Here is a 62,707-nt window from a genome sequence, read left to right as displayed (position 1 = left end):
GGGAAAATCTCTCTGAATGCTGGGTATGCCTCCAAGGGCCATAATCATCTGGAACTAAGGACATGCTAATTGTACCTGTAACTGATTTCTCCTTGGTCCCCAGTGCTACAGTAGATTTTAAACGCCCAGCCCTTAAAACTGCCTACAGAGCAAAACTATTTGATCGAGCATCTCCACCCAGTTTTTGGTTGACACTTCCACAAAAAACCTTCCTAAAACCTTATTCCTCTGCCATTCCAACTGCCCAGACTCTCAAGCTTTTTTCTTCTCCTCTGACATTAAGTGAATGCCTGACCAAAATTTGTAAGAAATGTAGTCTCACCTATCTATGTAAAGCCTTTTTTCACAACAGGGTCAGATGGTTATTAGCTGGCGCCTCAAGGGGATATAGTGGCCACACGTCTCCTTGGCTAGAACCTATCCAGAAACTCATATCTGCCAATGAGGACATAAGTAATCTCACTCTTGGCGGCACATGATGTGCCCCTTCTGGATACACACCTTTGTGTGTGACTACGACAGGGATCCATGGGGTTATGAATGTCTAGACAGCTGGCATTTGACAGGATAACATCTTTTAGGATACCATAGTATTCCATTTCAAGTTCTTGTTAAAGAAAAAACCCAATCACAATCTCCTAGGTATGGGAGAATCTTGCCAACCTCCTTTTTACACCCCATCTACTCTCCATTGATCACCATTGCCAAAGAATTTGTGTGCCTTGGATTGGTGCAGTCCATTATAACATGTTGATAAAAAATTTATCCCTAACCATAGCTAAACTGGCAAATTCTCCTTCTTGAGCCTTAGTTCAACAACAATGATCCCTGGATACCCTAGCGAGGGTTGTATTAGACAATCAAATAGCATTCGATTATCTCCCTGCAGAACAGGGTGGTGTCTGTGTCATAGCCAACACCTTCTGCTTACTTGGATCAACTCTTCTGGTGAAGTTGAGTGAGAACTCAGAAAAATTAGAAAAATAGTACAGGACTTCCCCGGTCCAATGTCTTTCAGTGACATCCTCTTTTTCCCTATTGATATTTTCTGCTGACTTCCTTCAGGCATAGGTGCTTGGATGAGATCAGGCCTTCAAATAGCATTTACGATTACTATCGGAACTTTGCTACGTATCCTTGTATTTAAACTTCTTATGCTACTATTCACCCAGATGTGCTCCAGAATTTCCACAAATACCAAGATTATGGTCACCCAATGTATTGCATTGATTACTAAGGCTTATGAAACTTCACGTGAGAAACTTCTAGGAACTGCAGAAGATGTTTACCCTTAAAAGAACTCGTCAGTAGAACCTTCCCCTGTGCTGGCACGCTTGCTGCTCAAATGTAGCCTAAGGCTCCTAAGGAAACCACTTTCCCTCCTATGTGGGACATGACATGACAGAAATGAGTCTTCCTGGCTACAAGGGACCAATGATGCTTTGATAGCTGATCAGCAATACTTTTCAGTAGTCGATCAGCAATGCTTTCCAGTGCTTGATCAGCCATGGTTTTGAAGAAACATCTTGATCAAAAGGGGAAAATATGAGGGTCGGCCAGGTGGCATAGCAATTAAGATGGCATGCTCTGCTACAGTGGCCCAGGGTTTGCCAGTTTGGATCCTGGGCATGAACCTACACACTGCTTATCAAGCCATGCTGTGGCAGGTGTCCCACATATAAAATAGAGGAAGATGGGCACGGATGTTAGCTCAGGGCCAATCTTACTGAAAAACAAAACAAGGGGAAAATGTGAAAGATGACATGAGGGGAGCCACATTAAAATAGAGCTGGAGCAGGGGACGGGGCCAAGATGGCAGAGTGAGTGGTCTTCTTTGTCTCTCCCCCATCGAATCTACAGCTAATTGGACATTCAGCAATTAACAAAGGATATCCAGATAGCATCTCAAGACACCTAAGAGACTCGTGCTGCTATACATTGGAAGGCGGACGGACTTCCCCCCAGGAGGAGGTGGAAATAGGTGAAAACTCTCCTACCCCTGACCCCCGGACAGCCGAGTACCTCCAAGAGGCTCTCTTCCAGTGGACTATCCCATAGCATCGCCACACACCAAGGGCGGGAGTGTGCACTCACCAGTGGAGCGATGGTGGAAACAGGTGACAATAGCCCTACCTAAGACCCCCGCGATTACACCTAAGCCCAGGGGGAATCTCCAGGGTCCCACACCCACTGGCAGGGAAGGCCTCCGCTCGCCATTAGCAGGGAGGCCCCACCCAGAAACTAGAACAAAAGAAAGCTCCCAGCGAGTGGATTCCCGGGCACGGCACCAGCCCGCCAGCTGCTGCTGGGCCCACGGTCTCCTGCACACGGGCCGGTGCAGGGGGCACCCGGACCTTCCGTGGACATGCTTGGGGTCAGGGTTGGAGCTCCAGCACCCAGCTCTGCAGCCCAGGGGGAAGCACCAGGGTCATGCACCCCCCTGGCAGGGAAATCCTCTGCTCGCCATTAGCAGGGAGGCCCCGCCCAGAAACTAGAACAAAGGGAAGCTCCCGGTGAGCAGTTTCCCTGACACGGCACCCGCCAGCCAGCTGCTCCTGGGCCCACGGTCTCCGGCTGTGCAAGGGTCGGTGCAGGGGGCACCCGGACTTCCCGTGGACATGCCTCGGGACAGGGTTGGAGCACCAGTGCCCGGCTCTGTGGCCCAGGGGGAGGCTCCAGGGTCCCACACCCCCCAGGCAGGGAGGGCCTCTGCTCACCATTGGCAGGGAGGCCCTGCCCAGCATTTGGAAAACCAGGAAGCTCCCTAGAGCAGAATTCCCTGCAAGGCAGCAGCTTACCAGCCACCACCAGGCCCACAGACTCTGGCCATGTCCCAGACGAGGCAAGGGGCTCCCAGAGATCCCGTGAGAGTGGTGTGGGGCAGAGTGGAGCTCCGGTGAAAGAGCTATGTGGCCCAGGGGGGTAACTCCAGGTTCCTACAGCAGCCTCAGCGAAAGCCTCTGCACAGCACTAGTGGAGAGGTCCAGACTGGCAATCACAAGGCGGGAAGGCCATGGGGCAAAAGTAACACAGCTAGGTGAGCTAACGGCAGAATGTAGAAGATATCCATAGCTCTGCTGGGACCTATAGTGGACAAGTGTGATCTTGTGGGCTCTGTTAGTGACAAAGCTGCAATTATAGGTGATCCTGCTCCTGGCTGCTGGGAAAGCCCATAACATCACTGCAGATCACAAGGAGGGAGCGTGTCTAAGTGGGCTGCAACAGTAGGCACCAGCAGCCTGAGGCCCCCTTGCGATTGCCCCCACAACCGACAAGGGACCCCACAGAACCACTGTGACTACGAGGAGGGGTCCAGGTCCAGTCAGTAACAGTTGACAGGGTTCCTGGTTGATGCAGTCTAAACAGCTGCCCCCCCCCCACACCAGTTGCAACAAGTGGAATCAGTGACTAAACTCTATCTCTATGTGGAGGCACAAATGCACCCCATCAATCAGTACGAAAAAATATATTAAATCTCCAGAACAGAAGGAAAATGATAAGCATCCAGAAAACAATCCCAAAGACAATGAAATCTATAACCTAAATGACGGTGATTTCAAAACTGCCATTATTAAAAAACTCAATGAGTTAAAAGAGAATTCAGATAGACAACTCAATGAGTTCAGGAGCTATGTTACAAAAGAGCTTGACACTATAAAGAATAACCAATTAGAAATACTGGAGATGAAGAACACAATGGAGGAGATTAAGAAAAATCTGGACTCTCTGAACAGTAGGGTTGATAATATGGAGGACAGAATTAGCAATTTGGAGGATAGGAATATAGAAATGCTGCAGACAGAGGAGGAGACAGAACTAAGACTAAAAAGAAATGAAGAAACTCTCCGAGAATTATCAGACACAATTAGGAGATGCAACGTAAGGATTATAGGTATGCCAGAGGGAGAAGAGAAGGAGAAGGGGGCAGAAGGCCTGTTCAAAGAAATAATAGCTGAGAACTTTCCAAACTCGGGAAGAGGGATGGAACTTCATGTGACAGAAGCCAATAGATCTCCAAACTTTATTAATGCAAGAAGACCAAGCCCAAGGCATATAGTAGTGAAACTAGCAAAAGTCAACCACAAAGAGAAAGTACTAAGGGGAGCCAGGCAGGAGAAAATAACTTACAAAGGAAACCCCATAAGGCTATCAGCAGATTTCTCAGCAGAAACTTTACAGGCTAGAAGAGATGGGAATGAAATATTCAAAACTCTGAAGGACAAAAACCCGCAGCCAAGAATACTCTACCCAGCGAAAATATCCTTCAAATACGATCGAGAAATAAAAACTTTCCCAGATAAACAAAAGTTAAGGGAGTTAGTTCATCGCCACAAAGCCTCCTCTTCAAGAAATGCTCAGGAAGAACCTCATTCCTGAAAAATCAAAAAAAGGAAAGGGGTTACAAAATCCAGAACAAAGGAGATAAGCAGAAGGACAATAACACAAAGTAACAGCTCTCCATCAGGACAAAATGCAAAAGAACCAGAAAACAAGTGATAAAATGGTCACAGTAGGCCCCCACGTTTCAATAATCACTCTAAATGTGACTGGATTGAACTCTCCAATCAAAAAGCCCAGAGTGGCAGGATGGATCAAAGAACAAGATCCAACAATATGCTGCCTCCAGGAAACACACCTCAGCCCCAAAGACAAACACAGACTCAAAGTGAAGGGATGGAAGACAATACTCCAAGCTAATAATGAACAAAAGAAAGCAGGTGTTGCCATACTTATATCAGACAAGGTAGACTTCAAAGCAAAACAGATAAAGAAAGACAAAGAGGGGCAATATATAATGATAAAAGGGATGCTCCACCAAGATGACATAACACTTATAAATATATATGCACCTAACACAGGAGCACCAAAATTTGTAAAGAGACTATTGACAAAACTAAAAGGAAACATCAAGAGCAATACAATAATAGTAGGGGACCTCAGCACCCCATTAACACCAATGGACAGATCATCCAGACAGAAAGTCAACAAGGAAATTATAGACGCAAATGAAAAATTAGATCAGATGGACCTAATAGATATATATAGGACACTTGATCCAAAAACAGCAGGTTACACATTCTTCTCAAGTGCGCATGGAACATTCTCAAGGATAGACCATATCTTGGGAAACAAAGCAGGCATCAATAAGTTCAAGAGGGTTGAAATAATATCAAGCATCTTTTCTGATCATAATGCTATGAAACTAGAAATCAACTACAAGAATAAAGCTGGGAAAGGGCCAAAAATGTGGAGACTGAACAACATGCTACTGAACAAACAATGGATTATTGAAGAAATTAAAGAAGAAATCAAATATTATCTGGAGACAAATGAAAATGAAAACAGATCGTACCAAATTATTTGGGACTCAGCAAAGGCAGTCCTAAGAGGGAAACTCATTGCAATACAGGCTCACCTCAATAAGCAAGAACAATCATAGATAAACAACGTCAAACGACACCTAACGGAATTAGGAAAAGAAGAACAAACAAAGCCCAAAGTCAGTAGAAGGAGGGAAAAAATAAAAATTAGAGCAGAAATAAATGATATTGAAACGAAAAAGACAGTAGAAAGGATCAATGAAACAAAGAGTTGGTTCTTCGAAAAAATTAACAAAATTGACAAACCCTTAGACAGACTCACTAAAAAAAAAGAGAGAAGTCTCAAATAAATAAAATTAGAAATGAGAGAGGAGAAATCACAACAGATACCGAAGAAATACAAAGGGTGAAAAATTATATGCCAAAAAATTGAACAACCTAGAAGAAATGGATAAATTCCTAGACTCATACAACCTCCCCAAACTGAATCAGGAAAAAATAGAGAATCTGAATAGACCAATCACAAGTGAAGAAATAGAAACAGTAATCAAAAACCTCCCCCAAAATAAGAGTCCAGGACCAGACGGCTTCTCTGGAGAATTCTACCAAACATTCCAAGAAGATTTAATACCTATCCTCCTCAAACTATTCCAGAAAATAGAGGAAGATGGAGCACTCCCTAATACATTCTATGAAGCCAACATCACCCTGATCCCCAAACCTGACAAGGACAACACAAAGAAGGAAAACTACAGGCCAATATCACTGATGAACATAGATGCAAAAATCCTCAACAAAATTTTGGCAAACCGAATACAGCAATACATCAAAAAGATTATACACCATGATCAAGTGGGATTTATACCAGGGACACAGGGATGGTTCAACATCCGCAAGTCAATCAACGTGATTCACTACATTAACAAAACGAGAAACAAAAACCACATGATTATCTCAATAGATGCAGAGAAAGCATTCGACAAGATCCAACATCCATTTATGATAAAAACCCTCAATAAAATAGGTATAGAAGGAAAGTACCTCAACATAATAAAGGCCATATATGACAAACCCACAGCCAGCATCATGCTCAACGGACAAAAACTGAAAGCCATCCCTCTGAGAACAGGAACAAGACAAGGGTGCCCACTTTCACCACTCTTATTCAACATAGTACTGGAGGTTTTGGCCAGAGCAATTCGGCAGGAAAAAGAAATAAAAGGAATCCAAATAGGTAACGAAGAAGTAAAACTCTCGCTGTTTGCAGGCGACATGATCTTATATATAGAAAACCGCAAAGAATCCATAGAAAAACTATTAGAAACAATCAACAGCTACAGCAAAGTTGCAGGGTATAAAATAAACGTACATAAATCAGTAGCATTTCTATATGCTAACAATGAACTAACAGAAAAAGATCTCAAGAACTCAATGCCATTCACGATAGCAACAAAAAGAATAAAATACCTTGGGATAAATTTAACCAAGGAAGTGAAAGATCTATACAATGAAAACTACTAGACCGTCTTGAAAGAAATAGATGATGACGTAAAGAGATGGAAAGACATTCCAGGCACAGGGATTGGAAGAATAAACATAGTTAAAATGTCCATACTACCTAAAGCAATCTACAGATTCAACGCTATCCCAATCAGAATTCCTATGTCATTCTTTACAGAAATTGAACAAAGAATCCTAAAATTCATAGGGGGCAACAAAAGACCCCAAATTGCTAAAGCAACCCTGAGAAAGAAGAACAAAGCCGGAGGCATCACAATCCCTGACTTCAAAACATGCTACAAAGCTACAGTGATCAAAACAGCATGGTACTGGTACAAAAACAGATGCACAGATCAATGGAACAGAACTGAAAGCCCAGAAATAAAACCACACATCTATGGACAGCTAATCTTTGACAAAGGTGCTGAGGGCCTACAATGGAGGAAAGAAAGTCTCTTCAACAAATGGTGCTGGGAAAACTGGACAGCCACATGTAAAAGAATGAAAATCAACCATTCTTTTTCACCATTTACTAAAATAAACTCAAAATGGATCAAAGACCTAAAGATTAGGCCTGAAACAATAAGTCTTCTAGAAGAGAATATCGGCAGTCCACTCTTTGACATCAGCTTCAAAAGAATCTTTTCGGACACCATAACCCCTCACATGAGGGAAACAATAGAAAGAATAAACAAATGGGACTTCATCAGACTAAAGAGCTTCTTCAAGGCAAGGGAAAACAGGATTGAAACAAAAAAACAGCCCACTAATTGGGAAAAAATATTTGCAAGTTATTTATCCGACAGAGGGTTAATCTCCATAATATACAAAGAACTCACACAACTCAACAATAAAAAAACAAACAACCCAATTACAAAATGGGCAGGGGACGTGAGCAGACATTTCTCCAAAGAAGATATATGGATGGCCAATAGACACATGAAAAGCTGCTCATCATCACTTGCCGGGGTCCGGCCCCGGCGGAGTCCAGGTTCCTGAGGGATGGACGGCGTCGGCGCAATGAGGGGAAAATAAAGGGGACGTGAGACCTTGGGTTGGTGTTAGCAAGTCCGACTTTACTGTGCACAAGTGTCGTTTATATATTTTTCAGGATTAGTACAGAAACAGTTCTACAAATATTTTCAGAGAGATAAAGAAGTAAAGAACGAGCACGAGAATATTTATTAGCATTCTATTCCATAGAGCAGAAGGTTAATGGTAGTCTTCTCCCCAATTAGCTAGTGTTTGTTGTCTCTAAGCTAAAGGAGATAGGTACCTAGGCGTCTGTTGTGATTCATGGTAAAGTTAAATCAAAGAGAGAAGGTCCAGGCCTCCGGACAGGACAGCAGTCCGTCTGGTTACATCCTGGTGGAGCCATCCCTGCCTCCCTCAATCATTTACGCCATTAGTGTAGACGGTTAATGGGAACAAAAGGCGACTCCAGGGTGTCTTATCCCCAGGGCTATCTGCATTCTCAGCGGGCAGTTAAACATCTTTACATTTTTGCGCCCTTTAGGGGGTGAAAGCATTCCTTTGTCTTTTAGATTGTGCAGCTAACAGTCCCTTAAGCACACTGCCGGAGAAAGTATCATTTTGTTAGTAAAGTAAAGGGCTGAAAAGCTAAGCTAAACTGTATATCTTCAAGAAAAAAACCAGAAATAAGTATAGACATAACCTTGCTAGAAAGCATGCATATAATTCAGAAAATATCAGGGGTGTCGGCTGGCCATTCTTCACCGAGGGGCATCCTTGCACCCCTCGGCCCTTCTACTCATCAGTTATTTATTATTTATTGCTTTTAGGAGAAAACCTCTATAACATTTTAACAGAAAGCAGAAGGTCAAGAATAATATATAGATACTTCTTGATCATCCAATTAACCAGCAAACTTAGAAGGACGATGCATATATATTTAGACAAAGAACTGGAGGGAGAAGGAAACATTAACCAGACAGAGGCCATAAACCTAATTCGACATCTTATCTGGGCGGGATTCCTTTGTGATTGTCTCAAATGGGACTGTGTGCTCCTCCAATAATTAACTGAAAAATATCTTGAAAGTTACCTGCAGGTGGTCACATTCTCTTACTATATCTAATTTTCCCAGGAGGTAGTGCCTCCCAAGCAGCCACCCAAAGGAGTGAAAACTGGAGGTTAAGAAAGGAAAAGGAATGAAGGGCAATTAGAAGCAGCACAGGTTTCAGAACTATGTGAGGAGCCGGCCGGTTATTCTTCACCAAGGGGTGACCCTGCACCCCTCGGCGTTAATCGGCTGGACCCTGTCAAACAGCCGATCAAATGATGTAGCCACGGCTCCCAGCATCTCCCCCTTTTTTACTTTTTAAGGCCAACAGATGTAATTCTGCTGAAACCCGACTTATAGAGTTGAATATTAATTTGAGAAAGATTGGAAAAAGGCAAAGACAAATCATTAGAGCACTAATGGTGACAGCAATATTAACAATAAAGGAGCTCCAATTCTTCTCCCCTACAAAAGAGGTCAGAGAGGTGAAAAAGTTGGTGGCTACTTCGGAACCAGAAAAGGATTCTTCAGCCTGATTAATATTATTAATTTGTCTATGTAAGTCACTAATGTCTAGACTAAAGTCTGAGTGGTTCCATATTCCCTGGATATGATTTTTAATTTTTTCCCAAGTGTGTAGAGATTGATTTACCTTAAGAGGAGTCCCACAGATCCATAATCTTCAAATTTGTAAGTTCTTGTCCTATCTGTAATATTGCCTCTTCCAGAACGTTTGCCTTTGTCTCCAGTTTTCTGTCTATTATTTCTTCAGTGGTTAGGGCAAGGTAACATTTTTTGAGAGCTCATCTACATATATAGCAGTATGTATTTCTTTAGCCAAAACTACAGCTGATATGGTAAATGGGGCTGCGAGAGTGATTAGAGCTGAAATACTCAAGATCAATGTAGTAATAAACCTATGAGGCCTGTTCAACAGGTCAGTGGCCTGCTTAGGCGATAGCAAGCTGGCATCATCATACCAAGGCTCAGACAGGTGAACAGGCAGCATGAGGCAGGGGCGTTGTTGTAATATTGATGCGGGGTCGGTGAGCCGAGGAGTCGAAAGAAAGATTTCTTAGACTCTCAAGATCTGGCAGTAGAGCTCTTTTATTTAGAGAATAGTGTGGAATAGCATGGGGACAGGACCCATGGGCAGGCAGAGCTGGTGCATGGCAACAGGACCCACGGGCGGTCAGAGCTCCTGCTGCTGCCCTGAGTTGAGGGTTAGGGCTAATTTTATAAGACATGGGTAGGTGACTTATTTTTACTGGAATAAAGAAAAGATGATGTAAAAAGTCATTAAATGATTTCAGTGCAGATGCGGTCTGGTTATTGTGCGGTCATGTAACTTTAGATACGAATCTGGCCATATAGATCGGCATGTAGGTGAGGATGCCCTGGGCTTCTCTCCCTGGGGCGGTCCTAATTCATACCATACAAAAAAAGTCCACTGGGTCGTATAGTTTGGCATGTAGGCCAGGTCACCTTGGGCTTCTCTAGCTGGGGCAGCCTTAATCCACATCATAAACCCCCCCGAACCCATTTGGCCCCGAAATCTTTTGGGGATATGGACGACGGTCAGTCTTCTGTAACTACTTCCGGCTGTACAAGGTCGTAGAGCTGTCCCTAAATGGGGCCATAGGTATAGGTAGGACGTTCAGTGGACCGGAAGGCTGCACCCGTGGAGTCCAAGCCTGACAAGGTGTACAGATCCTCTGGAGACGAGAGAATCATTTGACGAGAGGTGGTCCAGGAGGTGAAACTTTGTTGACATGCGGAAGACAAACAATGAAACAGACAACAAATTATAATAGGAAATACTATTTAGCAATATGAGTAACCCAATGAATAAGGTTTTGATAGTAGTCTAGAAACCTGGTCCTGACCAGGAGTTAAACCAATCGTTTAGAGATAGGGTAGGGTCAGACATGAACTTAATTTGGTGGTTCATATCACATAGGAAGCCAGAGATATTTTGATGGTAGTCAGGAATATAAACACAACATTCAGTTTTTATAATGGCATGAGTGCCCCTCTGTGCTGCTGTCAAGACATCCAGTGCCATTCGGTTTTGGAGGACTGCCTTACGCATTTGGGACACTTCTAAATCAAGCAGCAAAAGGCTATGTTGTGTATCATTTTAATGCTTTCATAGTAAATTTGCTTAGAGCTTCCATGGGCCAGATGACACTTTCGATTCCTAACTGGGGAAGGAAAATTGAGGCAACGTGGTCATACCAGTGGAAGACAAGGCAGGTCCAGCACTGTTGCAGGTTGGGTAGGTTAGCAGGAGGAGATATAGTAAATGTAGTTCTACCTTGCATCCAGACAAAGCCTAGAGTGCATCGTCCAATCCATCCAGGTGGCAGCCAAGGCCATAATTTGGAGCCACATAGCCACTGAGTGCCATTAGGGGCTAACCAACGCGTGCTGGGCCGTCTATCCCAGTCAGTCTCAAACCAATCAGTATTTTTTAAGGTTATGATATGAGAACACATATGACAGGGAATTTTCCCATAGGTCGGGTGCTATTAGGCCATGTATCACAGGTGTGATTGGTTTGTTCCCAACATATAGTGGCCTTTTGACTGAGTTGACCATTAGTAGGAGTGCATGATCCACTTGTGACAAGGCAAATCTAGTTAGTGTTTGGGCAGTAGTATTGAAGGAAAAGGTTTGATTGTGGCCTGGGAGCTCCCACGTATCAGAGACAGATGGCCACAAGGAGACATTATGATTAGTGATAGATGAATCTTGTAGAAGAGAAGAGCTAGAAATGTATTGTGTAGTGAAGAGAAGCATTGCATGCCAATCAGTACTCTGGAGGGGTGAGACCCACCAGGGGAGGCCAGAAGTACCAGACAGAGGCAAGAGTCCACAAACCCAACACGTGGTTTGGTTACGGAGCTCAGCATAATGTTGAGCCCATTTTAAAAAAAAATTGTCTGTCATTACAAAAGGTGATAAGAAGAAAATAATCAAGATAGGGTTCATTTTGTTCTAAAAAGCAGTTTTAAATCACCGGTTTGTTCACAAGAGTAGTCCGGTTGAACAGCAGGATCTGGATCAGCTTTGTCCTGAAAAGAAGTCATAAGTTTTACTAGGGAAATATGAGTCCAAGAAGTATGATCTTTTAATTTTACAGCTGTGGGGGTACTTAGAATGACTTGATAAGGTCCTTTCCATTTTGGGCTTAACCCGTCGGAATGTGTTTTCAAATCTTTTAAATATACCATATCTCCAGGATTTACCTGGCAAGGTATATCGGCAGACAATGGTTCCTGCTGAGGTAAATGATTATTAACATAGTCATTTAGTTCCTTTCGTATCAGACCAACCTCAGTGGAATATTGACATAATTGGTGGTAATCAGAGTCAAATACTATATTGGTGGATAGAAAGGGCCTTCCATACAGGATTTCATAAGGGCTTAACCCTAAACTACTCTTAGGGCCCGTTCTCATCCGTAGGAGGCCAATAGGTAATAGTGTAATCCAAGTTTCCTGAGTCTCGAGACTTAACTTAGAGAGATGTCGTTTTAGAGTATGGTTTGCCTTCTCCACTTTCCCAGAGGATTGTGGATGCCACGCCGAATGCAAATAGTATTTGATTTGCAAAGCTGAAGAGACCTGTTGTGTTATTTGAGCTATGAAAGAGGGACCATTATCACTCTGTAAGGTCTTGGGCAAGCCAAAGCGTGGGATAATCTTCCTTAAAAGGGCCTTTGTTACTTCGATTGCCTGTTCGCTTCGACAAGGGAAGGCCTCAATCCAGCCTGTAAAGGTATCGACAAATACCAAAAGATATTTGTAGCCATGGCATGGAGGCATTTGGGTAAAATCCAGTTGCCAATCTTCCCCAGGATAGGTGCCCCGTCGTTGTATAGGCCGTAACAGAGGAGGTGGTCTAGCTGCCCCCTCTGGATTGACTTGAGCACAAGTGGCACAAGAGCGGCAGACCTGTTTAATGGTGGCATGGAAAGTATGGCCATCGAAGGATTTAGAAAGTAGCTGAGTCAATGATTGTTTGCCAAAATGGGTAGCCTGATGAATTCCATTAACTAATGTCCATTGAAGGCTTTTAGGTATGAAAATTTTTCCCTGGTCATTAATTAGCCAAGACTGTTTTGTTTCCTGGGTATATCCCTTTTCTTGAGCCAGGGTTATTTCTTGAGTTGTATAAGTAGGACTAATAAGGCCCAAAGCAGGGGGAGTGGGAAGTAAGCTTAAAAGGGTACTTTGTTTAGCTGCCCCTTTAGCTTCCCGGTCAGCAAAGTTATTACCCTTGCTCTCAAGGGATAAATCCTTCTGATGTCCCTGGCAATGGACCACAGCCACTTGCTTAGGAAGAAGCACAGAGTTTAAAAGAGCCAAAATCTCTGCTCCGTATTTGATAGGGGAGTTCTTTGTATTGAGTAAACCCCTTTCCTTCCATATGATCCCATGTGCATGTAGGACCAAGAAGGCATATTTTGAGTCAGTGTAAATATTAATAACCATATCCTTCGCCAGGTGAAGGGCTCGGGTAAGACCGATGAGTTCAGCCTTTTGGGCAGACGTATTGGCTGGAAGGGCTTGTGCTTCAATGACGTGCAAGGCGTTTACTATGGCATAGCCTGCCTTGCGTATGCCCTGTTCTATGAAGCTACTGCCATCTATAAACCAAGTGTCCTCTGCATTATCTATGGGGGAATCCAGCAGTCAGGCCTGCCAGAGTACACTTGTTCTATGACTTCAGAGCATGTATGCTCCAAATCCTGGACCGGGTAGTCAGGACCGGGCATAAGTTCTGCTGGATTAATTGTCTGACAAACCTTAAGGATGATATCAGGTGTGTCTAGGAGGATGGCCTGATATTTAGTTAGACGTCCTCCAGTCATCCATTGATGTCCCTTAGTTTGTAACACGACTTGTACCTGATGAGGAGTCATGACTGTTAAAGGCTGTCCCATAGTTAATTTAGTGGCCTCCTCAACTAACAGAACTGTAGCTGCTACAGCCCTTAAGCATGCTGGCCATCCCAAAGCCACTGAGTCTAGAGTCTTTGAGAAATATCCAACAATTTGGGTCTCTGGGCCTAGTCTTTGGGTGAGGGTACCGAGGGCCTGGCCCTGCTTTTCAGTAACATAAAGAGTAAAAGGCTTGTTGACATTAGGCAGAGCCAGGGCTGGGGCGGAAGACAGCTGCTGTTGAATCGACCGAAAGGCCTTGTCTTCCTTTTGTGTCCACTCCAGAGGTTCTGTATCAGGTCCTCTGGTTGCTTCATATAAAGGCTTTGCTATTACCCCGAACTGAGGAAGCCATAAACGACAGAATCCTGCCATACCCAGGAAAGTGTGAAGTTGTTTTTTTGTCTTTGGTGGTCCAAGTTCGAGGATAGCCTTTTTCCTATTTATAGAAAGTGCCCCGTGTCCTGGGGTTAAATCATAGCCCAAATAGGACACTTGTTGTTGTGAAATTTGTGCCTTTTGTGGGGACACTCGATATCCCCGTTGGGCTAAGAAATTAAGGACAAGGACAGTATTGTGGTCAGAATTCTCCTTTGTGGGACTACAAATAAGAATATCATCAACATATTGTATTACCACCGACAGGGAGTTGGCCATCCCTCAGATCCTTGCCTAGGGCACTTCCAAACAAATGGGGGCTATCCCGAAAACCTTGAGGGAGGACTGTCCACGTCAGCTGGATGGGAAGAGCTTCATTAGGAAACTTCCATTCGAAGGCGAATAATGGTTGGGAAGTTTCATCCAGAGGAATACAAAAGAAAGCATCCTTTAAATCCAGGACTGTAAACCAATTTGAGTTTTCTGGGATCTGGGAAAGTATAGTATATGGGTTAGGCACGATGGGGTGGATGGGAACAGTGGCCTCATTAATTATGCGGAGGTCCTGGACCAAACGATAATCTCCATTTGGCTTCTTTACAGGCAAGATAGGAGTGTTATAGGGAGATTGACATCGTTTAAGGAGGCCATGTCTGAGGAATTTTAATATAAGGGGTTGTAATCCTTCAATTGCCTCTGGCTTTAAAGGGTATTGCCTCTTATGGGGTACAAGAGAAGAGTCCCGCAGAGTAATAGAGACTGGCTGTGCTGTTATAGCTCTTCCTGGAAGAGAGCAGTCCCAAACCTGGGGATCAACTGCTTCCCATATATGGGGTGGAATATTAGAGGGTATCTGGGAAACAACAGAGCTTGGAGACAGAGCGACAAACAAGCCATCCTCCTCACGTGTTAGAATAAATTGGCTTCCTAATTTTTTCATTAAGTCTCGCCCTAATAGTGGAGTAGGGCAAGTAGGTAGGACTAGGAAAGTATGGGAAAACACCTGAGTCCAATATTGGCAACTTAAAGGAAAAGTTTGGTAACAAAACTTAGAGTCACCCTCTATTCCGACAATTTTTTTATGGGACTTACGAGTTGGGCCAGAGTGGCAAACAAGTACAGAGTAAGTGGCTCCCGTATCAATAAGAAAATTGATCTGCTTACCTTCCACATCCAGAGTAACCCGGGGCTCAGTCTGTTCGATGGTAATGGGAGCCGGACTGGCCTCTGGGCCCCTTCAGGCGGAGTCCTCAGGGTCACATCTCCGGGCAGGGAAGTGTGTTCTTGGCCCCTCCTCACTCTGGAGGCGAGGACAATCACGCTTTCAATGTCCCTCTCGCTTGCAGAGAGGACAAGGCCCAGGAGGAAGATGCTTCCTTGGGCACTGTTTGCTCCAGTGTCCAAGTTGACGGCAACGGTAACAAGGGGACTTACCTGGGCCTCCGGCATTGGTAGTCTGAGACTTGGGCCCCTGGTTAGCCTGTTTCTGTGGCATATCCGTAATGGCGGCTGCTAAAATGTGAGCCTGTGCCTTACCCTGTAACTTTGCCCTTCTGTCCTTATCCTGTTTAAGAGTCAAGTCCCGATCATTAAACACCTGAGTAGCAACCTCCAAAAGTCTCTGTACAGGTGTTTGAGGGCCTAAGGCCAGTTTAGTTAGTTTTCTGCGTATGTCTGGGGCAGATTGACTAATGAAGTACATGTTTAGAATAGTAATCCCTTCTGGAGAAGTAGGGTCTAGATTAGTGTATTTTCGAATAGCTTCAGCTAATCTACCCTGAAAAAGGGCAGGGTTTTCATCTGTTCCCTGAGTTATTTCCCGGAGTTTGTCAAAATTGACTGGCTTTGTAAATCCCTTCTTCATTCCCTCTATTAAACAAGTAACCATGTGATTCCGTTGTCCTCGATCTTCTTCATCCCTATAATCCCATTTGGGGTCTGTATCTGGCACCGCAGTGCCTCCTACTGGACATTTATGTCTGTCTCTAGTATGTAATTCATCTGCAAATTCACGTGCTCCTGCCCAAATACGATTTCTTTCATCGGTAGTGCAGCAGTGAGTAAGAATAATATAAATATCCTGCCAAGTCAATTCAAACATCATGACAAGCTGTTGAAAGCCATCAATAAACTGGGAGGGATTTTCTGAATATCTACCCAGTTGTGTCTTAAGTTGAGCCATATCAGACATTGAAAATAGCACATGGACTCGAATGGTCCCCATTTCCCCATTTGCTACCTCACGGAGGGGGAAATGTCCAGTATTATAAGAGGTCCCACTCCTCGTACGACCTGTAGGGCTTATGGGGATTGAGGCCTCAATTTTAGGTTCCCTGTCATAGGGAGGGGGCATTTTGGTCTTTGAGTCCACAGGAGAGGTTAACTCGGCAGGAGCTGCAGGAGCCTTAGGAATAGGTCTAACAAGGCAGTCATCATCTAATATATCAGGGGTAGGTTTTTCTACTTTAGTTGGGGAAGCTAGACACATGCGACAAACCGCTCTGAGTTCAGGATCTTGATATAGGGCCATGAATGCTTGAATATAAGGGATTTCAGACCATTTTCCTAGGCGGCGGCAAAATAAGTCTAGTTGAAGAATAGCATTAAAGCTTAGGGTGCCGTTCGTGGGCCATTTTTCCTCATTCAGATTATATTGAGGCCAGACAGTATTACAGTAAAAGATAAGTCTCTTTTTCTTTAGATCTTGTAAGTCAAATTTTGCCCAGTTATTTAAAAGGCAACCCAAAGGTGAATCCTTAGGTATGGAATTAGAGGCTCCCATGGTCCTAAGAAGCAAAAAGACAAAAGAAGAGAGATGAAAGAGACGGGTCCATTACCTTGAAAATCCCCCCTGAACCTAGGGCAGCGTCCTACCCGTCGTTCCTACTGTGGGGTTCCTATAGCAAGGGGTGATGGGGGCGTCCCCCGGCATTGCATCCCTTGTATACCTTCCCTTATGCCTGGCAGTAACAGGTGCCTGGTGGACATCTTTCCTATTCTGCCTGGCAGCATAGGCCTGGTGAATGGTCCCCGAGAGAAAAGGAGAGAGAAAAGGAGCCATTACCTTAAAAATGCCCCCATTGGGGTTCCTGTAGCAAGGGATGATGGGGGCATCCCTTGAACATCTTCCCTATTCTGCCTGACAGTAATAGGTGCCTGGTGAATGGTCCCCAGGATAAAAGGACAAAGACAGTGAGAAAGAGAAAGACAGTGAGGAATTTTCCGCCAGTCTGGGGGACATTCTACCCAATTGCAGCCTGGAGCCATTCTCCCAAGAAGGGGTTCCCATACTCAACCAAAGGTTAGAGTTTGGTACTTTCCTTGAACTGGAGTCCCGAGTGGGACTTTCCTCGCAGTTCAGAGCGTGGTCAGGTGCCAGAGGGAGGGATCCCCATCCAGCCTTAGGAAAAGAAACCTTCCACGGGAGTCTTGGAGATTGGCCGCCGTCCTAATGACTTAAGTGGCCGACCCGCGCCCACGTAAAATTTGTCTATTAGAGATAGAGTCAGGAAGGAATGGATTAATTCATTCTCCATCACCCTGAGGCTTAAGGTACTGATTCTCTTCAAGCTGAATGCCACAGTTTGCCCCATAGAGTAGCCATGGGCAGCAAACGTGGATTCATACAGCCGTCCAAGAAAGTTCCCGATGGAGAAGTGAATTTAGATCCATCCTTGAAAAAGAGAAAGGCACAGGGAAGAAAAGGGCACTTACCAGAACTCGAACTCACAAGCCGATGAAGCAAGTCCCCGTACGGGCCACCAGAAATGATGCGGGGTTGGTGAGCCGAGGAGTCGAAAGAAAGATTTCTTAGACTCTCAAGATCTGGCAGTAGAGCTCTTTTATTTAGAGAATAGTGTGGAATAGCATGGGGACAGGACCCATGGGCAGTCAGAGCTTCTGCTGCCACCACTTCTGCTGCCCCCGCTGGCATGGGGACAGGGCCCATGGGCAGGCAGAGCAGCTGCTGCTGCCCCCGCTGGCATGCGGACAGGACCCATGGGCAGGCAGAGCTGGTGCATGGCAACAGGACCCACGGGCGGTCAGAGCTCCTGCTGCTGCTGCAGGGGGACAGGACCCATGGGCAGTCAGAGCTCCTGCTGATGCCCTGAGTTGAGGGTTAGGGCTAATTTTATAAGGCATGGGTAGGTGACTTATTTTTACTGGAAAAAAGAAAAGATGATGTAAAAAGTCATTAAATGATTTCAGTGCAGATGCGGTCTGGTTATTGTGCGGTCATGTAACTTTAGATACGAATCTGGCCATATAGATCGGCATGTAGGTGAGGATGCCCTGGGCTTCTCTCCCTGGGGCGGTCCTAATTCATACCATACAAAAAAGTCCACTGGGTCGTATAGTTTGGCATGTAGGCCAGGTCACCTTGGGCTTCTCTAGCTGGGGCAGCCTTAATCCACATCAATATGATTACAGCTTGTACCTCTATATCAGGGCTCAAACAATTAGTTAAAAATACAATCTGGACAGGACATATCATAACGAGAATTATTAAAAGAGATAGACATAGCAAAACTGTGTACAGGAAAGGCCAAGAAAACATAAGGGGCCAGGACACAGGCCTTAACCTTATCCAACTGTGATCCTGTTGGTCTAATCAGTACAACATTCTGTAAAGCGGCTATGGCCTGGCACAAGTGTGGTTGAATTTTGCCAGAGTCAGTAGAAAGAATAGGAGGGCGGAGGCGAGTGCGGACGGGGAGCCAAACGTTTAGAAGGTTTCTCGCGGAGTGAAAGTCGTCTCATCTGGGCTACTGGGGGAGATTCATCATCTATCTTGACTCGGAAGCTGGGGCTCATCTGCCTTGGTGGAGGTGGGGGCAGAGGCTGCTTGCGGTACATGTCGAATCAGACGATCAGGAATCCACCAAGGAGATGAAGCGTCCTGTGGAAATATGCAAGCATATCCTCGACCGATAGTTAAGAGAATATCAGGACCTTTCCACTGTCCTGTAAGCAGGTCCTTCCATTTGACCTGTGGTAAAATTTTTTGTTTATTATCATTCCAATGTCTCATCATAGGTGACTCACCATGAAAGTCTAAATTGAGAAAATTTATCACAAACAGAGCATGACTTAGTAAAAGACGGGGAGAGCTATATTTGAGCTCTCCTCCTTGTAATTTTTCCAATTGTTGTTTTAGGGGGCTCAGATAGGGAGGAAAATACAAATGTTTCAATTTTGTTTACAAATTGCTGTAAGTCATAGTTCTTTTTTAAAACACTTGTTCAAACAATGCGTACTGTGAAATAATGCTCAGGTATCCATTCAAACATCCACTGACAATAGAAACAGTCAAGAAAATCTTAAGAGTGACCTCAGTCATTATTTTAACAAAAAGATTTGTCTTTTAGGTAGAGTTAGAAACCATTTGTTCCCAATAATGATGTTTAGATTACCCACAAAGACTTTGAGACATTAGACAAACAGCTATCATTTAAAGTTATCATGCTGACAAATTTCTAACAGACAATATGAACTTATTTGACTAGGAAACCTAGGCTGCATATTTGCATATGCAGTGCTAACTCTGGAGGACATATCCAAACATTTCAATCAAACCAACAAACTTAAATTTTCATTAACCAAAGATTAATCCATATCATCTTAAAAGACAGTGGGTTAATTTCTATTGTATTTAGAATTTATGTAAGCGCTTACTTTAAGCCAATTAAACAGAGCTCTTAGTTTTGGCCGTATCACCCAGGGGTAAAAATATCACACACATTTAGACACACAGACACAGAGCCTTCACACCTATTGTTTTAAAAATCACTGCCATCAATCAGGTAATGAGTCAATCTCCAAGAGAGGGCACCCCACTTGGTTGCCGGGGTGATCAGGCCCGGAAACGGGGGGGGGGGGGGGGGCTCCCAGAGGTGGAGCCTATGATATTTTAAAGATTTCTTTGTCTCTCAATTGCAAAGCTCAAAAGGAGCCAAAATGGTCACTGTAACTTTAAGAGAGAGGAAAGAAAAGGGTCCATTACCTTGCAAATCTCCTGAGCCGAGGGCAGCGTCCTACTTGTTCTGCCTGTGGGATTCCTATAGCAAGGGGTGATGGAGGCGTCGCCCTGCATGTATCTCTTGTCCCCCTGCATGCATCTCTTGTATACCTTCCCTATTATGCCTGGCAGTCATAAGTGCCTGGTGAATGGTTCCCAGGATAAAAGGATAGAGAAAACAGTGAGGAACTTTCCACCAGTCTGGGGGACATTCTACCCAATTGCAGCCTGGAGCCATTCTCCCAAGAAGGGGTTCCCATACTCAACCAAAGGTTAGAGTTTGGTACTTTCCTTGAACTGGAGTCCCGAGTGGGACTTTCCCGCAGTTCAGAGAGTGGTCAGGTGCCAGAGGGAGGGAAGCCAATCCAGCCTTAGGAAAAGAAACCTGTCATGGGAGTCTTGGAGATTGGCGGCCGTCCTAATGACTTAAGTGGCCGACCCGTGCCCATGTAAAATTTGTCTATTAGAGATAGAGTCAGGAAGGAATGGATTAATTCATTCTCCATCACCCTCAGGCTTAAGGTACTGATTCTCTTCAAGCTGAATGCCACAATTTGCCCCATAGAGTAGCCATGGGCAGCAAAAGTGCATTCATACAGCTGTCTGAGAAGGTTCCCGATGGAGCAGTGAATTTAGATCCATCCTCGAAATAGAGAAAGTCACAAGGAAAAAATAGGGCACTTACCAGAACTTGAGCTCACAAGCCAATGAAGCAAGTCCACCAGAAATGATGCAGGGTTGGTGAGCCGAGGAGTTGAGAGAAAGATTTCCTGGGCTCTCAAGATTTGGTGGCAGTGCTCTTTTATTTAGAGAATAGCGTGGAATAGCATGGGGACAGGACCCATGGGCAGGCAGAGCTGCTGCGTGGTGACAGGACCCACGGCCAGAACTTAACAGGTCTTGCTCTTATAATGTTGCACAAGGAAGTATTCCCAGTTAGACATTTTAAAACATACTTAGGCAAAGTTGATATAACCTCTTTAAAAAGAAAATCAGCTTCTAAGTTGTGTTCCCACTATCATCCAGGTTTCCAAATTAACAGTTTCCTCTTCGGGGAACCAGGGACATTGTTCTTGTAAAAATGTAGGAATGTAGAAATCTGTCCCAAAGAGGCTTTTATGTCTCTTTTTTGCAAGCATACATGTTATTATTTCTATACAGAGCCTTCTTTCTTTAGACTCAGTATGGCCCAAAACTTCTCAAAAGTTCTTAATACTTCCTATTCTTCCTAACCTTATTTCACTCTCCCTTTCCGGAGAGGGGCAAAAAACTTCTCAAAGTTCTTAACACCTACTACCCTTCTGTCCTTTCCTCACTCTCCCTTTGGCAGAGAGGGGCTAAAGGGGGCTCTTCTTTCCAGCCCTGGGTAGGATACTATCCGTCCGGAGAAGTGGGGGGGAACTTACCCTTCAGGTCCCTGTTCGGGCGCCACTTGCCGGGGTCCCGCCCCGGCAGAGTCCAGGTTCCTGAGGGATGGACGGCGTCGGCGCAATGAGGGGAAAATAAAGGGGACGTGAGACTTGGGTTGGTGTTAGCAAGTCCGACTTTACTGTGCACAAGTGTCGTTTATACATTTTTCAGGATTAGTACAGAAACAGTTCTACAAATATTTTCAGAGAGATAAGGAAGTAAAGAACGAGCACGAGAATATTTATTAGCATTCTATTCCATAGAGCAGAAGGTTAATGGTAGTCTTCTCCCCAATTAGCTAGTGTTTGTTGTCTCTAAGCTAAAGGAGATAGGTACCTAGGCGTCTGTTGTGATTCATGGTAAAGTTAAATCAAAGAGAGAAGGTCCAGGCCTCCGGACAGGACAGCAGTCCGTCTGGTTACATCCTGGTGGAGCCATCCCTGCCTCCCTCAATCATTTACGCCATTAGTGTAGACGGTTAATGGGAACAAAAGGCGACTCCAGGGTGTCTTATCCCCAGGGCTATCTGCATTCTCAGCGGGCAGTTAAACATCTTTACATTTTTGCGCCCTTTAGGGGGTGAAAGCATTCCTTTGTCTTTTAGATTGTGCAGCTAACAGTCCCTTAAGCACACTGCCGGAGAAAGTATCATTTTGTTAGTAAAGTAAAGGGCTGAAAAGCTAAGCTAAACTGTATATCTTCAAGAAAAAAACCAGAAATAAGTATAGACATAACCTTGCTAGAAAGCATGCATATAATTCAGAAAATATCAGGGGTGTCGGCTGGCCATTCTTCACCGAGGGGCATCCTTGCACCCCTCGGCCCTTCTACTCATCAGTTATTTATTATTTATTGCTTTTAGGAGAAAACCTCTATAACATTTTAACAGAAAGCAGAAGGTCAAGAATAATATATAGATACTTCTTGATCATCCAATTAACCAGCAAACTTAGAAGGACGATGCATATATATTTAGACAAAGAACTGGAGGGAGAAGGAAACATTAACCAGACAGAGGCCATAAACCTAATTCGACATCTTATCTGGGCGGGATTCCTTTGTGATTGTCTCAAATGGGACTGTGTGCTCCTCCAATAATTAACTGAAAAATATCTTGAAAGTTACCTGCAGGTGGTCACATTCTCTTACTATATCTAATTTTCCCAGGAGGTAGTGCCTCCCAAGCAGCCACCCAAAGGAGTGAAAACTGGAGGTTAAGAAAGGAAAAGGAATGAAGGGCAATTAGAAGCAGCACAGGTTTCAGAACTATGTGAGGAGCCGGCCGGTTATTCTTCACCAAGGGGTGACCCTGCACCCCTCGGCGTTAATCGGCTGGACCCTGTCAAACAGCCGATCAAACGATGTAGCCACGGCTCCCAGCAATCACTAATCATCAGGGAAATGCAAATCAAAACTACACGAAGATATCACCTTACACCTGTTAGAATGGCAAAAATATCCAAAACCAAGCGTGACAAATGTTGGAGAGGCTGCGGAGAAAAAGGAACCCTCATACACTGTTGGTGGGAATGCAAACTGGGGCAGCCACTATGGAAAACAGTATGGAGAGTCCTCAAAAAGTTAAGAATAGAAATACCTTATGACCCAGCCATCCCACTACTGGGTATCTATCCTAAGAACCCGAAATCAGCAATTCCAAAAGTCCCATGCACCCCTATGTTCATCACAGCATTATTCACAGTAACCAAGTCATAGAACCAACCTAAGTGCCCAGCAACTGATGACTGGATAAAGAAGATACAGTATATATATACAATGGAATACTACTCAGCCATGAAAAAGGACAAAGTCACCCCATTCACAACAACATGGATAGAACTTGAGGGTCTTATGTTGAGTGAAATAAGCCAGACAGAGAAAGACGAACTCTGTATGACTCCACTCATAGGTGGTAGTTAACATATGGACAAAGAGATCTGATCGGTGGTCACCAGGGGAAAGGGGGGTGGGGGGAGGGCACTAGGGGTGAAGTGGTGTACCTACAACATGACTAATAATGATGTACAACTGTAATTTCACAAGGTTGTTAACTATCATAACCTTAATTAAAAAAAAAAAAAAGAAAAGGGCCCTAAGGTCTTTGCAAGAAATAGACATGGAGGTCTAGAACAAGTACCAAACAGGGTAGGTTTAAAGTTCGTGAAATATAAGAATGTTAAATTAGGATTGTCAAGAATATGATGCAAGGGGAAAATAAGTCATGTAAAATACTGCATTGCACCAACTGTTTCTTCAAGGCTATGGTGATCATTGGATTTTCTCGTTCATTCTGTTAACGTGATTTGTAATATGATTTAATTCTTTTGAATGTCAAAATAACCTTGCCTTCATGAACTAAACTCTCTAATGGTTTCTGTGTCCATTTGCATTTTCCCAAGAATTTTCATTTCTTTATCTGTAACTGGTGGATTTCTGTCATCCTCTTTCTTTCCTTCCATCTTGCTGGAATTTACCACACATTACAATGCAGACATCAGCATTGCACTTCCTAAAACAGAAGGCTGGGACCACAGAAACAGGCAAACTGGGAGACGGAGGTGGAGGACATCGCATAGCTATTAACAAGACCAGGAACCTCACATTTCATGAAAAGACACAATCTCCTTCATGAACAGAGATGCACAACTTGTAAACGAATCGTAAGCAGAATGTAGCACAGTGAAGATGAGAAGATTTGTGATACTAAAAATGAACACATACATTGTGTTCAGATCCAATGACAACCCACATCATTTGCAGTTCATAAATGAGGAAAAGTAGTAGGATATTTCTTCAAAATGGTACTTTATTATAAGGATGAAGGCTAAAAAATTCTATTTGGTGGCCTATTAATAAATACATGATGATTCTTTTTCGTCTTCCCTTATTTCTCTCATAGTCCTATGTTGCTACGCTAGGCGTATTTGAATGCCCACTATCTACTCGTTGGCTTATCAGAAGGCCATCCTTATGATAGAAGGACAATCAGGTCAAAATTGTGTTGAGCTCTGTGGGGTCAAGAACACAGGGCTGAGAGTCAACGGACTGTGTGACAGGCCTACCTCTGCCACAAACTAGACGTATGACCTTGGGCAAGTAAACATGGCTCAAACCCTCCCTAGGCCTTGTGTGGAAGTGGTGTTCCTGGGCCCACAGAATCTCAACATTCCTCCAAGATGCTTGAACCTGTCCAAAATACTTGTTGCTCTCCAAAAATCTGCTATCCAGGAGAAAAGTCAGACACGTCCATAGATGACTGAGCTATCAAGCAAATGCTAAAAGTGTTTTAATAGAAGTGCAATGAAGTATGTGGAAATATGGACTTTGCAAGTTTCTCTGAAATGCTGTTAAAGGAGGCATTTATGGAATTGGACTTTGAATCACAGTCAAGATGTTACAGAACTGTGGGGAAGGTGCAGAGTGAAAGGAAACCTTGATCTGAACAGGAAAGTAGAGTTGCAATGCTTAGCATCTTCAGAAGCAGTGAGTCCACAGACTGAATTGGTGAGGAGTGACCCACTGGGAATGTGCTGGTAAGAATGCCTGGACAGAATGCAGAGCTATGGGTTGACCCACTGCTCACAGTAATTCCATGTTCAGAGATATCTGCAATGCTCTTTCTTGTATCAGATCCTAGAGATATATATTATTTCTGCCACACTTAAACTATTAGACCATTCAATGGTCTATATTTTAAGTGGAACCATACCTGAACAGTTCATAAGTGCTATATAAGTGTTGTTACATCGAAAGTAAATATAATAACTTCCCAGTAAGCCCACTCCCTTGCTTGATGTGTTCTGTGTGTTTCTTAATTTGTCCCTACATCATTTCATATCAGGAGGCAACAAAGTAGCACACTGGAATTTCCGTCCCAGCTCCAGAAAAAGGTCATTGTTGGACTTAGGAAGAATAAAGTTGTTTTAACTGTTGAGAAAGATATTAAACATCGTTTTGGTGTCTGCTAAGAGCGTTCCTCTGAAGCAAATTCTTCTGTGATCACACATATTCATAAACCAGGGACATATTTATCAGATTAAGTTACAAAGAACAGCTTACACAATACTTCTTTTGGTATAAGTAAGATTACCTTATTACGAAGTAAAAGACTATCTCTCCATAGGTGTGTGCACGTATAGTTGTGTAATAATGATAAAATCGGATATCTAAGCATTACCTGTCCAACTAGTCAGAAAAATGAACATGTTGATGAAAAAGTACAATCCCTAATGAACCCCAAGTTCTCACTGAAAAGAGATGTTCAAGGATGTCACCAGCGAATTCCTCTAGCACTCAAAGGGCCCTCTTTCTACAGGTTCAGGCAAGACTCGAGGCTCCAGGGGCCCGGAGGGGGCAGGAAGGGGAAGGCAAGGCCAACTCTGAGAAAGAGATCGCGTGGAGGGCAAACCAGGGAGACCAGAAAGGGCTGCCTCAGACTGGACTCCAACCCGGGCCACGGACCTGGCCCCAACGTCCGCTCTCAACAGCAGCACTTCAGCTCACTTGAGCTGTTCCAGGCTTTGGGGAGGGCCACATAGCCGTCTAAACTCTGGAAACTGAAGACTGTCTATTTTAGGCAGAATAAGAAGAAACAGGATGAACACAACATAAGAGATTAAAGACAATGGGAATATGCTTAATTCTCTGGTTTGAAAATACTGAATGGGTCTGTGCCAATGTGTCCACGCCTGTGTATGTGTGGGCGTGTGTGTGTGTCTGTGTGTGTGTGTGTGTCCAGCATGTGCCATAAGTCTTGGTGAAGGCTTCAGAAATTACCTTCAGAAATATAAATGCTACTAACATAAAACATATTATTGGGAGGTTTAATTACTTAAATTTTTATTATGCTTATGTTAAATAATAAATGATTACTGAATTTTTGGGTGAGTCGTTCTGAGTGAAGATGGCAAAGGTTGAAGGAAATAATAACAACGTTAATATTCAAAAGTAAATAAGTATAAAATAAAGTGGGACCTCCAGATTCCGGAAACTAAAACCTTATTATGTGGACAAACGGAGTTGAGATTTGCACAACATGGATGAACCTGGAGGGCATTATGCTCGATGAAACAAGCCAGACAGAGAAACACAAATACTGCCTGGGGTCACTTACATGTGAACTCGAAAAACAACAGAAGAAAGGTCAGTTCACAGAAACAGAGAGTAAAGTGGTGGCCAGTGGCTGTGGAGTGGGAGGAACAGGGAGAGGCAGGTAAAAGGGGACAAACTTTCAGCTCTGAGATCAGGAAGGTCTGAGGATCTCATGTCTGACGTGGTGACTAGAGTCGAGAACGCTGCATTCTATAACTGAGATCAGCTAAGAGAGCAGCACTTCAGCGTCCTCGCACACACACAAAGTTAATAAGTGAGGGGAAAACAACAATCAGAGTTGAGGACAGAGGAGAATGAGGGTGTGAATCCCTGGGAACTAGATCAAATTCCTAGGAGAACTGCAGACTTTCAAAGGCCATGAGCTACCTGGCTTCAAACCAAGAATCCAGGAGAGGCAAGAAACCGGGTGACATCTGGCTTCCAGGTGGAAGAAATAGAAAACTAGCTAAGGCCTAGAAGGCCCAGGAGGGTGGGGCGAGGCCGTTGGTGGTGGAGGGGCTGTGGTCCAATCGGCTGCCCTCCTCTCCCATCACCCCCTCAGGAGCCCCCTTGACACGGCCACAGTTCCATGATGAGGGCGTGGGGTTCTAATCTCCAAGTCACTCCCAGTGCTCAGTTGCTTGAGAGGAGAACTATATTTGAGATATGGAAACTCCTATTTTATATCTAAAAAGCATTGCTGCTACCTGCTTGATCTCCAGTTCTGCTTCCTAGGTGATTGGGACCATCCTCCGCATCCTGTATGGACTGGGGCTCTTCCTCGTGTTCTTTCCCTCCCCCAAAAGTAATTTGCCCTTACAACTAACTTACAAAAGGAGAAACATCAGGAAGGTAAGAAATCCTGGACCCAGACCCAACAGAAGAGGATTCTCTCTTCTTTTTACTGTGATTTCCACTTCTCTGGATCAAGTAGAGGGACTCCAGGGATGGGAAAGAATAGAACATCGTCCTTCTAGAGACAAGCCAGGTTGGGTGGGCAGCGGTGAGAGTGGGCACAAGAATTTCGATCCGAAGATCTCCGAGCAGGAGTCCCGGTGTGGTAGAGGGCTCCAGGGAAAGTCCCCAGGCCAGTGACCAGTGGCCATGGACGGGATGCTGAGTGGGATCTGTGGGAAGACAGGCCCTGAGCACTGGTTCCCCAGCCACCTTCCTGGGGCAGGTGTCTCAGGCGGGCCTTTTCTCTGTCCTGGTTGATCTGAGGGAAGAGCTGAGCCGCCGAGAGCCTCTGGGCAGGACCTGGAGTGGGGCTGTAGCCTCAGGAAGCAAAGTCCTCCCTGAGGAAGCTGACAAGATTCTGTCCATCTGAGAATGTGCACGTTTCTTGAGCAGAGGAACAGTGACAGAAGATCCATGCTGGTCCCACATGGGGACCTTCTTATGATCCTCAAAGAAGGAAGACAGCAAATGTCTGTTTTGTGTTCAATTATCCACTTCAAAAGTAAGTAAAAGGGAAGAAACACACCAGAGCCCCAGGAGTTCAGTGTGGACAGTCACCTTGCTCACAAACGCTGTGCGTCTGCAGCTGGTCCAGAGAGTGGAGAGGGAGCCTTGGGTCTCAGCCCCCACAGTTTCTTGTTTTTTCTCTCCTCTCAGCGTCAAGTGGAGCCGAGAGGGAGGAGCAGCAGGAGCAGGAAGAAAAGGGGAGCTTTGAAAGGTAAGCTCCTGCCATTCAGCCCTGTGCCCCAGAGCTGGCCTCCACCTCCTGTCCCTGAGCGACCAGCTCCATGGGCTCAAGGATGCCAGGGAGAGAGCCTGTCCCTCAGGAAACAGAGCCCTCAGCGAGGCTCCCGGCAAGGAGAGGAAAACCTGAGTGCTTGCCAGATGCTGTGCGGGGAACTAAGGCCCAGGCCAGCAGGCGTCCGGAACAGGGTGTTGCCCAGCAGGGGCATGTGGGCTGTGGTGGAGGTTGAAGCACTTGGTCCACGACAAACCTCAACCCATCAGCAGCCTTGCCATCCCCGTCAGGGATCCCGTGGCCTTGGGCACTGGTGCCTGGGCTCCAGAGTCTGACCTCAAACGGTCTCCCCTAAAGGCACACTGCACGCAGCCTCCTGCCAGAGCCCTAGGCCCCCGCCTTCACGGCTGTGACCCAGTGCCCTCATTTCTAGCTTACAGAGCTGGCCGGAAGGACCTGGCAGAAGTGGGGGGCCTGAGGTCCCTTTCGCCAAGGTAAGGAATCTTGCCCTTCTCTCCTGGGCTTCTTCCTCGCAGAGTCTCTGACGTGCCCCAGGGCTACAGGCAGCTTAGGGCTGAGCTGGGAGGGGAGCCATGGGGCAGGGGGTGGCAAGAGGCCTGGCGGGGAGGGACAGCAGGAGAATTCGGTGAAGTGAAGGGAGGGCCAGGGAGGGCCATGACTCTAAAGGGGCCACCCGCACCTGGCCTGGCCTGGCCTGGCCTGGCCTGCCCTGCTGTCCCAGGGCCCTCTGCTCCTGGCTACAGCTTGTGTATCATGTTTCCCGCAGCTCCCCGGGGAGGCTGTCTTCCAAGGGATGCTCCCATCGCTTGTCATCTCAAGACTGCCCTGGGGAGGCGTGCAAGACAGCGTCTGCTAGAGTCCGCCAGCCATGCGGGAAGCCTGTGCAAGGTGCTCCTCTCACCACGGCTCCAGCACTTTCCCTGGCTCTTCTGACCCGGCGCACTCTACCTTTGGCCTCCACTCTGACAGCAGAACCTCCATCGGCCTTGACCAGAACTCCACTCGGCCCTGTCGCCACGAGCTCAGCTCCGGGTCACTCGTGTTGGCCATTTCCCAACTCAGGCCACGGCCGCGTGAGCTGGCGCGTCGAGTTCCTCTCGCAGTGGCACATGATCAAGGTCTTGTTCTTCCCCGGGTCAGCGCACCTCCAGTCCCAGCAAGGGCACCTGTCCTGCCACCGACCAGTGGCCTCATTCCGGGGAGGCCCCACAAATAGGGAGGGAGAGACTGATAGCCCCTCAGTTGCCAACCCTGATGTCCAGAAGCTGCTGCTGGAGACAAACACCAGGGAAAGAATACAAACGAAGGTCTGGGAAAAAGAACAAAATGCAGGCAGTCCTCAGATGCTCGATGCACACACTATCACTTCTGGGCTGAATTTCCGGTGGGGCCTACCCCTCCTGTCCTTGGAGCCTGGAGATCTGAAAGCATGTGAGGCTCAACCTCGGCCCTTCTATGGTCCCCTTTTCCCCCTGCAGCCACCTGTGATTCTGGGGCTCACTCGAAAGCTGACTTTGCACAGTTCATGGGAAAACCTCTTGAGCCTTCTCCAGGTGACAAAGTCTTAACTTTGATAATGAAAGCATCAGTTCGCAGCCTGGCCCATCCCCTTCCTGCTCCCTCACCTGTGTGTGAGGAAAATCAGAAGTCCCCCGGAGGGACCCAACCTGGCGTTGGCAGTGGGCCCTCACAAGCCTCTCTCTTGGGACAGGAGGGCCGGCCGCCTTCTCACAGCTTCGCATTCAGCCTCTCAGAGAGAAAAGGGCAGAGTGGGACCGTCGTAGGGGCTGAGCAAGGCCGTCTAGAGTTGAGTTCAGGGTGTCCAGTGACCAGGAATGAGCCTTGGGAGGAGAGTATGGGTGGGGCCTCACCAGAGCCCTGCCGTGGGGTGGCAACACTGGAGGGCGAGTCAGGGTCCCAGTCTTGGAGCCAGGTCGGAGGAACAGGAGACGCCCTCAGGACCAAACCCCTCCAGGCCCTGCCGGAAAAAGAAGAGGTTTTTCACGTCAGCCCTCTCAGAAAAATGTTGAGACGCCTCCTGCCCTGCCTGAGGCCCAACAAGGAGGAAGCACCAGAGGAGCCCCTTGCAAAGGCAAGCCCGCGTCAGCCACCGCCCAGAGCCAGGCACGGGTCACACGCAGCTCGGCGTCGGATGGCAGGGCTGTTCAGGCGCCATCCACAGTATCATCCTTTGTCTGGGCGCTGGGAGAGAGACTGAGGGTTCGCCAAGCACTTCTGGCTTTTCTCCTGACCTCACCCTCTGTGCTGATGGTGCCTTTGAACCCCAATTTCCCCCAAATACAAGTATATTTCTCCTGAGACCTGGTGGCCTCCATCTCGCCCTGATAGGGGTAGAAGCAGGGTCAGGCTCCGCCCTCCCTGAGTGTCTGCTGTGGCTTCCAGAAGGGGCAGGGCCATGGGGGGAGGCTGACTGCAGCATGGCTCACGCGCCCTGGCCCCAACTCCCTCATTGCATGCGAAGTACCCATCACGCCATCCTTACAAAAACAAACGGAAGCTTTAGGCTATTCCCAGATGAGCAAAGCCTCTAGACCCCAGCCCAGGATGGGCCCCACCCGTCCTCTCCTGCGTTCTCTGGCCCTTGAGCTTCTGGGGCTGTAGGGAGGGGGTTTGCAGAGGCTCCGGGAAGTGTAGAGACAGAGTCACAGGTCACAGGGCGGGGAGGGGAGTGTGGGGCAGTGCTGGCCCTGAGTCCGGAGCGGGAAAGCTTGCCCCGCACCCCGAGCTCTTGGTGGGAATAGGTGACGCTGAACCAGGAGCTTCTTCTGTCGCCGCCGAAGTTGCCGTGGAGATGGGCCTGCGCAACCCTCTCGGCCCAGCGTCGCCCTCCCTCTGTCCTTGTCACAGTCTGGAAGAGCAGCGACGACCACGACTGAACTCCGGCCTCTGAGGGTGGGCAGTTGGGGAGCACAGAGGCTGCTGCGGGCCTGTCCCCTCAGCCCAGAGGAGCACAGGGCCCTGCTCTCCTGCACCTGCCTTCTCCTCCTGGGGAACGGAGCCGGGGGTGAGTGTGTGGCGGCATGATCTGATGGTGGGACACTGTGCACGTAGGCTGACCCGGGAGAAGGAGACAAAGTGCCACCAGAGTTTAACCACTTACCTACTGAAGGACAGTTTTTGGTTTTTATAATGTTGTCCCCTATGCATAAAGCTGCTATGAACTTCTGGGGAAGGTTTTTGTGTGAACCTAAATTTTTCTGCACGGTAAATATCAATGGCAATGAGTAACAAAGGCTTGAAAATGGGCCAGCCTCCAGGAACTTAGAAAGAATGCAACACGCATTAGAGGTTGAAAGGCTGAAACAGGGCAGAGAGACTAACCCTAACACCGTATCTTAGATTGAGCCATTTCCTCAGGAAAAAAATGCCGTTACCTAACGCACGACAGGTGCCGAGGACGTGGGAGGGCCAGGTATCACCACATTGAATAAAACACTGTCAGAACGTATCTGGACAGGAGACCCCTGACCTTCAACCTGTCACAAGCTCTTTGTTCTTCGTCTCCAGAGAACATTAAGTAGACAGAGATCCGCACCTGCGGAGCAGGTCCCCTGAATGAACTGGATTTCCACTTGAATTAAGAAGAAACTAGCTCATGGTTGCTGTGGACTCAAATTATTTGGGAATGAACACACAACTGCAGTTTCTCACTTGAGTACTAGCGCAGAATCGCTAGATTAAATGGTAACGGAATCCAATGAATCCCAACAGAGCAAGAAAATGTCAGTGCGTTCCTGGCCCTCCTATCGCTTCTCTATTGAACGGAAGAGAAAAGGGAACCTTTCTGAAACTCGTCTTAATATCGGAGCAGCAGGCAATTCCTGTACTTCTGTCTTCTGCTATGACAGAGATAGAAATCATCGTGTATGTCAGGGAAACAATCCAATTTCCCTAAATTTGGGGTGGGCGGTCTTTATTTAATACCAGGGGTTCCCCTCTACTATTGACACTGTTCCAGGTGGGTCAGGTTTCCCGGAAGAGCTTTCCGATTGATTTGCATTTTAAAACACATTCGCTCCTCATCCTCTCTCTGAGCTGGCAGGCAGGCCAATTCAGGGAACACGCGGGAGGCCCGAGTCATGTCAGTCCCTGACCTGGGCAGCTGGCTTTGAGGAGGCCCTGAGTCCAGAACTCTTGCGTGCGAGAGCCTGAATGTGGGACTCTGGTCACAGTCATACGCTAGCCAAGCGTCCCAATTAGGAGTCCCAGCTCCAGAAAAAGGTCTTTGTTGGACTTCAGAAGAACAAAGTTGTTTTAACTGTTGAGAAAGACGTTAAAGATCATCTTGGGGCCTGCTAAGAGAGTTACCCTGTTGCAAATTCTGCTGTGATCACACACATTCGTAAATCGGGAACGTATTTATCATGTGAAGCTAGTAAGAACAACGTAGACCTTAACGCTTTTGGTATAAGTAAGATTACCCTATTATCAGTTAAAAGAGTCTCTCTCCGTCGCTGTGTGTATGGATAGCTGTGTAATAAGTATAAACCCGGATATCTAAGCACTACCTGTCCAACGAGTCTGAAAAGTTAACACGTTGACCAAAAAGTACAATCCCTAAGTGAACCCCCAGTTCTCACTGAAAAAGGCATGTCCGATGATGTCACCAGGGAATTCCTCTAGGACTCGAAGGGCCCTCTTTCTACAGGTTCAGGCAAGACTCGAGGCTCCGGGGGCCCGGAGGGGGCAGGAAGGGGAAGGCAAGGCCAACTCTGAGAAAGAGATCGCGTGGCGGGCAAACCGGGGAGACCAGAAAGGGCTGCCTCAGACTGGACTCCAACCCGGGCCACGGACCCGGCCCCAACGTCCGCTCTCAAGAGCAGCACTTCAGCTCACTCGAGCCGTGCCCGGCTTCGGGCTGGGCCACACAGCCGTCTAAACTCTGGAAACGGAAGACGGTCTATTTCGGGCGGAATGAGAAGAAACAGGGTCAAGACGACAGAAAAGCTTAGAGAAAATGAGAATGTGCTGAATTCTCTGGTTGGAAAGGCCTGAATTGGTCTGTGCAAATGTGTCCACGCCTGCGTTATGTATGGGCGCGCGTGTGTGTGTGTCTGTGTGTGTGTGTGTGTGTGTGTGTCCAGCACGTCCCATAAGTCTTGGTGAAGGCTTTCTCACTTCAGAAGTAGAAATGCGACTAACATAAAACACATTACTGGGAGGTTTAGTTACTTAAATTTTGATTATGCTTATGTTCCGTAAGAAATGATTAGTTTCCATTTTTGGGTGAGTCGTCCTGAGTGAAGATGGCAAAGGTTGATCGAAACAATAACAACGTTCATATTCAAAGCCAAACAAGCGTAAAATAAAGTGGGACTTCCAGATTGACGAAACCAAAAGCTTGTTACGTGGACAAATGGAGTGGAGACTGGCACAACATCGATGAACCTGGCGGGCGTTACGCTCAGTGGAACAAGCCAGACAGAGGAAGACAGATACTGCCTGGGGTCGCTTAACACGTGAACTCGAAAAACGACAAAAGAAAGGTCAATTCACAGAAACAGAGAGTACAAAAGTGGTGGCCAGCGGCTGTGGAGTGGGAGGGAGAGGGAGAGGCAGGTCAAAGGGGACCAACTCTCAGCCCTGAGATCAAGGAGCTCTGAGGATCTCATGTCTGACGTGGTGACTAGAGTCGAGAACGCTGCATTCTATAACTGAGATCAGCTAAGAGAGCAGCACTTCAGTGTCCTGGCACGCACACACAGAGTCAATAAGTGAGGTGAAAACAACAGTCGGAGTTGAGGACAGAGGAGAATGAGGGTGTGAGTCCCTGGGAACTAGCTCGAATTCCTGGGAGAACTGCAGACTTTCAAAGGCCCTGAGATAGGTGGCTTCAAACCAAGAATCCAGGAGAGGCAAGGAACCGGGCGACAGCTGGCTTCCAGGTGGAAGAAACAGAAAACCAGCTAAGGTCTAGAAGGCCCAGGAGGGTGGAGGGAGGCAGTTGGAGGCCAGTTGGCGGCGCAGGGGCTGGGGTCCAATCGGCTGCCCTCCTCTCGCCTGCCCCTCCCCCCTCCCCCCTCAGGAGCCCCCGTGACACGGCCACAGTTCCACGATGAGGGCGTGGGGTTCTAATCTCCAAGTCACTCCCAGCGCTCAGTTGCCTGAGAGTAGGACTAGACTTGAGACATGGAAACTCCTATCTTACGTCTACAAAGCATTGTTGCTACCTGCTTGAGCTCCAGTGCCGCCTCCTGGGTGATTGGGACCATCCTCCGCATCCTGTATGGACTGGGGCTCTTCCTCCTGTTCTTCCCCCCCTCCCCCAAGAGGAATTCGCCCTCACAACCAACTGACAAAAGGAGAAACGTCAGGAAGGTAAGAAATCCTGGACCCAGACCCACCAGAAGACGAGTCTCTCTCCTCTTTTACTGTGATTTCCACTTCTCTGAATCAACTAGAGGGACCCCAGGGACGGGAAAGAACAGAACATCATCCTTCTAGAGACCAGCCAGGTTGGGTGGGCAGGGGGGAGAGTGGGCACAGGGATTTCGGTCCGAAGACCTCCGAGCAGGAGTCCCGGTGTGGTAGAGGGCTCCAGGGAAAGGCCCCAGAGGCCAGCGACCAGTGGCCACGGACGGGATGCCGAGTGGGATCTGTGGGAAGACAGGCCCTGAGCACCCGTTCCCCAGCCACCTCCCCGGGGCAGGTGTCTCAGGCGGGCCTTTTCTCTGTCGTGGTTGATCTGAGGGCACAGCTGAGCCCCCGAGAGCCTCTGGGCAGGACCTGGAGTGGGGCTGTAGCCTCAGGAAGCAGAGTCCTCCCTGAGGAAGCTCACACGATCCTGTACCTCTGAGAAGGCGCGCGCTTCTCGAGCAGAGGAACAGTGACAGAAGATGCACGCTGGTCCCACATGGGGACCTGCTTACGATCCTCAGAGAAGGAAGACAGCAAACGTCCATTTTGTGTTCAGTTATCCACTTCAAAAGGAAGTAAAAGGGAAGGAACACCCCAGAGCCCCAGGAGTTCAGGGTAGGCAGTCATCCCGCTCACAAACGCTGTGCGTCTGCGGCTGGTCCAGAGAGAGGAGAGGGAGCCTTGGGGCTCAGACCCCGCAGTTTCTTGTCTTTTCTCTCACCTCAGCGTCAAGTGGAGCCGAGAGGGAGGAGCAGCAGGAGCAGGAAGAAAAGGGGAGCTTTGAAAGGTAAGCAAGCTCCTGCCATTCAGCCCTGTGCCCCAGAGCTGGCCTGCACCTCCTGTCCCTGAGCGCCCAGCTCCGTGGGCTCGAGGATGCCAGGGACAGAGCCTGTCCCTCAGGAAACAGAGCCCTCAGCGAGGCTCCCGGCAAGGAGAGGAAAACCTGAGTGCTTGCCAGATGCTGTGCGCGGAACCAAGGCCCAGGCCAGCAGGCGTCCGGAACAGGGTGTTGCCCAGCAGGGGCATGTGGGCTGTGGTGGAGGTTGAAGCACTTGGTCCACGACAAACCTCAACCCATCAGCAGCCTTGCCATCCCCGTCAGGGATCCCGTGGCCTTGGGCACTGGTGCCTGGGCTCCAGAGTCTGACCTCAAACGGTCTCCCCTAAAGGCACACTGCACGCAGCCTCCTGCCAGAGCCCTAGGCCCCCGCCTTCACGGCTGTGACCCAGTGCCCTCATTTCTAGCTTACAGAGCTGGCCGGAAGGACCTGGCAGAAGTGGGGGGCCTGAGGTCCCTTTCGCCAAGGTAAGGAATCTTGCCCTTCTCTCCTGGGCTTCTTCCTCGCAGAGTCTCTGACGTGCCCCGGGGCTACAGGCAGCTTGGGGCTGAGCTGGGAGGGGAGCCATGGGGCAGGGGGTGGCAAGAGGCCTGGCGGGGAGGGACAGCAGGAGAATTCGGTGAAGTGAAGGGAGGGCCAGGGAGGGCCATGGCTCTCAAGGGGCCACCCGCACCTGGCCTGGCCTGGCCTGCCCTGCTGTCCCAGGGCCCTCTGCTCCTGGCTACAGCTTGTGCATCTTGTTTCCCGCAGCTCCCCGGGGAGGCTGTCTTGTAAGGGGTGCTTCCATCGCTTGACATCTCAAGCCTCCCCTGGGGAGGCGTGCAAGACAGCGTCTGCTAGAGTCCGCCAGCCACGCGGGAAGCCCGTGCAAGGTGCTCCTCTCACCACGGCTCCAGCACTTTCCCTGGCTCTTCTCACCCAGCGCACTCTACCTTGGGCCTCCACCCTGCCAGCAGAACCGCCCTCGGCCCTGACCACCACTCCACTACGCCCTGTTGCCACGAGCTCGGCCCCAGCTCACTCGTGTTGGCCATTTCCCAACTCAGGCCACGGCCGCGTGAGCTGTCGCGTTGAAACGTTCCCCTCCCGCTGGAACACGATCCAGGTCTTGTTCTTCCCCGTGCCGTCGCACTTCGGGTCCCAGCAAGGGCCCCTGTCCTGCCACCCACCAGTGGCCTCATTCTGGGGAGGCCCCACACATAGGGAGGGAGAGACCGACAGCCCCTCAGTCGCCAACCCTGACGCCCAGAAGCTGCTCGAGACAGACATCACGGAGAGCATGCAAACGGAGGTCTGGGAAGAAGAACAAGACGATCCACGCACTCCTCAGATGCTCCCAGCACACACTATCACGTCTGGGCTGAATTTCCGCTGGGGCCTACCCCTCCTGCCCTTGGGGCCTGCAGCTCTGGAAGCATGTGAGGCTCAACCCTCGGCCCTTCCACGGTCCCCTCTGCCCCCCGCAGCCACCTGTGATTCTGGGGCCCCCTCGAAAGCTGACTCTGCACACTTGACGGGAAAACCTCTTGAGCCTCCTCCGGGTGACCAGGTCTTAACTTGGACGACCAAACCATCAGTTCCCAGGCTGGCCCGTCCCCTCCCTGCTCCCTCACCTGTGTGTGAGGAAAATCAGAAGGCCCTGGGAGGGACCCTACCTGGCGATGGCAGTGGGCCCTCAGAAGCCTCTCTCTCGGGACAGGAGGGCCGGCCGCCTTCTCCAACCTTCCCACGCGGCCTCTCAGAGAGAAAAGGGCGGGGTGGGACCTTCGTGGGGGCCGAGCAAGGCCGTCGGGGGCCGACTTCAGGGTCCCCCGTGGCCAGGGAAGAGCCTCGGGAGGAGAGCAGGGGTGGGGCCTCACCAGAGCCCTGCCGCGGGGTGGCAACACTGGACGGGGAGTCAGGGTCCCAGTCTCGGAGCCAGGTCGGGGACGTGGGAGACACCCTCGAGACCAAACCCCTCCAGCCCCCGCCTGCAAAGGAAGAGGATCCTCGCGACAGCCCTCTCAGAAAAATGTTGAGACGCCTCCTGCCCTGCCTGAGGCCCAACAAGGAGGAAGCACCAGAGGAGCCCCTCGCAAAGGCAAGCCCGCCTCAGCCACCGCCCAGAGCCGGGCACGGGTCACACACAGCTCGGCGTCGGATGGCGGGGCTGTTCAGGCGCCATCGACAGTGACATCCTGTGTCTGCGTCCTGGGAGGGAAACTGAGGCTGGCCGAGAACTTCTGGCCTCCCAGCAGAAGCATCGCAAAACCCATTTCAGGCCTGGCAAGCCGGACATACCTGTCACCACGACGTTCCCTCCTCCCCAGAGCAGAGGAGAACAATCACAGAGGACAGTCCCCAACCCACCTCCAGGGACCACAACTGTCCGAATACGAGGGGATGGATCAGAGCAGGCATGGCGACGGGACCCTGCCATCCGGGCAGCCGCGGTCCCCGGCCAAACCCTGCCAGCCTGGGCTGAGGGTGGCAGCTGCCTCAGCCAATCCATTACCCGCCACGCTCTCCTCAGATATGCCTCTCCCGGGATGAGCAGACTGTGCCTGACACAGCTTTCCTCGTAGGAACGCTTCTCTGCCCGAACGGGCAAGCGGACGAACAGAAAACCTGGTTTTGCTCCTTATCCCACCCTCCGTGCTAATGCTGTCCTCCTACCCCAATTTTCCCCAAATACACTTGTTTTCTCCCTAGAGGTCGTGGCTTCTGTCTGTGCCCTGCTAGGGGGAAAGAACGGGGTCAGGCTCCGCCCTTCCTGAGCGTCTGCTTTGGCTTCCAGAAGGGACAGGGCCATGGGGGGAGGCCGACTGCAGCGTGGCTCACCTGCCCTCGCCCCAGCTCCCCCATTGCACCTCAAGTCCCCATCACACCGTCCTTACAAAAACCAATGGAAGCTTTGGGCTCTTTCCAGATGAGCAAAACCTCTAAGACCCCAAGCCCACGATGGGCCCCGCCTGTCCTCTCCTGCGTTCTCTGGCCCTTGAACTTGTGGGGCTGTAGGGAGGGGCTTTGCAGAGGCTCCAGCAAGCGTAGAGACAGGCTCACAGGTCACAGAGTGGGGAGGGGAGTGTGGGGCAGTGCTGGCCCTGAGTCCGGAGGGCGAGGAAGCTTGCCCTGCACCCCGAGCTCTCGCTGGGAATAGGTGAGGACGCTGCCCCGGGAGCTGCTCCTCTCCCTGCTGAAGCGGCCGTGGAGATGGGCCTGCGCATCCCTCTCGGCCCAGCGTCCCCGTCCCTCTGTGCTTGTCACAGTCTGGAGCAGCAGCGACAAGGATGGCTGCGCTCCCGGCTCTGAGGGCGGGCGGGTGGGGAGCACGCGTGCTGCTGTGGGCCTCACCCCTCTGCCCAGAGGAGCTCAGAGCCCTGCTCTCCTGCCCCTGCCTTCTCCTCCTGGGGAACGGAGCCGGGGGTGAGTGTGTGGGGTCACCACCTGACGGTGGGTGGGACACTGTGCGCCTAGGGTGGGACGCCGGGGAAGGAGAATAAAGTGCCACTAGAGTTTAACCGCTTACCTACCGGATGACATTTTTTGATTTTTACGATTTCACCCCTTAGAAATAAACCTGCCATGAGCTTCTCTGTGAAGGCTTTTGGGTGAACTGAAATTTGCCTGCCCAGTAAGTATCAATGGCAGTGATGGTGTGAAAATGAACCCGCCTCCAGGATCTCACAAGCAAATGCAACACGGGTTAGAGGCTGAAAGGGCGAAACAGGGCAGAGAGAGTAAACCTAACACGGTATCTTGGATTTGAGCCATTTCCTCAGGAAAAAAATGCCGTTACCTAACGCACGACAGGTGCCGAGGACGTGGGAGGGCCAGGTATCACCACATTGAATAAAACACTGTCAGAACGTATCTGGACAGGAGACCCCTGACCTTCAACCTGTCACAAGCTCTTTGTTCTTCGTCTCCAGAGAACATTAAGTAGACAGAGATCCGCACCTGCGGAGCAGGTCCCCTGAATGAACTGGATTTCCACTTGAATTAAGAAGAAACTAGCTCATGGTTGCTGTGGACTCAAATTATTTGGGAATGAACACACAACTGCAGTTTCTCACTTGAGTACTAGCGCAGAATCGCTAGATTAAATGGTAACGGAATCCAATGAATCCCAACAGAGCAAGAAAATGTCAGTGCGTTCCTGGCCCTCCTATCGCTTCTCTATTGAACGGAAGAGAAAAGGGAACCTTTCTGAAACTCGTCTTAATATCGGAGCAGCAGGCAATTCCTGTACTTCTGTCTTCTGCTATGACAGAGATAGAAATCATCGTGTATGTCAGGGAAACAATCCAATTTCCCTAAATTTGGGGTGGGCGGTCTTTATTTAATACCAGGGGTTCCCCTCTACTATTGACACTGTTCCAGGTGGGTCAGGTTTCCCGGAAGAGCTTTCCGATTGATTTGCATTTTAAAACACATTCGCTCCTCATCCTCTCTCTGAGCTGGCAGGCAGGCCAATTCAGGGAACACGCGGGAGGCCCGAGTCATGTCAGTCCCTGACCTGGGCAGCTGGCTTTGAGGAGGCCCTGAGTCCAGAACTCTTGCGTGCGAGAGCCTGAATGTGGGACTCTGGTCACAGTCATACGCTAGCCAAGCGTCCCAATTAGGAGTCCCAGCTCCAGAAAAAGGTCTTTGTTGGACTTCAGAAGAACAAAGTTGTTTTAACTGTTGAGAAAGACGTTAAAGATCATCTTGGGGCCTGCTAAGAGAGTTACCCTGTTGCAAATTCTGCTGTGATCACACACATTCGTAAATCGGGAACGTATTTATCATGTGAAGCTAGTAAGAACAACGTAGACCTTAACGCTTTTGGTATAAGTAAGATTACCCTATTATCAGTTAAAAGAGTCTCTCTCCGTCGCTGTGTGTATGGATAGCTGTGTAATAAGTATAAACCCGGATATCTAAGCACTACCTGTCCAACGAGTCTGAAAAGTTAACACGTTGACCAAAAAGTACAATCCCTAAGTGAACCCCCAGTTCTCACTGAAAAAGGCATGTCCGATGATGTCACCAGGGAATTCCTCTAGGACTCGAAGGGCCCTCTTTCTACAGGTTCAGGCAAGACTCGAGGCTCCGGGGGCCCGGAGGGGGCAGGAAGGGGAAGGCAAGGCCAACTCTGAGAAAGAGATCGCGTGGCGGGCAAACCGGGGAGACCAGAAAGGGCTGCCTCAGACTGGACTCCAACCCGGGCCACGGACCCGGCCCCAACGTCCGCTCTCAAGAGCAGCACTTCAGCTCACTCGAGCCGTGCCCGGCTTCGGGCTGGGCCACACAGCCGTCTAAACTCTGGAAACGGAAGACGGTCTATTTCGGGCGGAATGAGAAGAAACAGGGTCAAGACGACAGAAAAGCTTAGAGAAAATGAGAATGTGCTGAATTCTCTGGTTGGAAAGGCCTGAATTGGTCTGTGCAAATGTGTCCACGCCTGCGTTATGTATGGGCGCGCGTGTGTGTGTGTCTGTGTGTGTGTGTGTGTGTGTGTGTCCAGCACGTCCCATAAGTCTTGGTGAAGGCTTTCTCACTTCAGAAGTAGAAATGCGACTAACATAAAACACATTACTGGGAGGTTTAGTTACTTAAATTTTGATTATGCTTATGTTCCGTAAGAAATGATTAGTTTCCATTTTTGGGTGAGTCGTCCTGAGTGAAGATGGCAAAGGTTGATCGAAACAATAACAACGTTCATATTCAAAGCCAAACAAGCGTAAAATAAAGTGGGACTTCCAGATTGACGAAACCAAAAGCTTGTTACGTGGACAAATGGAGTGGAGACTGGCACAACATCGATGAACCTGGCGGGCGTTACGCTCAGTGGAACAAGCCAGACAGAGGAAGACAGATACTGCCTGGGGTCGCTTAACACGTGAACTCGAAAAACGACAAAAGAAAGGTCAATTCACAGAAACAGAGAGTACAAAAGTGGTGGCCAGCGGCTGTGGAGTGGGAGGGAGAGGGAGAGGCAGGTCAAAGGGGACCAACTCTCAGCCCTGAGATCAAGGAGCTCTGAGGATCTCATGTCTGACGTGGTGACTAGAGTCGAGAACGCTGCATTCTATAACTGAGATCAGCTAAGAGAGCAGCACTTCAGTGTCCTGGCACGCACACACAGAGTCAATAAGTGAGGTGAAAACAACAGTCGGAGTTGAGGACAGAGGAGAATGAGGGTGTGAGTCCCTGGGAACTAGCTCGAATTCCTGGGAGAACTGCAGACTTTCAAAGGCCCTGAGATAGGTGGCTTCAAACCAAGAATCCAGGAGAGGCAAGGAACCGGGCGACAGCTGGCTTCCAGGTGGAAGAAACAGAAAACCAGCTAAGGTCTAGAAGGCCCAGGAGGGTGGAGGGAGGCAGTTGGAGGCCAGTTGGCGGCGCAGGGGCTGGGGTCCAATCGGCTGCCCTCCTCTCGCCTGCCCCTCCCCCCTCCCCCCTCAGGAGCCCCCGTGACACGGCCACAGTTCCACGATGAGGGCGTGGGGTTCTAATCTCCAAGTCACTCCCAGCGCTCAGTTGCCTGAGAGTAGGACTAGACTTGAGACATGGAAACTCCTATCTTACGTCTACAAAGCATTGTTGCTACCTGCTTGAGCTCCAGTGCCGCCTCCTGGGTGATTGGGACCATCCTCCGCATCCTGTATGGACTGGGGCTCTTCCTCCTGTTCTTCCCCCCCTCCCCCAAGAGGAATTCGCCCTCACAACCAACTGACAAAAGGAGAAACGTCAGGAAGGTAAGAAATCCTGGACCCAGACCCACCAGAAGACGAGTCTCTCTCCTCTTTTACTGTGATTTCCACTTCTCTGAATCAACTAGAGGGACCCCAGGGACGGGAAAGAACAGAACATCATCCTTCTAGAGACCAGCCAGGTTGGGTGGGCAGGGGGGAGAGTGGGCACAGGGATTTCGGTCCGAAGACCTCCGAGCAGGAGTCCCGGTGTGGTAGAGGGCTCCAGGGAAAGGCCCCAGAGGCCAGCGACCAGTGGCCACGGACGGGATGCCGAGTGGGATCTGTGGGAAGACAGGCCCTGAGCACCCGTTCCCCAGCCACCTCCCCGGGGCAGGTGTCTCAGGCGGGCCTTTTCTCTGTCGTGGTTGATCTGAGGGCACAGCTGAGCCCCCGAGAGCCTCTGGGCAGGACCTGGAGTGGGGCTGTAGCCTCAGGAAGCAGAGTCCTCCCTGAGGAAGCTCACACGATCCTGTACCTCTGAGAAGGCGCGCGCTTCTCGAGCAGAGGAACAGTGACAGAAGATGCACGCTGGTCCCACATGGGGACCTGCTTACGATCCTCAGAGAAGGAAGACAGCAAACGTCCATTTTGTGTTCAGTTATCCACTTCAAAAGGAAGTAAAAGGGAAGGAACACCCCAGAGCCCCAGGAGTTCAGGGTAGGCAGTCATCCCGCTCACAAACGCTGTGCGTCTGCGGCTGGTCCAGAGAGAGGAGAGGGAGCCTTGGGGCTCAGACCCCGCAGTTTCTTGTCTTTTCTCTCACCTCAGCGTCAAGTGGAGCCCAGAGGGAGGAGCAGCAGGAGCAGGAAGAAAAGGGGAGCTTTGAAAGGTAAGCAAGCTCCTGCCATTCAGCCCTGTGCCCCAGAGCTGGCCTGCACCTCCTGTCCCTGAGCGCCCAGCTCCGTGGGCTCGAGGATGCCAGGGACAGAGCCTGTCCCTCAGGAAACAGAGCCCTCAGCGAGGCTCCCGGCAAGGAGAGGAAAACCTGAGTGCTTGCCAGATGCTGTGCGCGGAACCAAGGCCCAGGCCAGCAGGCGTCCGGAACAGGGTGTTGCCCAGCAGGGGCATGTGGGCTGTGGTGGAGGTTGAAGCACTTGGTCCACGACAAACCTCAACCCATCAGCAGCCTTGCCATCCCCGTCAGGGATCCCGTGGCCTTGGGCACTGGTGCCTGGGCTCCAGAGTCTGACCTCAAACGGTCTCCCCTAAAGGCACACTGCACGCAGCCTCCTGCCAGAGCCCTAGGCCCCCGCCTTCACGGCTGTGACCCAGTGCCCTCATTTCTAGCTTACAGAGCTGGCCGGAAGGACCTGGCAGAAGTGGGGGGCCTGAGGTCCCTTTCGCCAAGGTAAGGAATCTTGCCCTTCTCTCCTGGGCTTCTTCCTCGCAGAGTCTCTGACGTGCCCCGGGGCTACAGGCAGCTTGGGGCTGAGCTGGGAGGGGAGCCATGGGGCAGGGGGTGGCAAGAGGCCTGGCGGGGAGGGACAGCAGGAGAATTCGGTGAAGTGAAGGGAGGGCCAGGGAGGGCCATGGCTCTCAAGGGGCCACCCGCACCTGGCCTGGCCTGGCCTGCCCTGCTGTCCCAGGGCCCTCTGCTCCTGGCTACAGCTTGTGCATCTTGTTTCCCGCAGCTCCCCGGGGAGGCTGTCTTGTAAGGGGTGCTTCCATCGCTTGACATCTCAAGCCTCCCCTGGGGAGGCGTGCAAGACAGCGTCTGCTAGAGTCCGCCAGCCACGCGGGAAGCCCGTGCAAGGTGCTCCTCTCACCACGGCTCCAGCACTTTCCCTGGCTCTTCTCACCCAGCGCACTCTACCTTGGGCCTCCACCCTGCCAGCAGAACCGCCCTCGGCCCTGACCACCACTCCACTACGCCCTGTTGCCACGAGCTCGGCCCCAGCTCACTCGTGTTGGCCATTTCCCAACTCAGGCCACGGCCGCGTGAGCTGTCGCGTTGAAACGTTCCCCTCCCGCTGGAACACGATCCAGGTCTTGTTCTTCCCCGTGCCGTCGCACTTCGGGTCCCAGCAAGGGCCCCTGTCCTGCCACCCACCAGTGGCCTCATTCTGGGGAGGCCCCACACATAGGCAGGGAGAGACCGACAGCCCCTCAGTCGCCAACCCTGACGCCCAGAAGCTGCTCGAGACAGACATCACGGAGAGCATGCAAACGGAGGTCTGGGAAGAAGAACAAGACGATCCACGCACTCCTCAGATGCTCCCAGCACACACTATCACGTCTGGGCTGAATTTCCGCTGGGGCCTACCCCTCCTGCCCTTGGGGCCTGCAGCTCTGGAAGCATGTGAGGCTCAACCCTCGGCCCTTCCACGGTCCCCTCTGCCCCCCGCAGCCACCTGTGATTCTGGGGCCCCCTCGAAAGCTGACTCTGCACACTTGACGGGAAAACCTCTTGAGCCTCCTCCGGGTGACCAGGTCTTAACTTGGACGACCAAACCATCAGTTCCCAGGCTGGCCCGTCCCCTCCCTGCTCCCTCACCTGTGTGTGAGGAAAATCAGAAGGCCCTGGGAGGGACCCTACCTGGCGATGGCAGTGGGCCCTCAGAAGCCTCTCTCTCGGGACAGGAGGGCCGGCCGCCTTCTCCAACCTTCCCACGCGGCCTCTCAGAGAGAAAAGGGCGGGGTGGGACCTTCGTGGGGGCCGAGCAAGGCCGTCGGGGGCCGACTTCAGGGTCCCCCGTGGCCAGGGAAGAGCCTCGGGAGGAGAGCAGGGGTGGGGCCTCACCAGAGCCCTGCCGCGGGGTGGCAACACTGGACGGGGAGTCAGGGTCCCAGTCTCGGAGCCAGGTCGGGGACGTGGGAGACACCCTCGAGACCAAACCCCTCCAGCCCCCGCCTGCAAAGGAAGAGGATCCTCGCGACAGCCCTCTCAGAAAAATGTTGAGACGCCTCCTGCCCTGCCTGAGGCCCAACAAGGAGGAAGCACCAGAGGAGCCCCTCGCAAAGGCAAGCCCGCCTCAGCCACCGCCCAGAGCCGGGCACGGGTCACACGCAGCTCGGCGTCGGATGGCGGGGCTGTTCAGGCGCCATCGACAGTGACATCCTGTGTCTGCGTCCTGGGAGGGAAACTGAGGCTGGCCGAGAACTTCTGGCCTCCCAGCAGAAGCATCGCAAAACCCATTTCAGGCCTGGCAAGCCGGACATACCTGTCACCACGACGTTCCCTCCTCCCCAGAGCAGAGGAGAACAATCACAGAGGACAGTCCCCAACCCACCTCCAGGGACCACAACTGTCCGAATACGAGGGGATGGATCAGAGCAGGCATGGCGACGGGACCCTGCCATCCGGGCAGCCGCGGTCCCCGGCCAAACCCTGCCAGCCTGGGCTGAGGGTGGCAGCTGCCTCAGCCAATCCATTACCCGCCACGCTCTCCTCAGATATGCCTCTCCCGGGATGAGCAGACTGTGCCTGACACAGCTTTCCTCGTAGGAACGCTTCTCTGCCCGAACGGGCAAGCGGACGAACAGAAAACCTGGTTTTGCTCCTTATCCCACCCTCCGTGCTAATGCTGTCCTCCTACCCCAATTTTCCCCAAATACACTTGTTTTCTCCCTAGAGGTCGTGGCTTCTGTCTGTGCCCTGCTAGGGGGAAAGAACGGGGTCAGGCTCCGCCCTTCCTGAGCGTCTGCTTTGGCTTCCAGAAGGGACAGGGCCATGGGGGGAGGCCGACTGCAGCGTGGCTCACCTGCCCTCGCCCCAGCTCCCCCATTGCACCTCAAGTCCCCATCACACCGTCCTTACAAAAACCAATGGAAGCTTTGGGCTCTTTCCAGATGAGCAAAACCTCTAAGACCCCAAGCCCACGATGGGCCCCGCCTGTCCTCTCCTGCGTTCTCTGGCCCTTGAACTTGTGGGGCTGTAGGGAGGGGCTTTGCAGAGGCTCCAGCAAGCGTAGAGACAGGCTCACAGGTCACAGAGTGGGGAGGGGAGTGTGGGGCAGTGCTGGCCCTGAGTCCGGAGGGCGAGGAAGCTTGCCCTGCACCCCGAGCTCTCGCTGGGAATAGGTGAGGACGCTGCCCCGGGAGCTGCTCCTCTCCCTGCTGAAGCGGCCGTGGAGATGGGCCTGCGCATCCCTCTCGGCCCAGCGTCCCCGTCCCTCTGTGCTTGTCACAGTCTGGAGCAGCAGCGACAAGGATGGCTGCGCTCCCGGCTCTGAGGGCGGGCGGGTGGGGAGCACGCGTGCTGCTGTGGGCCTCACCCCTCTGCCCAGAGGAGCTCAGAGCCCTGCTCTCCTGCCCCTGCCTTCTCCTCCTGGGGAACGGAGCCGGGGGTGAGTGTGTGGGGTCACCACCTGACGGTGGGTGGGACACTGTGCGCCTAGGGTGGGACGCCGGGGAAGGAGAATAAAGTGCCACTAGAGTTTAACCGCTTACCTACCGGATGACATTTTTTGATTTTTACGATTTCACCCCTTAGAAATAAACCTGCCATGAGCTTCTCTGTGAAGGCTTTTGGGTGAACTGAAATTTGCCTGCCCAGTAAGTATCAATGGCAGTGATGGTGTGAAAATGAACCCGCCTCCAGGATCTCACAAGCAAATGCAACACGGGTTAGAGGCTGAAAGGGCGAAACAGGGCAGAGAGAGTAAACCTAACACGGTATCTTGGATTTGAGCCATTTCCTCAGGAAAAAAATGCCGTTACCTAACGCACGACAGGTGCCGAGGACGTGGGAGGGCCAGGTATCACCACATTGAATAAAACACTGTCAGAACGTATCTGGACAGGAGACCCCTGACCTTCAACCTGTCACAAGCTCTTTGTTCTTCGTCTCCAGAGAACATTAAGTAGACAGAGATCCGCACCTGCGGAGCAGGTCCCCTGAATGAACTGGATTTCCACTTGAATTAAGAAGAAACTAGCTCATGGTTGCTGTGGACTCAAATTATTTGGGAATGAACACACAACTGCAGTTTCTCACTTGAGTACTAGCGCAGAATCGCTAGATTAAATGGTAACGGAATCCAATGAATCCCAACAGAGCAAGAAAATGTCAGTGCGTTCCTGGCCCTCCTATCGCTTCTCTATTGAACGGAAGAGAAAAGGGAACCTTTCTGAAACTCGTCTTAATATCGGAGCAGCAGGCAATTCCTGTACTTCTGTCTTCTGCTATGACAGAGATAGAAATCATCGTGTATGTCAGGGAAACAATCCAATTTCCCTAAATTTGGGGTGGGCGGTCTTTATTTAATACCAGGGGTTCCCCTCTACTATTGACACTGTTCCAGGTGGGTCAGGTTTCCCGGAAGAGCTTTCCGATTGATTTGCATTTTAAAACACATTCGCTCCTCATCCTCTCTCTGAGCTGGCAGGCAGGCCAATTCAGGGAACACGCGGGAGGCCCGAGTCATGTCAGTCCCTGACCTGGGCAGCTGGCTTTGAGGAGGCCCTGAGTCCAGAACTCTTGCGTGCGAGAGCCTGAATGTGGGACTCTGGTCACAGTCATACGCTAGCCAAGCGTCCCAATTAGGAGTCCCAGCTCCAGAAAAAGGTCTTTGTTGGACTTCAGAAGAACAAAGTTGTTTTAACTGTTGAGAAAGACGTTAAAGATCATCTTGGGGCCTGCTAAGAGAGTTACCCTGTTGCAAATTCTGCTGTGATCACACACATTCGTAAATCGGGAACGTATTTATCATGTGAAGCTAGTAAGAACAACGTAGACCTTAACGCTTTTGGTATAAGTAAGATTACCCTATTATCAGTTAAAAGAGTCTCTCTCCGTCGCTGTGTGTATGGATAGCTGTGTAATAAGTATAAACCCGGATATCTAAGCACTACCTGTCCAACGAGTCTGAAAAGTTAACACGTTGACCAAAAAGTACAATCCCTAAGTGAACCCCCAGTTCTCACTGAAAAAGGCATGTCCGATGATGTCACCAGGGAATTCCTCTAGGACTCGAAGGGCCCTCTTTCTACAGGTTCAGGCAAGACTCGAGGCTCCGGGGGCCCGGAGGGGGCAGGAAGGGGAAGGCAAGGCCAACTCTGAGAAAGAGATCGCGTGGCGGGCAAACCGGGGAGACCAGAAAGGGCTGCCTCAGACTGGACTCCAACCCGGGCCACGGACCCGGCCCCAACGTCCGCTCTCAAGAGCAGCACTTCAGCTCACTCGAGCCGTGCCCGGCTTCGGGCTGGGCCACACAGCCGTCTAAACTCTGGAAACGGAAGACGGTCTATTTCGGGCGGAATGAGAAGAAACAGGGTCAAGACGACAGAAAAGCTTAGAGAAAATGAGAATGTGCTGAATTCTCTGGTTGGAAAGGCCTGAATTGGTCTGTGCAAATGTGTCCACGCCTGCGTTATGTATGGGCGCGCGTGTGTGTGTGTCTGTGTGTGTGTGTGTGTGTGTGTGTCCAGCACGTCCCATAAGTCTTGGTGAAGGCTTTCTCACTTCAGAAGTAGAAATGCGACTAACATAAAACACATTACTGGGAGGTTTAGTTACTTAAATTTTGATTATGCTTATGTTCCGTAAGAAATGATTAGTTTCCATTTTTGGGTGAGTCGTCCTGAGTGAAGATGGCAAAGGTTGATCGAAACAATAACAACGTTCATATTCAAAGCCAAACAAGCGTAAAATAAAGTGGGACTTCCAGATTGACGAAACCAAAAGCTTGTTACGTGGACAAATGGAGTGGAGACTGGCACAACATCGATGAACCTGGCGGGCGTTACGCTCAGTGGAACAAGCCAGACAGAGGAAGACAGATACTGCCTGGGGTCGCTTAACACGTGAACTCGAAAAACGACAAAAGAAAGGTCAATTCACAGAAACAGAGAGTACAAAAGTGGTGGCCAGCGGCTGTGGAGTGGGAGGGAGAGGGAGAGGCAGGTCAAAGGGGACCAACTCTCAGCCCTGAGATCAAGGAGCTCTGAGGATCTCATGTCTGACGTGGTGACTAGAGTCGAGAACGCTGCATTCTATAACTGAGATCAGCTAAGAGAGCAGCACTTCAGTGTCCTGGCACGCACACACAGAGTCAATAAGTGAGGTGAAAACAACAGTCGGAGTTGAGGACAGAGGAGAATGAGGGTGTGAGTCCCTGGGAACTAGCTCGAATTCCTGGGAGAACTGCAGACTTTCAAAGGCCCTGAGATAGGTGGCTTCAAACCAAGAATCCAGGAGAGGCAAGGAACCGGGCGACAGCTGGCTTCCAGGTGGAAGAAACAGAAAACCAGCTAAGGTCTAGAAGGCCCAGGAGGGTGGAGGGAGGCAGTTGGAGGCCAGTTGGCGGCGCAGGGGCTGGGGTCCAATCGGCTGCCCTCCTCTCGCCTGCCCCTCCCCCCTCCCCCCTCAGGAGCCCCCGTGACACGGCCACAGTTCCACGATGAGGGCGTGGGGTTCTAATCTCCAAGTCACTCCCAGCGCTCAGTTGCCTGAGAGTAGGACTAGACTTGAGACATGGAAACTCCTATCTTACGTCTACAAAGCATTGTTGCTACCTGCTTGAGCTCCAGTGCCGCCTCCTGGGTGATTGGGACCATCCTCCGCATCCTGTATGGACTGGGGCTCTTCCTCCTGTTCTTCCCCCCCTCCCCCAAGAGGAATTCGCCCTCACAACCAACTGACAAAAGGAGAAACGTCAGGAAGGTAAGAAATCCTGGACCCAGACCCACCAGAAGACGAGTCTCTCTCCTCTTTTACTGTGATTTCCACTTCTCTGAATCAACTAGAGGGACCCCAGGGACGGGAAAGAACAGAACATCATCCTTCTAGAGACCAGCCAGGTTGGGTGGGCAGGGGGGAGAGTGGGCACAGGGATTTCGGTCCGAAGACCTCCGAGCAGGAGTCCCGGTGTGGTAGAGGGCTCCAGGGAAAGGCCCCAGAGGCCAGCGACCAGTGGCCACGGACGGGATGCCGAGTGGGATCTGTGGGAAGACAGGCCCTGAGCACCCGTTCCCCAGCCACCTCCCCGGGGCAGGTGTCTCAGGCGGGCCTTTTCTCTGTCGTGGTTGATCTGAGGGCACAGCTGAGCCCCCGAGAGCCTCTGGGCAGGACCTGGAGTGGGGCTGTAGCCTCAGGAAGCAGAGTCCTCCCTGAGGAAGCTCACACGATCCTGTACCTCTGAGAAGGCGCGCGCTTCTCGAGCAGAGGAACAGTGACAGAAGATGCACGCTGGTCCCACATGGGGACCTGCTTACGATCCTCAGAGAAGGAAGACAGCAAACGTCCATTTTGTGTTCAGTTATCCACTTCAAAAGGAAGTAAAAGGGAAGGAACACCCCAGAGCCCCAGGAGTTCAGGGTAGGCAGTCATCCCGCTCACAAACGCTGTGCGTCTGCGGCTGGTCCAGAGAGAGGAGAGGGAGCCTTGGGGCTCAGACCCCGCAGTTTCTTGTCTTTTCTCTCACCTCAGCGTCAAGTGGAGCCCAGAGGGAGGAGCAGCAGGAGCAGGAAGAAAAGGGGAGCTTTGAAAGGTAAGCAAGCTCCTGCCATTCAGCCCTGTGCCCCAGAGCTGGCCTGCACCTCCTGTCCCTGAGCGCCCAGCTCCGTGGGCTCGAGGATGCCAGGGACAGAGCCTGTCCCTCAGGAAACAGAGCCCTCAGCGAGGCTCCCGGCAAGGAGAGGAAAACCTGAGTGCTTGCCAGATGCTGTGCGCGGAACCAAGGCCCAGGCCAGCAGGCGTCCGGAACAGGGTGTTGCCCAGCAGGGGCATGTGGGCTGTGGTGGAGGTTGAAGCACTTGGTCCACGACAAACCTCAACCCATCAGCAGCCTTGCCATCCCCGTCAGGGATCCCGTGGCCTTGGGCACTGGTGCCTGGGCTCCAGAGTCTGACCTCAAACGGTCTCCCCTAAAGGCACACTGCACGCAGCCTCCTGCCAGAGCCCTAGGCCCCCGCCTTCACGGCTGTGACCCAGTGCCCTCATTTCTAGCTTACAGAGCTGGCCGGAAGGACCTGGCAGAAGTGGGGGGCCTGAGGTCCCTTTCGCCAAGGTAAGGAATCTTGCCCTTCTCTCCTGGGCTTCTTCCTCGCAGAGTCTCTGACGTGCCCCGGGGCTACAGGCAGCTTGGGGCTGAGCTGGGAGGGGAGCCATGGGGCAGGGGGTGGCAAGAGGCCTGGCGGGGAGGGACAGCAGGAGAATTCGGTGAAGTGAAGGGAGGGCCAGGGAGGGCCATGGCTCTCAAGGGGCCACCCGCACCTGGCCTGGCCTGGCCTGCCCTGCTGTCCCAGGGCCCTCTGCTCCTGGCTACAGCTTGTGCATCTTGTTTCCCGCAGCTCCCCGGGGAGGCTGTCTTGTAAGGGGTGCTTCCATCGCTTGACATCTCAAGCCTCCCCTGGGGAGGCGTGCAAGACAGCGTCTGCTAGAGTCCGCCAGCCACGCGGGAAGCCCGTGCAAGGTGCTCCTCTCACCACGGCTCCAGCACTTTCCCTGGCTCTTCTCACCCAGCGCACTCTACCTTGGGCCTCCACCCTGCCAGCAGAACCGCCCTCGGCCCTGACCACCACTCCACTACGCCCTGTTGCCACGAGCTCGGCCCCAGCTCACTCGTGTTGGCCATTTCCCAACTCAGGCCACGGCCGCGTGAGCTGTCGCGTTGAAACGTTCCCCTCCCGCTGGAACACGATCCAGGTCTTGTTCTTCCCCGTGCCGTCGCACTTCGGGTCCCAGCAAGGGCCCCTGTCCTGCCACCCACCAGTGGCCTCATTCTGGGGAGGCCCCACACATAGGCAGGGAGAGACCGACAGCCCCTCAGTCGCCAACCCTGACGCCCAGAAGCTGCTCGAGACAGACATCACGGAGAGCATGCAAACGGAGGTCTGGGAAGAAGAACAAGACGATCCACGCACTCCTCAGATGCTCCCAGCACACACTATCACGTCTGGGCTGAATTTCCGCTGGGGCCTACCCCTCCTGCCCTTGGGGCCTGCAGCTCTGGAAGCATGTGAGGCTCAACCCTCGGCCCTTCCACGGTCCCCTCTGCCCCCCGCAGCCACCTGTGATTCTGGGGCCCCCTCGAAAGCTGACTCTGCACACTTGACGGGAAAACCTCTTGAGCCTCCTCCGGGTGACCAGGTCTTAACTTGGACGACCAAACCATCAGTTCCCAGGCTGGCCCGTCCCCTCCCTGCTCCCTCACCTGTGTGTGAGGAAAATCAGAAGGCCCTGGGAGGGACCCTACCTGGCGATGGCAGTGGGCCCTCAGAAGCCTCTCTCTCGGGACAGGAGGGCCGGCCGCCTTCTCCAACCTTCCCACGCGGCCTCTCAGAGAGAAAAGGGCGGGGTGGGACCTTCGTGGGGGCCGAGCAAGGCCGTCGGGGGCCGACTTCAGGGTCCCCCGTGGCCAGGGAAGAGCCTCGGGAGGAGAGCAGGGGTGGGGCCTCACCAGAGCCCTGCCGCGGGGTGGCAACACTGGACGGGGAGTCAGGGTCCCAGTCTCGGAGCCAGGTCGGGGACGTGGGAGACACCCTCGAGACCAAACCCCTCCAGCCCCCGCCTGCAAAGGAAGAGGATCCTCGCGACAGCCCTCTCAGAAAAATGTTGAGACGCCTCCTGCCCTGCCTGAGGCCCAACAAGGAGGAAGCACCAGAGGAGCCCCTCGCAAAGGCAAGCCCGCCTCAGCCACCGCCCAGAGCCGGGCACGGGTCACACGCAGCTCGGCGTCGGATGGCGGGGCTGTTCAGGCGCCATCGACAGTGACATCCTGTGTCTGCGTCCTGGGAGGGAAACTGAGGCTGGCCGAGAACTTCTGGCCTCCCAGCAGAAGCATCGCAAAACCCATTTCAGGCCTGGCAAGCCGGACATACCTGTCACCACGACGTTCCCTCCTCCCCAGAGCAGAGGAGAACAATCACAGAGGACAGTCCCCAACCCACCTCCAGGGACCACAACTGTCCGAATACGAGGGGATGGATCAGAGCAGGCATGGCGACGGGACCCTGCCATCCGGGCAGCCGCGGTCCCCGGCCAAACCCTGCCAGCCTGGGCTGAGGGTGGCAGCTGCCTCAGCCAATCCATTACCCGCCACGCTCTCCTCAGATATGCCTCTCCCGGGATGAGCAGACTGTGCCTGACACAGCTTTCCTCGTAGGAACGCTTCTCTGCCCGAACGGGCAAGCGGACGAACAGAAAACCTGGTTTTGCTCCTTATCCCACCCTCCGTGCTAATGCTGTCCTCCTACCCCAATTTTCCCCAAATACACTTGTTTTCTCCCTAGAGGTCGTGGCTTCTGTCTGTGCCCTGCTAGGGGGAAAGAACGGGGTCAGGCTCCGCCCTTCCTGAGCGTCTGCTTTGGCTTCCAGAAGGGACAGGGCCATGGGGGGAGGCCGACTGCAGCGTGGCTCACCTGCCCTCGCCCCAGCTCCCCCATTGCACCTCAAGTCCCCATCACACCGTCCTTACAAAAACCAATGGAAGCTTTGGGCTCTTTCCAGATGAGCAAAACCTCTAAGACCCCAAGCCCACGATGGGCCCCGCCTGTCCTCTCCTGCGTTCTCTGGCCCTTGAACTTGTGGGGCTGTAGGGAGGGGCTTTGCAGAGGCTCCAGCAAGCGTAGAGACAGGCTCACAGGTCACAGAGTGGGGAGGGGAGTGTGGGGCAGTGCTGGCCCTGAGTCCGGAGGGCGAGGAAGCTTGCCCTGCACCCCGAGCTCTCGCTGGGAATAGGTGAGGACGCTGCCCCGGGAGCTGCTCCTCTCCCTGCTGAAGCGGCCGTGGAGATGGGCCTGCGCATCCCTCTCGGCCCAGCGTCCCCGTCCCTCTGTGCTTGTCACAGTCTGGAGCAGCAGCGACAAGGATGGCTGCGCTCCCGGCTCTGAGGGCGGGCGGGTGGGGAGCACGCGTGCTGCTGTGGGCCTCACCCCTCTGCCCAGAGGAGCTCAGAGCCCTGCTCTCCTGCCCCTGCCTTCTCCTCCTGGGGAACGGAGCCGGGGGTGAGTGTGTGGGGTCACCACCTGACGGTGGGTGGGACACTGTGCGCCTAGGGTGGGACGCCGGGGAAGGAGAATAAAGTGCCACTAGAGTTTAACCGCTTACCTACCGGATGACATTTTTTGATTTTTACGATTTCACCCCTTAGAAATAAACCTGCCATGAGCTTCTCTGTGAAGGCTTTTGGGTGAACTGAAATTTGCCTGCCCAGTAAGTATCAATGGCAGTGATGGTGTGAAAATGAACCCGCCTCCAGGATCTCACAAGCAAATGCAACACGGGTTAGAGGCTGAAAGGGCGAAACAGGGCAGAGAGAGTAAACCTAACACGGTATCTTGGATTTGAGCCATTTCCTCAGGAAAAAAATGCCGTTACCTAACGCACGACAGGTGCCGAGGACGTGGGAGGGCCAGGTATCACCACATTGAATAAAACACTGTCAGAACGTATCTGGACAGGAGACCCCTGACCTTCAACCTGTCACAAGCTCTTTGTTCTTCGTCTCCAGAGAACATTAAGTAGACAGAGATCCGCACCTGCGGAGCAGGTCCCCTGAATGAACTGGATTTCCACTTGAATTAAGAAGAAACTAGCTCATGGTTGCTGTGGACTCAAATTATTTGGGAATGAACACACAACTGCAGTTTCTCACTTGAGTACTAGCGCAGAATCGCTAGATTAAATGGTAACGGAATCCAATGAATCCCAACAGAGCAAGAAAATGTCAGTGCGTTCCTGGCCCTCCTATCGCTTCTCTATTGAACGGAAGAGAAAAGGGAACCTTTCTGAAACTCGTCTTAATATCGGAGCAGCAGGCAATTCCTGTACTTCTGTCTTCTGCTATGACAGAGATAGAAATCATCGTGTATGTCAGGGAAACAATCCAATTTCCCTAAATTTGGGGTGGGCGGTCTTTATTTAATACCAGGGGTTCCCCTCTACTATTGACACTGTTCCAGGTGGGTCAGGTTTCCCGGAAGAGCTTTCCGATTGATTTGCATTTTAAAACACATTCGCTCCTCATCCTCTCTCTGAGCTGGCAGGCAGGCCAATTCAGGGAACACGCGGGAGGCCCGAGTCATGTCAGTCCCTGACCTGGGCAGCTGGCTTTGAGGAGGCCCTGAGTCCAGAACTCTTGCGTGCGAGAGCCTGAATGTGGGACTCTGGTCACAGTCATACGCTAGCCAAGCGTCCCAATTAGGAGTCCCAGCTCCAGAAAAAGGTCTTTGTTGGACTTCAGAAGAACAAAGTTGTTTTAACTGTTGAGAAAGACGTTAAAGATCATCTTGGGGCCTGCTAAGAGAGTTACCCTGTTGCAAATTCTGCTGTGATCACACACATTCGTAAATCGGGAACGTATTTATCATGTGAAGCTAGTAAGAACAACGTAGACCTTAACGCTTTTGGTATAAGTAAGATTACCCTATTATCAGTTAAAAGAGTCTCTCTCCGTCGCTGTGTGTATGGATAGCTGTGTAATAACTATAAACCCGGATATCTAAGCACTACCTGTCCAACGAGTCTGAAAAGTTAACACGTTGACCAAAAAGTACAATCCCTAAGTGAACCCCCAGTTCTCACTGAAAAAGGCATGTCCGATGATGTCACCAGGGAATTCCTCTAGGACTCGAAGGGCCCTCTTTCTACAGGTTCAGGCAAGACTCGAGGCTCCGGGGGCCCGGAGGGGGCAGGAAGGGGAAGGCAAGGCCAACTCTGAGAAAGAGATCGCGTGGAGGGCAAACCGGGGAGACCAGAAAGGGCTGCCTCAGACTGGACTCCAACCGGGGCCACGGACCCGGCCCCAACGTCCGCTCTCAAGAGCAGCACTTCAGCTCACTCGAGCCGTGCCCGGCTTCGGGCTGGGCCACACAGCCGTCTGGACTCTGGAAACTGAAGACTGTCTATTTGAGGCAGAGTAAGAAGAAATGGGGTCAAGACGACATAAGAGATTAAAGAAAATGGGAATATGCTTAATTCTCTGCTTTGAAAATACTGAAGTGTTCTGTGCCAATGTGTCCACGCCTGCGTATGTGCGGGCGTGTGTGTGTGTGTGTGTCTGTGTGTGTGTGTCCAGCATGTGCCATAAGTCTTGGTAAAGGCTTTCTCACTGCAGAAGCAGAAACGCTACTGACACAAAACACATCATTGGGAGGTTTAATTACTTAAACTTTTAGTATGCTTACGTTAAATAATAAATGATTAGTTTCAATTTGGGGGTGAGTCGTTCGGAGTGAAGATGGCAAAGGTTGGTGGAAACAATAACAACGTTCGTATTCAAAACCAAATAAGTGCAAAGTAAAGTGGGACTTGCAGATTGACGAAACCAAAAGCTTGTTATGTGGACAAATGGAGCTGAGATTTGCGCAACATGGATGAACCTGGCGGGCGTTATGCTCAATGAAACGAGCCAGACAGAGAAGCACAGATACTGCCTGGGCTCACTTACACGTGAACTCGGAAAACTATAAAAGAAAGGTCAACTCATGGAAACAGAGAATAGAAAAGTGGTGGCCAGCGGCTGTGGGGTGGGGGAAATAGAGAGAGGCAGGTGAAAGGAGACAAACTTTCAGCTCTCAGATGAAAAACGTCGGAGGTTCTAATGTCTGGCGTGGTGACTACAGTCGAGAACACTGAATTGCATAATTGAAATCAGCTAGGAGACTGGCACTTCAGTGTCCTCACACACACACACACACACACACACACACACACACACACACAAAGTCACTAGGTGAGGTGAAAACAGCAATCAGAGTTGAGGACAGAGGAGGATCAGGGTATGAATCCCTGGGAACTAGATCAAATTCCTGGGAGAACTTCAGACTTTCGAAGGCCATGAGATAGCTGGCTTCAAACCAAGAATCCAGGAGACGCAAGGAACCCGGTGACCTCTGGCTTCCAGGGGGAAGACATAGAAAACTAGCTAAGGTCTCGAAGGCCCAGGAGGGTAGAGGGAGGGAGACGTAGGCTAGAGGGTGGGGGAGGGGCTCTGGTCCAGCCTGCTCCCCTGCTGTCCCCTCCGCAGCCCTCAAGAGCCCTTTGTGACAAGGCCGCACTTCTGTCATGGGGGCCTGGGGTAATAATCTCCAAGCCACTCCCAGAGCTCAGTTGCCTGAGGGCAGCACTGCATTTCTGACATGCAGAATCCTCTCATGTTTCTGAAAAGCCTCTTTGCTACCTGGCCGAGCTCCAGTTCCACTTCCTGGGTGATTGGGACCATCCTCCCCTTCCTGTGTGGACTGGGGCTCTTCCTCCTGCGCCTTCCCTCCCTGCAGAGGAATCCATCCTCGCGACCACCTTGTGAACGCAGAAACATAAGGAAGGTAAGAAACCCTGGGCAGAGACCCACCAGAAGATGAGTCTCTCTTCTGTTCTACTGTCATTTCCAAGATTCTGAATCAAAGTAGAGGGACTCCGGAACTGGCAGAGAATACAACATCCTCCTTCCACGGACAAGCCAGGCTGGGCGAGCAGGGATTAGAGAGGGCACGAGGATTTCCCTCGGAAGATCTCAGAGCAGGAGTCCAGGTGTGGTAGAGGGCTCCAGGGAAAGTCCCCAGTCCAGTGACCAGCGGCTGAGGAAGGGATGCTGAGTGGGATCTGCGTGGGAGGACGGGTCTTGAGCTCTGGTTCCCCCACCGCCTTCCTGGGGCAGGCGTCTTGAGCAGGCCTTTCCTCTGTCGGGGCTGATCTGAGGGCAGTGCTGAGCCCCCGAGAGCCTCCAGGCAGGGTCTGGAGTGGGGCTCGGGCCTCGGGAAGCAGAGTCCTCCCCGAGGAAGCTCAGAGGCTTCTGGACGTCTGCGAATGTGCGTGATTCTTGAACAGAGGAACAGTGACGAAAGAAATCCATGGTGGGTCTCACATAGAAAATCATCCTTCCTCACGTTCTCCAAAGAAGGAAGACACCAAAGATCCGTTTCACGTTCTAGTCTCCACTTCAAAAACGAGTAAAAGGAAAGAAACACCCCCGGGCGCCAGGAGCTGAGTGCAGGCAGTCGTCTTCCTCATAAACGCTAAGTGTCCACGGCTGGTCCAGAGATAGGAGAGGGAGCCCCCACAGCTGCTTCTTTTTTCTCTCATTTCAGCGTCAAGTGGAGCCCAGAGGGAAGAGCAGCAGGAGCAGGAAGAAAAGGGGAGCTTTGAAAGGTAAGCTCCTGCCATTCAGCCCCGTGCCCCAGAGCTGGCCCCCATCTCCTGTCCCTGAGCGCCCAGCTCCACGGGCTCGAGGATGCCAGGGGCAGAACCCGTCCCTCAGGAAACAGAACACTCAGGGAGGTTTGCGGGAGGGAGACGAAAACCTGAGGACTTGCCACATTCTGTGCTGGGAACCAGGGCCCGGGCCAGGAGGGGCCTGGAACAGGGTCTCGTCCAGCCGGGGCACGTGGGCTGTGGTGGAGGTGGAAGCGCGTGGTCAATGACATAGCTCAACCCATCAGCAGCCTTGCCAGCCCCATCAGGGATCCGGTGGCCTTGGACACTGGTGCCCGGGTTCGACAGTCTGACCTCCCAACAGACTCCCCTAAAGGCACAGTGCACGCAGCCTCCTGTAAGAGCCCTCTCCACCGCCCCTGCCCCGCTTTCAGTGCTGTGACCCAGTCTCCTGATTTCTAGCTCCCAGAGCTGCTGGGAAGGGCCTGGCAGAAGTGCGGGGCCAGGTGTCGCTTTCGCACAGGTAAGGGATCTTGCCCTTCTCTCCCGGACTTCTTGCTCCCAGAGTCTCTGGTGTGGCCCCAGGGCTGCAGGCAGCTTGGGGCTGAGCTGGGAGGGGAGCCACGGGGACAGGGGTGGCCAAAGGCCTGCGGTGAGGCAGAGCAGGAGAATTTGGTGAAGTGGAGGTGGGGCCATGGAGGGCCATGGCTCCCAAGGGGCCACCCCCGCCTGGACTGCCCTGCTGTCCCGGGCCCCTCTGCTCCCGGCTGCAGCTTGTGCCTCCTGGCTCCCGCAGCTCCCCAGGGAGGCTGTCTTCCAAGGGATGCTCCCATCGCTCATCATGTCAAGGCTACCCTGGGGAGGCGAGCAACACAGCATACGCCAGAGCCCAGCAGCCACGCGGAAAGCCTGTGGCAGGTGCTACTCTCACCATGACTCCAGCACATTCCCTGGGGCCTCTGACCCACACCCCTATACCTCTGGCCTCCACCCTGCCGGCGGAACCTCCAGCTGACTTGACCAGAATCCCACCGGACACTACTGCCATGAGCACAGCTCCAGCTCACTCCTCTTGGCCATTTCCCAACTCAGGCCACGGCCGCATGAGCTGGCGCGTCGAGTTCCTCTCGCAGTGGCACATGATCAAGGTCTTGTTCTTCCCCGGGTCAGCGCACCTCCAGTCCCAGCAAGGGCACCTGTCCTGCCACCGACCAGTGGCCTCATTCCGGGGAGGCCCCACACACAGGGAGGGAGAGACGGAGAGCCCCTCACTTGCCAACCCTGATGCGCCAAAGCTGCTCAAGATGGAAATCAGGAAAAGAACACAGACGAAGGCCTGGCCAGAGAAAGAAGAACAAGACGCCCCAGGCAGCCCTCAGATGCTCGAAGCACCCAGTATCACGTCTGGGCTGAATGTCCGCTGGCGCCCACCCTTCCCGTCCTTGGAGTCGGCTGAGCTGAACGCAAGTGAGGCTCAACCCTTGGCCCTTCCACGGTCTACTTTTCCCTCCTCTGCCACCCGTGATTCCGGCACCCGCTTGAAGGCCGACAGTGCAGAGTTCTCGGGAAAACCTCTTGAGCCCCACCCAGGAGAGAAACATAAGACTTTGACCACAAAAGCATCAGTTCCGCGCCTGGCCCCTCCCCTCCCTTCAACTTCCCCTGTGAGTGAGGAAAACCAGAAGGCCCCGGGAGGGACCCTACCTGGCAATGGCTGTGGGCCCTCCGAGGCCTCTCTGATGGGACAGCAGGGCCGGCCGCCTTCTCCGAGCTTCGCATTCAGCCTCTCGGACAGAAATGGGCAGAGCGGGACGGTCGTGGGGGCCGAGCAAGGCCGTCTACACCTGAGTCCAGGGTCAGCAATGGCCAGGAACGAGCCTCTGAAAGAGAGTGGAGGTGGGGCGTCACCAGAGCCCTGCCGTGGGGTGGCAACACTGGAGGGCGAGTCAGGGTCCCAGTCTTGGAGCCAGGTCGGAGGAACAGGAGACGCCCTCGGGACCAAACCCCTCCAGGCCCTGCCGGAAAAAGAAGAGGTTTTTCACGTCAGCCCTCTCAGAAAAATGTTGAGACGCCTCCTGCCCTGCCTGAGGCCCAACAAGGAGGAAGCACCAGAGGAGCCCCTTGCAAAGGCAAGCCCGCGTCAGCCACCGCCCAGAGCCAGGCACGGGTCACACGCAGCTCGGCGTCGGATGGCAGGGCTGTTCAGGCGCCATCCACAGTATCATCCTTTGTCTGGGCGCTGGGAGACAGACTGAGGGTTCGCCAAGGACTTCTGGTTTTTCTCCTGACCTCACCCTCTGTGCTGATGGTGCCTTCCAACCCCGATTTCCCCCAAATACATGTTTTTTTCCCCTGAGACCTGGTGGCCTCCGTCTCGCCCTGCTAGGGGTAGAAGCAGGGTCAGGCTCCGCCCTCCCTGAGTGTCTACTGTGGCTTCCAGAAGGGGCAGGGCCATGGGGGGAGGCTGACTGCAGCGTGGCTCACGCGCCCTGGCCCCAACTCCCTCATTGCACGCGAAGTACCCATCACGCCATCCTTACAAAAACAAACGGAAGCTTTAGGCTATTCCCAGATGAGCAAAACCTCTAGACCCCAGCCCAGGATGGGCCCCACCCGTCCTCTCCTGCGTTCTCTGGCCCTTGAGCTTCTGGGGCTGTAGGGAGGGGGTTTGCAGAGGCTCCGGGAAGTGTAGAGACAGAGTCACAGGTCACAGGGCGGGGAGGGGAGTGTGGGGCAGTGCTGGCCCTGAGTCCGGAGCGGGAAAGCTTGCCCCGCACCCCGAGCTCTTGGTGGGAATAGATGACGCTGCCCCAGGAGCTTCTTCTGTCCCTGCTGAAGCTGCCGTGGAGATGGGCCTGCGCAACCCTCTCGGCCCAGCGTCGCCCTCCCTCTGTCCTTGTCACAGTCTGGAAGAGCAGCGACGACCACGACTGAGCTCCGGCCTCTGAGGGTGGGCGGTTGGGGAGCACAGAGGCTGCTGCGGGCCTGTCCCCTCCGCCCAGAGGGGCACAGGGCCCTGCTCTCCTGCACCTGCCTTCTCCTCCTGGGGAATGGAGCCGGGGGTGAGTGTGTGGCGGCATGATCTGATGGTGGGACACTGTGCACCTAGGCTGGGACCCGGGAGAAGGAGACAAAGTGCCACCAGAGTTTAACCACTTACCTACTGAAGGACAGTTTTTGGTTTTTATAATGTCCCCTATGCATAAAGCTGCTATGAACTTCTGGGGAAGGTTTTGGCGTGAACCTAAATTTTTCTGCACGGTTAATATCAATGGCAATGAGTAACGAAGGCTTGAAAATGGGCCAGCCTCCAGGAACTTAGAAAGAATGCAACACGCATTAGAGGTTGAAAGGCTGAAACAGGGCAGAGAGACTAACCCTAACACCATATCTTAGATTGAGCCATTTCCTCAGGAAAAAAATGCCGTTACCTAACGCACGACAGGTGCCGAGGACGTGGGAGGGCCAGGTATCACCACATTGAATAAAACACTGTCAGAACGTATCTGGACAGGAGACCCCTGACCTTCAACCTGTCACAAGCTCTTTGTTCTTCGTCTCCAGAGAACATTAAGTAGACAGAGATCCGCACCTGCGGAGCAGGTCCCCTGAATGAACTGGATTTCCACTTGAATTAAGAAGAAACTAGCTCATGGTTGCTGTGGACTCAAATTATTTGGGAATGAACACACAACTGCAGTTTCTCACTTGAGTACTAGCGCAGAATCGCTAGATTAAATGGTAACGGAATCCAATGAATCCCAACAGAGCAAGAAAATGTCAGTGCGTTCCTGGCCCTCCTATCGCTTCTCTATTGAACGGAAGAGAAAAGGGAACCTTTCTGAAACTCGTCTTAATATCGGAGCAGCAGGCAATTCCTGTACTTCTGTCTTCTGCTATGACAGAGATAGAAATCATCGTGTATGTCAGGGAAACAATCCAATTTCCCTAAATTTGGGGTGGGCGGTCTTTATTTAATACCAGGGGTTCCCCTCTACTATTGACACTGTTCCAGGTGGGTCAGGTTTCCCGGAAGAGCTTTCCGATTGATTTGCATTTTAAAACACATTCGCTCCTCATCCTCTCTCTGAGCTGGCAGGCAGGCCAATTCAGGGAACACGCGGGAGGCCCGAGTCATGTCAGTCCCTGACCTGGGCAGCTGGCTTTGAGGAGGCCCTGAGTCCAGAACTCTTGCGTGCGAGAGCCTGAATGTGGGACTCTGGTCACAGTCATACGCTAGCCAAGCGTCCCAATTAGGAGTCCCAGCTCCAGAAAAAGGTCTTTGTTGGACTTCAGAAGAACAAAGTTGTTTTAACTGTTGAGAAAGACGT

The 62,707-nt window shown here is 51.4% G+C and overlaps 4 protein-coding genes and 1 long non-coding RNA gene across 5 annotated transcripts; 4 read left to right on the top strand and 1 right to left on the bottom strand.

Annotated features, from left to right (window-relative positions):
• Positions 1 to 17,994: 17,994 nt before the first annotated feature.
• LOC138919937 (uncharacterized) lies at positions 17,995 to 21,686 on the bottom strand. Its single transcript, XR_011430526.1, has 2 exons — positions 21,596 to 21,686; positions 17,995 to 19,070 (listed from the first exon to the last, which is right to left on the bottom strand). It is a non-coding gene; the product is annotated as an uncharacterized lncRNA (long non-coding RNA).
• Positions 21,687 to 34,168: 12,482 nt separating this feature from the next.
• On the top strand, positions 34,169 to 38,316 carry LOC138919935 (spermatogenesis-associated protein 31E1-like). The gene is made up of 4 exons (XM_070246812.1): positions 34,169 to 34,746; positions 35,512 to 35,572; positions 36,031 to 36,091; positions 36,375 to 38,316. Exons 1-4 carry the CDS (start codon positions 34,558 to 34,560, stop codon positions 37,795 to 37,797), a joined length of 1,734 nt encoding a protein of 577 aa, XP_070102913.1. The 5' UTR covers positions 34,169 to 34,557; the 3' UTR covers positions 37,798 to 38,316.
• Positions 38,317 to 42,126: 3,810 nt separating this feature from the next.
• On the top strand, positions 42,127 to 45,914 carry LOC138919936 (spermatogenesis-associated protein 31E1-like). Its single transcript, XM_070246813.1, has 4 exons — positions 42,127 to 42,346; positions 43,112 to 43,172; positions 43,631 to 43,691; positions 43,975 to 45,914. Exons 1-4 carry the CDS (start codon positions 42,158 to 42,160, stop codon positions 45,395 to 45,397), a joined length of 1,734 nt encoding a protein of 577 aa, XP_070102914.1. The 5' UTR covers positions 42,127 to 42,157; the 3' UTR covers positions 45,398 to 45,914.
• A 3,812-nt stretch (positions 45,915 to 49,726) lies between these two features.
• On the top strand, positions 49,727 to 53,514 carry LOC138919722 (spermatogenesis-associated protein 31E1-like). Its single transcript, XM_070245920.1, has 4 exons — positions 49,727 to 49,946; positions 50,712 to 50,772; positions 51,231 to 51,291; positions 51,575 to 53,514. Exons 1-4 carry the CDS (start codon positions 49,758 to 49,760, stop codon positions 52,995 to 52,997), a joined length of 1,734 nt encoding a protein of 577 aa, XP_070102021.1. The 5' UTR covers positions 49,727 to 49,757; the 3' UTR covers positions 52,998 to 53,514.
• A 3,795-nt stretch (positions 53,515 to 57,309) lies between these two features.
• On the top strand, positions 57,310 to 60,729 carry LOC138919934 (spermatogenesis-associated protein 31E1-like). Its single transcript, XM_070246811.1, has 4 exons — positions 57,310 to 57,550; positions 58,313 to 58,373; positions 58,839 to 58,899; positions 59,173 to 60,729. Exons 1-4 carry the CDS (start codon positions 57,365 to 57,367, stop codon positions 60,629 to 60,631), a joined length of 1,767 nt encoding a protein of 588 aa, XP_070102912.1. The 5' UTR covers positions 57,310 to 57,364; the 3' UTR covers positions 60,632 to 60,729.
• Positions 60,730 to 62,707: the final 1,978 nt, after the last annotated feature.

Source organism: Equus caballus, chromosome 21, assembly GCF_041296265.1.
Source record: "Equus caballus isolate H_3958 breed thoroughbred chromosome 21, TB-T2T, whole genome shotgun sequence".
Taxonomy (NCBI): Eukaryota; Metazoa; Chordata; class Mammalia; order Perissodactyla; family Equidae; genus Equus; species Equus caballus.
The sequence above is the reverse complement of the archived record's forward strand: the minus strand, read 5'-3'. Positions and strand labels throughout refer to the sequence as shown.

Bases quoted from the DNA above. Each gene is read 5' to 3' on its own strand.
- LOC138919936 (XM_070246813.1), top strand. From the start codon at position 42,158: ATGGAAACTCCTATCTTACGTCTACAAAGCATTGTTGCTACCTGCTTG. The intron at 42,347-43,111 runs GTAAGAAATCCT...CTCTCACCTCAG, and splicing joins AAAGGAGAAACGTCAGGAAG to CGTCAAGTGGAGCCCAGAGG. The intron at 43,692-43,974 runs GTAAGGAATCTT...TGTTTCCCGCAG, and splicing joins CTGAGGTCCCTTTCGCCAAG to CTCCCCGGGGAGGCTGTCTT.
- LOC138919722 (XM_070245920.1), top strand. From the start codon at position 49,758: ATGGAAACTCCTATCTTACGTCTACAAAGCATTGTTGCTACCTGCTTG. The intron at 49,947-50,711 runs GTAAGAAATCCT...CTCTCACCTCAG, and splicing joins AAAGGAGAAACGTCAGGAAG to CGTCAAGTGGAGCCCAGAGG. The intron at 51,292-51,574 runs GTAAGGAATCTT...TGTTTCCCGCAG, and splicing joins CTGAGGTCCCTTTCGCCAAG to CTCCCCGGGGAGGCTGTCTT.
- LOC138919934 (XM_070246811.1), top strand. From the start codon at position 57,365: ATGCAGAATCCTCTCATGTTTCTGAAAAGCCTCTTTGCTACCTGGCCG. The intron at 57,551-58,312 runs GTAAGAAACCCT...CTCTCATTTCAG, and splicing joins AACGCAGAAACATAAGGAAG to CGTCAAGTGGAGCCCAGAGG. The intron at 58,900-59,172 runs GTAAGGGATCTT...TGGCTCCCGCAG, and splicing joins CAGGTGTCGCTTTCGCACAG to CTCCCCAGGGAGGCTGTCTT.
- LOC138919935 (XM_070246812.1), top strand. From the start codon at position 34,558: ATGGAAACTCCTATCTTACGTCTACAAAGCATTGTTGCTACCTGCTTG. The intron at 35,573-36,030 runs GTAAGCAAGCTC...CCTCATTTCTAG, and splicing joins GAAAAGGGGAGCTTTGAAAG to CTTACAGAGCTGGCCGGAAG. The intron at 36,092-36,374 runs GTAAGGAATCTT...TGTTTCCCGCAG, and splicing joins CTGAGGTCCCTTTCGCCAAG to CTCCCCGGGGAGGCTGTCTT.